Consider the following 72,089-nt stretch of genomic DNA (forward strand, 5'->3'; position numbering starts at 1 on the left):
TCACGTTCGTCAGTCCAGTCAAAATTCACATTCTTCCTTGTGAGTCGTGTCAAAGACCCTGATAATCTGGAGAACCCCTCGACAAATCGGCGGTAGTATCCGGCAAGACTTAGAGAACTTCTAACTTCTTGCACGTTCTTTGGCCTTGCCCAATCAACTACAGCCTCTACTTTGCTTGGATCCACTGTAATCCCTTCCTTGGATACCACATAACCCAGAAATGCAACATATTCTAGCCAGAATTCACATTTCTTAAGTTTAGCAAATAATTTCTTTTCCCTAAGTACTTGAAGTACTAGTCTCAGATGAGCTTCATGCTCCTCAGGGCTCCTCGAATAGACCAAAATATCATCTATAAACAAAATAACAAACTGGTATATGTACCTGTGGAATACCCTGTTCATCAGATCCATAAATACCGCTGGAGCATTCGTCAACTCGAATGACATAACCAAGTACTCGTAATGGCCGGACCGAGTTCGAAAAGCAGTCTTCGATACATCATCTGATCTAACCTTCACTTGATGATATCCAGATCACAGATTAATTTTAGAGAAAATTTGCGTACCCTGAAGCTAATCAAACAGGTCGTCAATTCGGGGTAATGGATACTTGTTCTTCACCGTTACCTTATTAATCTCTTGGTAGTCAATGCACATCCTCATCATCGACCTGTCCTTCTTCTTCACAAACAACACTGGTGCACCCTAGGGCGATACACTCAATCTGATAAACCCCCTGTCTAGAAGCTCCTATAGTTGCTCCTTTAACTTCTCTAATTCAGCTAGAGTCATTCTGTATTGGGCTTTGGAGATTAGTGTTGTCCCTGGGATCAAATCAATTGAAAATTCCACCTCCCGATCAGGAGGCAACCCCGGTAAATCCTCTGGAAAAACATCAGCAAACTCCCTTATCACTGGGATATCTTCCAACTTGAGTTCCTCCTTCGGTGCTTCCTTCACCATTGCAAGGTAACCCTGGCGTCCCCCCAAAAGTAACCTCTTTGACTGGATAGTCGAAAGGATCCATGGTGTCGAACGCACACCCTACCAAACAAATATAAACTCCTACTCCCCAGGAGGTCTGAATACCACCTCCTTCTTGCGACAGCCAATGCTCACGTAGCTAGACACTAGCCAATCCATGCCCAGAATAATGTCAAAATCTTGCATATCAAGGACTATCAAACTAGTAAGCAGCACTCTCCCTTGAATCTCTACAGGGTAATCCCTGATCACCTTGCTACATATTAACACTGACCCTGTTGGTGTGCCCACTACTAACTTAGTTTCTAACAGTTGAACTTCTAACCCACATAATTTAACAAATTCTTGAGACAAAAATGAGTTGGTTGCACCTAAATCAAATAATGCAATGACACTATCTCATAGTATGTAATTAGGATATAACTTGACATAGAAATTTCACCTTTAGCATAATTAATGCAACTATGTAATAATGGAATTGATATAATATATAGATTCTAATTTAATAATTCATATCCCAATTCTATCACAAAACCATTAAGGTAAAACTCTCCATCCTAACATTAACTTCACACCCATACCCACTCATCCTAACATTCCACCCTAAATTTTCGGAGTTCTAGTCCCCCAACCCAGAAACAAAACCATCGATGGATTTACCATGGTTTTCTGAAATTCGCAACTGATTCAGAAAATCACAGAAGTCCGTCAATAGATTTCTACCTCCAAGCTTCTAGACCAAAACCCATCTTAACCTACCCACTTCTATCCCTATCTTATCTCAACCTATGCTCTAGTAATTATAAATCCTCAAAGTCTACAGAACCTTACAAACCTAGGCTTTGATACCACCTGTAACGACCCCGACCCGCCACGTGGGCCCGGAGTGCTACTTTAGTGACGTCAGTGTACCTGATACCTTATTCATCAAATATAAAACACACGTACCCAACGAAAATAAAATATAAAATCCTCAAAATTACATTACTAGAGTTCTAACTATCTTTATACACAAATATATACATTTCCACATAATTACATCTCATAAAACTAAACAAAAATAAAATCTCTATCAACACACTACCTACATAAAATTTACATCACTAGCCCGACTCCTCTAGCCAGCTAGACCCGATCTCTAGGATTCCTTGAAAAGACAGTTTGTAAAGTAGGGGTGAGGCACAGCTTAGTAAGGGAAAGACTAAGTTAATGTCAGTGTGTGGCCAACATGCATTTAGTGTATAGAAAATAACCAGTTCACTAAATAGATAAACACATTTATGAAAACATTATTAATTTACACTCACACACAAAATTAGCGGAGGATAAGGAAGATTACTCGCCTATTTAAGTAGCTTCCCTCTGCTCTAGTACCATTACTGCTACTAGGGCACTCACTTTTCTCAGTAAGCCCTTGAAGTTACCTTATTAATTAACCGTATTCACATAAATTAACAGATATACATATAAGACACTCCCTGTGACAAACACGCCATTTACATCCCCATGGCATGGGTTGTGCAGCCCGAAGGCTGGACTAAGCCGGGGTGATCCGCCCAAACAAAGTCAAAAACAACATCCTCTACAAACACATTTGCAGGGATCTATAGCAAAACTGTAGGTCCGACGCTCTTACTTAAACCTCACGTAGGCAGTCGGCTGGACCCCCTACACTTCTATCCAAACAGTGTGGGTGCACATGGTCTAACTAGCAATGGTACCGTGCTCACAATATACTGGTCCATAAGGTTCCTAAAGCATATCATGCAATTTATATAATAGAAATCACCATTTAAAACATTAATTCACATATATTCCTTGTCATTCCAAAACCTGGCCCCCCGCCACAGAATACGATCCAGCATATAGCCATCAATACAAACTCGGCCCTCGACCGTCAAATAATAATCCTGGCCCTTGGCCTATCAAACAATACCCGGCTACTAGCCATTAATTCAAACACCCGCATTTCATAAACAATTCCAGTATTTTCACAAGCATTTCCAATATTTCTCAACAATTTTAGTATTTCTCAAACAATTCAGTATTTCAAAATCTCAAATTGAGATATACAATAATCCATACAAATTAAGTCATCTGCCACACAATTTTCCACATTTTAACATATCCATATAAATAAACAAACTTTTCACCGTTCATTTTATTCAAAAATATCATACCATATATCTTAGGTTTGTAAAATTCATTTCGAACGGTTGGTTTTCAAAATAGTTTTTAAATTCCCAAATGAATAAATAAATAATTAAATATATTTGTATAAACATAACAATTAAATTGATTCAAATTTCATAAAATTACTAACTTAACTTAATCCCCTTACCTGATTCCTGAAAAAGCCCACTAATGCCCCGACCTACACCCCAGGTGTTCAAAAACCCCTAAACCTTGAAATTCAAATTTCACCATATAATTCATCATTATTCCTAGAGTAATTTTTCCTAAAATTCCCCTATGTTTTGAATATTCTAAATAGCCTAATAAAAGCCTAAATTATCAAACTTACTCCTGATTTATGATTGGTGCCCCGGAACTCCAATTCGAAAACTCGCTCCGGCTATATTGTAGAGAATCTTCCCATGAGTCTCCTGACAATTTACATTCGTTAATGGGGATTATAATTTAAGAGAAATTGAGGTAAGTTTGAGATTTGGCCTTACCCCAGGAAATATGTCTACGCTGCTCCCACGATAGATCCGCTCCACTAGAAATGTCGGTGGCGGCGAGCAAAGCCCAACGGTATTTTCAGATTTTTTATTGGCCGAATAACGGAGATGAGATGGAGGAGAGTGGGAGAGAGAGAACAAGGAGATGAGGAAGGTTCTCTCTGTTCGCAGAGAAAAACAAAAGAAAAAAAAAAGCTTCTTGAAGGATCTTTGATCCTTTAGGAATAAGTTAACATATATATTATATTATATTATATAATTAATAATAATTAATTAATTAATAATTTATTTATTTTAAATTTTAATTTAATTTTTTTATTTTTAAATTTTTTTTTTGGATCACTACAATTATATATGAGATGTATACTATTATGTTAAAAGAGATTGGTTTACCCTCATAATCTTCTAAAATTAAGTTTTAATTTTTCAGAATTTTAATTTTTTTTAAATATTTTAATAATTTATAATTAATTGATCTCTCAAGCTCTTTTAATGACTTTTTATACAATTAATTAATTTTATTTATCAAATAGTTGACTCTTTATTAAGTGTTTCACTGTAAGTATAGGTCATGCATAAAGCACACATTATTCATGATAGATCGCTCGCTCTAATACATGAAATCCCATGTATATAATTCCTTTATTGTCCCTAACTTTTCTTCTTCTATGAAAGTAATTTTCTCCTTCTTCATTTTATTCTTTTCATGATTTTTTGTTTTTTGTTTTTATGTAACTATCATGAATCTAACTCCCGAAATAGGAGTTCTTCTTGTGATTTTTTTAGATGTGCTTTTTTTTCTTTTTAAAAATCAATTTCTAAATTTTGATAAAAAAAAATTCATAATCTACTTCATAACATTTGTAACTTATCATTGATTTAATACCAGAAATATGGATCTCAATTTATATTAGTTTTTGGATTTTGATAATAATTAAACTCATAATTTTCCTATTTTTAATCATTGTTCGTAAAAACAAGTTTAAAAAGTATCATTTTTTGTTTGTTCTTATGATATTAAATTTTGTTAATAAATTATTGATTTTTTTATAGATTATTTTTATGATAGTAAGATTTAGGTTGTGTCATTTATGGAGTGAAAAAGTAAAATCATAATTGTTGACTTTTTGAATCTGATCTCTATTTTGATGCTGACAAAGCACTAGTATCTCATGTGCGCATTTAGTGTTTGAACAAATTTATATCCTAGCATACACATAAGGTAAATGACAAATGGAAGCCATAAGGACTTAAAGCATACTCATCTAGTGTATTCCATGAAGTTTGAAGAGCAAAAGAAGAAGAAGACAACTTTTGATTTTATTTGTATTGCATTTTAGTTTTATATTCGGTATGTAATAATGCATGCATCTGCATGATATGAAGTGTTAAACTCAGACGACCTTAGTTTGACCTTAGGGACTTAACCTTTCGGGAAAAATATTTTTCATAATTGCCTAAATCTATCAAAGGTTTTTTAAATAGTTTTAGGGTCAAAATGAGGGCATAAACTGAGGTATTCAAGGACTTCAGTCGACTGAACCCTTCCAGTTCAAATCTGCTCAATCGACCGACCAAGGCTAGAAGTCATACCTTGACAAGGCTCAGTCGACCGACTGTTTTTGAACGTAGTATCCTTAGTCGACCGACCTCAAGACTTTGCCTTTCCACCTTCCTTAGCCAACCGACGTTTTAGTTCAAAATAGCCTCAGCTGACCAGCCTTCAAGGCTCAGCCGATCAGTCATTTGGCCAGCCAACCAAACCTATGAAGGAAGGAAAATCGCCCAAGGTCAGCCGACCAATGATTTGCTCAGTCGACTCGACCTAGAGAAAAAATTCAAATCTTAACATAGCTTAGTCAACCAACTTTTTGGTCAGTCAACCGAACCTCTCAGGTTGCCCTATTTTTTCAGTGTTTAAATGTAATTAATTTTTAATTAATATTTTCTAAAAATGACCAGCATATCCCCAACGGTAAAAAATCCTGGAAACTTTATATATACCCTTTCATAAGCTTAAATTAGCAACTTTGATTAATTTCAAAAGTCTCTAAAATATTTTTTAGTTAAAGTTCTCCCATATTGTTTTCATTGCAAAAATTCTTTTTGGGGCAAATTTTCACATTCTCTCCAACTCTCTTTCATTCATGGAAAATTTATTTTACATGAGAGTATTTTATTTGGGCATTCATAAGCACATACTCTCACTCTCTCCTTTGTTTTTGAAAAATCATTTTGTGAGAGTTAGCTTGTGTTTCTCCACATATTCCTACTAAATAAACATTTTTTTTTTTGGAAAAAACTCATTTTTAGCTTGTGAATATTTTTGCATACTATTTTTCAAACCAAAGATCATACATACTCATTTGTGCAAAAATACCTTGAAAGCAAACCCTATGTTCTCCTACTTCTTATTGAAAATATTTTTTTGGAGAAATATTTTATAGGGTTTTAATCTTTGAGTATTTATCATATATATTATTTTCAAAGATTGCAATTTTTATTTTAAGAAAAACACTCTTACTCTCTTGAGCTTATTTCATATCATATTTGAGAGTGCATTGTGTTTTTAAAGTGTACAAATCTGCTTATATTGAGAAGCATTTTAATTGTACAAAAATTGTTTTATTGTATCGGTTGGGTTCAGCTCGTAAATTGAACTAGAGAGTCTCTGCCCCGTAAGAGAGATCAGTTGTGCTCAACCTAGAAATTGAGCTGGGTTTTGGCACCACTCGTAAAGTGTTGTTGAGGTATCTCCGCCTCGCAAGGAGTGTTGGTTGTGGCGCCCGTGAATTGAGCTAGGGTGTCTCCACTCTGTAAGGGAGACCAGTTCGACTTAGTCTGGTAATTGAGCTGGGGTTTATCTTGCCCCATAAAGAAAGGTTGTAAAAGGCTTCTGCTCCACCTTTTTAAGTGAGTAGGGATAATGGAATTCTTGAGGGGTATACCCAAGGCGGGGGACGTAGGCTAGTTTGGCCGAACCTCAATAACAAATCTTGTGTGTGTGTGTGTGTCTTTCTCTCTTTATCTCATTTATGTTTCCACACTTTAATTTCCATATGTGTATGCTTGCTTATTTATAGTTATAATTATTTGCATGCACACATTTAAATTAAATGAGATATGCTGCACACGTGTATGTATGCACTCATAGCTTAATCACTTTACATACACACTTATATATTCTGAATGTGATATGATGTGATGGATGTATGCAAACACTTAATTTCTAAAGAATACCACATTTGTTTTAAATATTTGCATACTTGATTTATTGGGGAATTGAGACTGCTTCGAAAGACCCTAGGCTAGGAAATACTATTTGTGATTTAAAATTGGCCTAGGAAGTTTTATATCTCCAATTCACACCCCCCCCCCCTCTTGGGATCACATTATTTACATCAATTGGTATCAAAGCCTAGTTGCAATAAGTTTAACCGCTATTTGCATAAAGATTGCACATTGTGTATTTAAAATATCTAACACCCTAAAGCAACTACTCCAAAATTGGTTATTGCACTTACCCTATATGAGTGTATGCGTGTCGTATTTTGAAGTTCAAATTTCAAGAAAAAAAGGTTGAAAATAGGTGAAAAACACCCTTGCAGGATCTACTGGTTGATTGTTTGCAAAAGGTGGTTGACGACTTCCTACAGATTTTCCTTTTTATTTAATTTCTAAAAAAACTAAACTTTAGGCCCTTAGCCACTTTGAAAAGGCACTTAGCTTAGCCCCTTTGGAATTCCAGGGTAAGACACCTCTCAGTAAGACAGAATAAATTACAACAAGTGTGTGGCAAATGAGTTTTGCTTGAATAGCATAATTATTAAATCAACTATAACTGTAATAACATTTCAATGTAAATCATATCATAACTCACACCTATGCCTTTTAAAATAAACTTTCTATTTGAACATACTTTTAACTGTAATAAATAGTTCCTGTTCTCTGTAAAACTATATACATTTATTTATATAACTGTGAAAGCTTCCTTGGATGGATAATTGTATGCATGAATTGACCTCGCATGCTCGAGTTGTGTGGCTCGTGGTCGGGACTTAACTCCGGCTGGCCTACTAGGCTAAGTCAAATTATAACATTTGTAGTACGATTGGCCTCCTCAACATGGACTTGACTACCAAGGAGCCTTCGTCTCTCCTCTAAGCACAATCAACTGAATAATCCTTACTCTATCTGAGATGTGTGGTTGCACTCTCTATACTGTATAGCTATGGTACCATGCTTTGTGATCTGCTCTGGTCCATCAAGGTTCTGATACTTTATAATACTATGTCTGTATATTACTGTTTTACCATGATTCTGTATAAACTGAAATAATTATGAATCTGTATAATAACTGTAATACCATGATTCCGTACTAACTGTGAATCATAACTCTGTAATAGTTGTATATCATGGTTTGGTAATAAGTTGTATATAATCATGGTTCTGTAAAAACTATAGATAATCATGGTTCAATAACAGTTGTATAAAACTCTTTATTAAATCTCTGTACTATATCTGATATTTCTCATGCCACACAATTTTAAATAAAATTCTTATACTATAATCTGTACGGGAAAAACTGCATTTTCCTGCATATATAAAAATAATATATATATCATTTTTAAAACTTTCCTATAATCTAAATTCTTGAATTTTCACAAGCATATAATAGATGTAAAATTCAAATCCCAAAAACACGTGTTATACTTTAATTGATAAAATTTTTGAAATTAACTGGCTTAATTTATTCTCCTTACCTGATTATCGAGAGGTCTGCTAAAATTCTATAACCACGTCCGCGGTGTTCAGAACTCAAAAACCCTGAAATTATGTATTCCACTGAATAATATCACATTCACATTTTCCCGAACACACATACTCCATTTTATTAATGAAACATCAAACCACTAACTATTAATTACTCTAACCTCATTCCCTAAGGAACGTAGGGACCCTAAACTCGTGCCTACGGCGTTGGCACCAAAATCTTGAAATTTACATTTTTCCCAATTCAATCAACTTTAACCCCACAATTATAATCATTTAATTATCCCTAAACCCATATTATTCATTTAATACATCAAATACCAACATTTAACACCCTTACCTCAACTTTGAAGTGGTGCCTGAGATCCTCAAAACATAATTCTGCTCCGGTCAAATTGACGAGGATTATCGTTAGGCCTAAAATATGGAGTCTGATCATCGATGGGGCGAATTTAGAGTGAGAAAATGAGAAGAGAGAGAGAGAGAGAGAGAGAGAGAGAGAGAGAGAGTGTGTGTGTGTGTGTGTGTGTTCACAACTTCTAGAGGAGAGAAAGAGGGTTTTGTAAATCTAAAATAAAATGACATGCAACCCATTTATAATATTTTTTCACCGTTAAAAACCATCGATGGTTTTCTTAGGCTCCCAGAAAACCATTGCTGGTTTTGTGTTTAACCCATCGAATTTCAGTGTTTACCCTTTTACCTGACTACGGTAACTATATAATCGTCGACGGTTTTCTTAGTACTCCACAAAACCATTGCCGGTTTTCTCCTCACCAAGCCATTTTCCTCCTTTCTTCTATTTTTCTTATTATTTCTATTTTCTGGGTCTCTATATTCTCCCCTCCTTATAAAAATTTCGTCATCGAAATTTGCTATCTACCACATTTCCAACCTTAAAGAAAACATTGTAATTTTATTAATTACCCTCACTTATGGCAGAGGAATACCGAGGTTACAAGGAAGACTTCTGAGAGATTACAATCATTTAAAGAAAAAGAAAACTCTCCCAAAACCATTTATAAGCTAAGGTCAAAATATTAACTATCCTACCTTACACTATACAAGTCAACAATACATACACTGTTAGTTATTTTACTCTTAATATCTCATCTCTGATCTCCACTAAATTGATGTGGATATTGCTGGTGCATCTGTTCCTCTAATTCCCACTAAACCTCCTCAATTGCATGGTTGCGCCATAATACTTTTACCAGTGGAATCCTCTTTGTGCGTAACTCCTGTTCCTTTCGATTGAAAATCTGTATAAGCACTTCTCATAAAAGAAGGTATCACCAAGCTCTAGTTCCTCATAACTAATCACATGGGAGGGATTCATGACTTATTTCCTCAACATCGAAATGTGAAACACGTCATGAATTCTAGATAGAACTGGAGGTAAGGCTAACCTGTAGTCAATTGGACTGAAAAGGAAGAAGTATTCCCAAGAAGGGGGGTGAATTGGGTTTTTAAAAGTTTCTTTTAAATCTTTTTACAAATTCCCAACCTTTTATAAACTTAACAAACAAACAAGAATGATTTTGATTTTTAATTCTTTGATTAAATCAACCACAATCCACACAAACCAAATACTTTCAACAATGACAATCCAATCAACCAATCAATCAAATACAAAATACTTAACCAACACAAAAATTGCAGCATCGCTTCCTTGAATCAGTGTTTGCAAAAGTCAGCGTAGAATTTGATTTTAGCCCTGTATTTATGGATTTTATATGCTTCCTTTTAACCAAGGTTTCCGCAAATAATTGATCAACGTACTCCCTTTTAGGTTTCCACAAACGATCAATCAACGTACTTCCTTAAATTTAAAGTTTTTCTTAATCTCAATTGTCTCAACTACCTGCACTTAAATACACAATTATACAATTTATATATGCAGTAAAATTAAAGAGTAAATGCTAAGAGTGAGACCGAGTTTTTTATGAGGTTCAGCTTATACCCAGCCTACGTCCTCGCCTTAGGCAAGACCACCTAAGGATTCCACTATAACGTTCCTTTGCTAGCAGAACTAACCGTTACAATCCCTCCTTTAGGGTGGAACCCCCTCTCCAAGCGATACCCCACACTCGGTACAATGATCCAATAACCCTAAACCGTCAAAGAAAACAAGGAAACAGGAGAAGATTCTTGTGTACAAGAGATGCTCTCAAATAGAGCTGGTTAGTACAAATATAGCTCAGCTAATACTTCAAATTAAATATCAAAGATAAAGTGAATTGAAGCTCAAAAAAGTATTTCACCACCTCAGAAGATTAGCTTTCAGATTAGTGATTGGAGACTCGGTTTATCTCAGGAAATTCTCAGTAAAAGTATGAGTGCAAGAGAGCTTTAAGAGAGAATGAGCAAAGGAGCTTTGAAAACTGATTTCCAATTTCTTGGTATATGTTTGATTTTAGACACCATGTATTTATAGGCTCAAAAAGTGTTAAATTCATGTTGCCCAATTTACTTGGAGTGTTTCCCAAGTTTATATGAAGTTTGGGGCACAAGCAACATAAATTTTAATTTAAAAACTTTAAAAATAGTAGTCATTAACGAGGGTCAGTCGCCTGAACCCTTCGGGGTCAATCACCTGAACCCTTCGAGGTTAATCGCTTGATCCTTCTAAACACAGTGTAAATTTTCTATTTAAAACAGAGTTAGGCGCCTGAGGATTCAAGGGTCAGTCACTTGATCCTGCATTGCCTGTTAAAAATAGTTCAGAAAAATCTTTAGTCGCCTGAGGTCTAAAGCTCACTCGCCTAAATAGTTATAAATACTGTTTTTTTAAGTTAGTTTCAAAACTCTTAGCCATCTTGCTTTCTTACTTCTAAAAAGCATTTTTCAGGATTTTCAAAATAAGGTTTCTAAGTCCACATCAACCCTTAATGAGCTTCAAAGAATTTCAAAATGATATTTATAATGAAGTACTTACATAAGTCGTCCTAAAGACTTAAAAACTCTCTAAGCTTGAAGTCTTCATTTATATATATATATATATATATATATATATATATATATATATATTTGATTTGAATCCACTTAGACTTAAGCTTCAATATTCTTTAAGTTTCCACATGTTTTGAACATCTTGGTCCTTTTGAACTTTCTTTTGATCACTTTGTTGTTGGAGCATGACTTTATGGTACTTTGGATCTTAAACTTTCATTTCTTTGATCCTTTTGAAGTTTGTCATATAAGGTTTCCTGAAATATTATCACTTAAACAACAACTTGTTAAATTAACCTTTATTTTTTATCATCAAAACAAGATTTGAAAGCCATATTAGGCCAACATGGACCCACTCTTTCAAGTATCTCGAATGGTCCAATGTACCTAAGGCTCAACTTACCCTTCCTCCGGAACCTCATCACCCCTTTCATCGGTGCAATTTTCAAAAATACATGATCTCTTGCATCAAATTCCAACTCTCACTGGCAAGTATATGCATAACTTTTCTGCCAACTCTGAGCTATTCAGATTCTATCTTTGATGAGTTTGATTTTCTCGGAAGTTTGCTGAACCATCTCTAGCCCCAAAACTTGTCTCTCACCAGTTTCATCCCAATATAACGATGATCGACATCTCCTACCATATAACGCCTCATATGGTATCATCCCAATGGTAGCCTGGTAGCTGTTATTATAAGCAAGCTCGACTAGTGACATGAACTGGATCCACCTACGACCAAAATCTAATACATAGGCTCGTAACATATCTTTTAGTATTTGAATCGTCCTCTCCGTTTGTCCATTGGTCTGAGGATGAAAGGTCATACTGAATGTCAGCTGCATACCCATGGCTTTTTGCAAACTTTTCCAAAACTGCGATGTGAACTATGGGTCTCGGTTAGAGATGATGGAAAAAAGAACTCCATGTAGTCTTACTATCTCTTGTATACATATCTCTGCCAACCTACTAATGGAGTGGCCAACTTTGATAGGAAGAAAGTGGGCAGTCTTTGTTAATCGGTCTACGACTACCCATATAGCATCCAGACTATGAAGTGTTGGCGGCAACCCTGTAACAAAATCCATAGAAATATGTTCCCCTTTCCACTCAGGAATGTGGAGTGGTTGTAATTGTCCCGCCAGTCTCTGGTGCTCAATCTTTACCTGCTGGCACGTCAAACATTGCGTAACATACTCAACTATCTCTTTCTTCATATTGCTCCACCAAAAGGACTTCCAAAGATCCCTGTACATTTTAGTGCTTCCAAGGTGCACTGTATACAAGGATCGATGCGCCTCCTCCAAGATGGTTCTTTTATTTTCAGTATCTGCAGGTGGCACAATCTGGTACAAAACCTCAAAACTCTATCATTTGAAATAGTAAAATCAGTTCCCTGTCCACTATGTACTTTATCTCTGATCTTTATTAATTATGTATCTTGCATATGAGCAATCTTAATTTTCTACAACAAAGTCGGCTGAAGTACCATACTAGCAATGACTGTCTGGTGATCTTCCTCTACGAGATCTACACTAAGCCTTTCCAAATCCATTCTAATCTGATGCTGCATCACCACTGCTGACATAGAGGTATTCCTTGATTTCTGACTCAAGGCATCAGCTACCACATTTGCTTTCCTGGGTGGTAACTGATAATATAGTCGTAATCTTTAATTAACTCTAACCATATCCTCTGCCTCATATTCAACTATTTCTATTTGAAAAAATATTTCAAGCTCTCATGATCTATAAAGATCTCACACTTCCCACTATACAGATAATGTCTCCAAATCTTTAAGGCGTACACCACTGCAGCCAACTCTATATCATGCGTCGGATAATTCTTTTCATATTCCTTGAGTTGCTGAGAAGCGTATGCTACAACTTTTCCTTGTTGCATCAATACACACCCAAGTATTCTTAGAGACACATCACTGTAGATTACATAATCTCCATCCCCTAATGGAATTGTCAAAACTGGTGCGGTGATGAGTTGCTTCTTCAACTCCTGAAAGCTCTGCTCACATTCGTCAGTCCACTCGAACTTCACACTTTTCCTCGTGAGCCATGTTAAAGGACCTAATAATCTGGAAAAACCCTCTACAAACCGCCGATAGTATCTCGCCAGACCCAAGAAACTTTGGATCTCTTAAATATTCCTCGGTCTCGTCCAATTCACCACCACTTCTATCTTACTCGGATCTACAAAAATACCATCCCCGAAGATCACATGTCCAAAGAACATAACTTCCATCGGCCAGAATTCACATTTCTCAAACTTAGCGTACAACTTTTTTTCTCTCAACACCTATAGCACCATCCTTAGATGATCTTCGTGCTCCTTAAAACTCTTTGAGTGGACCATAATATCATCAATGAAAATGATAACAAATTGGTCCAAATACTATGGAATACCCTTTTCATTAGGTCCATAAACGCTGTCGATGCGTTGGTCAATCTGAAGGGCATAACCAAGAACTCGTAGAGGCTATACCTGATTCGGAAGCCTATCTTTGGAACATCTTCTTCTTTAATCTTTACCTGATGATATCCTGACCGAAGATCAATCTTAGAGTAGACCCGAGTTCCCTGGAGCTGATCAAATAAGTCATCAATACGGGGAAGAGGATACTTGTTTTTAACTGTCACTTTATTTATCTCTCTATAGTCGATACACATCCTCATCGACTCGTCTTTCTTCTTTACAAATAAAAATGGTGCTCCCCTGGGTGACACACTAGGCCTGATAAACCCTTTGTCTAATAATTCTTGCAACTGGTCTTTCAGTTCTTTCAATTCAGCTGGAGTAATTCTGTAGGGTGCTTTAGAAATTAGTGCCAATCATGGAAATAAATCAACAACAAACTCAATTTCACGATCCGGTGGTAAATCAGGTAACTCCTTTGGAAAAACATCTAAAAATTCCCTAACTACTGGAATATCAGCAAGTTTCAATTCTCCCTCTAGCATTTCATATATACAAACTATGTACCCTTGGCAACCGTCCCGGAGTAATCTTCTTGCTTGAATAGCTGACAACAACTGTGGTGAGGCATGCACACAAAACCCCACGAATCTGAATTCCTACTCTCCAAGAGACCTAAATATCACTTCTTTCTGATGACAATCAAAACTGGCGTAATTAGCTGCTAGCCAATCCATACCCAAAATCATATCAAATACTCTTTCCTGAATATCTACTCGATACCCTTTAAGCACCCTTCAACAACTCACTACTGACCCTATCGGTGTAGCTACTAACAACTCGGTGTCTAATAGCTGAGTTTCTACCCCACATAATTTGACGTACCCCTTAGACACAAAAGAATGTGTGGACCCTGAGTCAAATAAAATAATAGCTTTAATTGAAAGCATATTAATAGTACCTGTCATCACATTGCCTGCAGCCTCAGCATTTCCCGGTGTCATTGCATAGACCCTCATTAGGGCTGTGTTCCTCTATTGGCCGCCTCGAGGCGCCTGGTTATTTCCCCAGAATGGTCTCGGAGCTGGTAAATTAGCTGGTTATGCTTGGTAGTTTCTCGCAATGTGTCTGGGCCTTCCACACCGATAACAGATATTCTCTCCCACACGACATTCTCCTATATGTCTCTTGCTACATCTAGGTCAAATAGGACACATCTGCTCGCCCTAATATCCATGGTTTCCCATCACTTGCCTTTGACCTCGGCCGTACTGGTCTCCCCTCTATGGGCCCTGACTAGTACCTTCCTGAAACCTAGGAGGTGTGGGCCTCTTTCTTTGGCTCTGTATCCCAATACCTCTCTGCCTGCTCGCCTCTGCTACAGTGGCTTTGCCAACCAACTCTGAAAAGTCCCGCTCGTTTAGAACTGCCACCTGTTCATAGATCTCTTGCCTCAAACCCCTCTCGAATTTCCTCACCTTCTTAGCCTCGTCTGGGATAATATATGGGGCAAAACATGACAGCTCAGTAAACTTCGTCGTGTATTGCTGGATCGTTAGATGCCCCTTTGTCAAATTCAAAAATTCCTCTACCTTAACTCCCCTAATAGTGGCAGGAAAATATCGGTCAAAGAACACATCCTTGAATTGGTTCCAAGTCATGGCTACTAGTACGGGCCTTTGTTCCTCTAACAACTTCACGGCTGTCCACCACCTCTTAGCCTCACCCGTAAATTTATATGTGGCACAGAGAACCCTCTGATCATCAGTGCAGTGCAGCACCGTCAGTGTTTTCTCAATTTCCTGCATCCAGTTTTGGCAACTGTAGGGTTAGCTCCCCTTGAGAACGCTGGAGGATTCATGTCGATGAACTGCTGAATCGTACAGCTTTGATAAGCTAGTGGGCAACCCTGTTCTATGCTATTTTGGGCAATTTCTACTATCACCTGCTGTGCTACACTGTGTAGCACTTGGTTAGAGTTATTTCCACCCATACTAGAAGGCCCTGCATCACCACTACCACCAACGTGTGCATTTCTATTTCTGGAGTCCATCTTGCAATAACACGAGAATAATCTGAAAATCCTAACTTCATAATACAATTCTTACATTAATCTAACTAAGAATCCTAACATATATTCATACCACCAATCCACTAATTTAAGGCTCAATCTTACCATTCAGAAACAAAACTGACGATAGTTTACCATGACTTTCCTGAAATCGTCACCTTGGGAAAATCACAGAAACCACCCCGAAGTTCCTATCTCCAAACTACAAGAAAAAACCCTAAATTCTCATATTAATCCCTCACATTGACTTTACCAAAATCTCAGTCCATCCTCTACCTATTCTCATCAAAATATATTCCTATACTTTGGTATTATTTTTCGTTGTACACTAAAGTTTACAGAACCTAACAACTTAGCCTCTGATACCAAACTTGTAACGACCCCAAAACTATTACCATTTTTTTTTCTAAATGTACACTATTATTTTGATACTTATAATAATATTCACCGTAACATCTCGGACCTCAAGTGGTACCATGGATACCTGTTATAAAACATACCATCTATGTAGTGGAAAACATAAAAACACTTTAACCTTATTTAAAATACAAGAGTTTCCGTATTTCCCAAAATATATACATACATCTTCCAAAAGAAACCCTATGCCTTAAGGGCATACCCAAAAATACAACTCCCAAGTCAAAAACTTACCCTATAGCTAGGGCAGTACTAAAGTCCCCTTTATCTTAGAGCTAGCTCCGCACGTCTATCTAAATCACTTGAAATGTTTGGAATTCTCGGGTGAGACACCTCCCAGTAAGATAGAATAAATTACAACCAGTGTGTGGCAAATGAGTTTTGATTGAATAACATAATTATTAAATCAACTATAGTTGTACTAATATTTCAATGTAAATCATATCATAACTCACACTTATGCCTTTTAAAACAAACTTTCTATTTGAACATACTTTTAACTATAATAAATAGTTCATGTTCTTTGTAAAACTATATACATTTATTTATATAACTGTGAAAGCTTCTCTTGATAGATAATTGTATGCATGAATTGACCTCGCATGCTCAGGTTATGGGGCCCATGGGCGGGACTTCATTCTGGCTGGCCTACCAGGCTAAGTCAAACTATAACCTTTATAGTATGATTGGCCTCCTCAACTTGGACCTGACTGCCAGGGAGTCTTCGTCCCTCCTCTAGGCACAATCGACTGAATAATCCTTACTCTATCTAAGATGTGTGGTTGCACTCTTTATACTGTATAGTTACGGTACTGTGCTCTGTGATCTGCTCTGGTCCATCGGGGTTCTGATACTTTATAATACTATGTCTGTATATTACAGTTTTACAATGATTCTGTATAAACTGAAATAACCATGAATCTGTATAATAACTGTAATACCATGATTCTATAATAACTGTAAATCATTACTCTGTAATAACTATATATCATGGTTATGTAATTAGCTGTATATAATCATGGTTCTATAAAAGCTATACATAATCATGGTTCGATAACAGTTGTATAAAACTATGTATTAAATCTCTGTACTATATCTGATATTTCTCATGCCACACAATTTTAAATAAAATTCTTATACTATAATCTGTACGGGAAAAATTGTATTTTCCTGCTATATAAAAATAATATATATCAATTTTTAGAACTTTCCTATAACCAAAATTCCTAAATTTTCACAAGCATATAATAGATGCAAAATTAAAATCCCATAAACACATGTTATACTTTAATTGATAAAATTTTTGAAATTAACTGGCTTAATTTATTCCCCTTACCTAATTATCGAGAGGTCTGCTAAAATTTTAAAACCATGCCTGCGGCATTTAGAACTCAAAAACCCTGAAATTATGTATTTCCCATAATAATATCACATTCACATTTTCCCGAACACACATACTCCATTTAATTAATGAAACATCAAACCACCAACTATTAATTATTCTTACGTCATTCCCTGAGGAAACACCCACAGGGACCTTAAACCCGTGCCTGCGAAGTTCGCACCAAAATCCTGAAATTTACATTTTTCCTAGTTCAATCAACTTTAACCCCACAATTATAATCATTTTATTATCCCTAAACTCATATTCTTCATTTAATACATCAAATATCAACATTTAACACCTTTACCTCAACTTTTGGAGTGGTGTCTGAGATCCTCAAAACATGATTTTGCTCCGGTCAAATTGACAAGGATCGCTGCTAGGTCTAAAATACGGAGTCTGATCGTCGATGGGGCTAATTTAGAGTGAGAAAATGAGGAGAGAGAGAGAGAGAGAGAGAGAGAGAGAGAGTTCGCAACTTCTAAAGGAGAGAAAGAGGTTTTTGTAAATCTAAAATAAAATGACATGCAACCTATTTATAATATTCTGTCACTGTCAAAACCCGTTGACAGTTTTCTTAAGCTCCTAGAAAATTGTCACCAATTTTGTGTTTAACCCATCTGATTTCACTGTTTACCCTTTTACCCGGCTGTGGTAACTATATAATTGTCGACGGTTTTCTTAGTACTCTAGAAAATCGTTGCCGATTTTCTCCACACCAAGCCATTTTCCTCCTTCCTTTTATATTTCTTATCATTTCTATTTTCCGGATCTCTACACGAGAACTTAGAAATTTGGATCTCAGTATAGATGACATGTTATTTTCATACAACATAAATATAGTTTTCCCATACAATAGAAAATACAGTTTTCCATACAGATTATAGTTTTATCCGTATTACTCAAATTGTGTGGTATGAGAAATATGTGGTTAGTACAAAGTTTTATTACAAAATTTTATACCGTTATTATAGACCCATGATATAAAGTTATTACAGAACCATGATTTATAGTAATTACAGAACCATGATATATAATTATTACAGAACCATGATATACAGTTATTACAGAACCATGAGTTACAGTTATTACAGAATCATGATATTACAGTTTTTATAGAATCATGATATTATAGTTTATACAAAATCATGGTAAAATAGTAACATATAGATATAATATTATATAGTATCAAAACCATGATGGACTAGAACAAATTACAGAGCACGTTACTGTAGCTAATACAGTATAGATAGTGTAATCACATATCTTAGATAGAGTGTGGTGTTGACAGTCGATTGTGCCTCAGAGGAGAGTAGAGGAGTTCCCTGGCAGTCCGGACTAGGTTGAGAAGGCCAATCGTACTACAGACATGTTATAGTTTGACTTAACCTGGTAGCTCAGCCGTGGTTAAGTCCAGCCCACGGGCTGCACAACCCGATCATTCGGGGTTAATTCATAATTACAGTTATCCATCCAGAGAAGCTTTCACAATTATATATATATATATATATATATATATATATATATATATATATATATATATATACATATAGAGATATGTACAGATTTACAAAAAATAGGAACTATGTATTACAGCTAAAAGTATGATCAAATAGAAAACTTATTTTAAATGGCATAGGTGTGAGTTATAGTATGTATTTACATTCAACTGATATCTAATTATAACTTAATTAATGGTTATGTTATGTATGTAAAACTCATTTGCCACACAATGGTAATAACTTATCTCATCTTACTAAGAGATGTCTCACCCCAGAAATTCAAATATTTTAGGAAATCCAAACTGACGTGTAGAGCGAGCTTCGAGATAGAGGGGACTTCAATACTGCCCTAACTGAAGGGTAAGTGTTATATTAGGAGATGTATTTTGAGTAGTCCCTAGGAGTTCTTGTGGATTTTTGGGAGATGTACATGTATATTTTTGGGAAATACTAAAACTCTGGTATTGTGAATAAGGTTTAAGCATTTTATGTTTTTTGCTGCATAGATGATATGTTTTATGAACAGGTATTTTCGGTACCCCTTTAGGTCCGAGATGTTATAGTGAATATTATTATGGGTATCAGAGTAATATTATATTGTTGCAGAATATATATATATATATATATATATATATATATATATATAAAATAAAATGGTAATAATTTGGGGTCGTTACACTTTGTAAATTTATACCAAACCTCTATAAAAGAAAAGGAAAAGAGTAAAAAAGTTGAAACAAATTTTGCTAATAAAGTTGTTCCAATAGACCTTGATGTTGGATCATCCAACTTTATTTATTTTTATGTTGCTGATTTCCTTGTCAATCAAGACTAAATTAATGATGTAATATTTTAAGATATAAACGTGGATTGTCCTAAAGCTTTGATCGATTCTAAGATGTCTATGGAAGAAGTATGTTTAGCTGATAATGCTACAACACACATAATTCTTCGAGATAGGAAATATTTTTATTACTTGAATATATCTTCAACAAATTTTAATATAATATCCAGTTTAACAAATTTGATTGAAAGCTCCAAAATAGCTAATATAAAATTACCCAATGGTACATTATTAGAAATTGATGAAGCTTTATATTACAACAGATCTAGAAAAATTTGTTAAGATTTAAAGATTTAAGACTCAATGGATATCACATTGAAACTACAAATGAAGGTAGTAAAGATTTCCTTTATATTGATTCTATTATTTATGGGAAGAAATTTTTTTTAGAAAAACGTCAACTTTATCTTTTAGATTGTATTATACAAAGATTAAAACTGTTGAATCATATAATGTCTTACACCAAAAGTGCAATGACCCAAAGTTATTTACACTATGACATAATCGTCTTGGACATCTTGGAGATGTAATGATGCGAAGAATCATTGAGAATTTATATGGTCATCCACTAAAGAATCAGAAGATTCTTTTATCAAGTGATTTTATGTGTATTACTTGCTCTCAAGGAAAATTAATTATCAAATCATCTATTTCAAAAATAAGTCTTGAATCTCCTAGTTTCATATAAAGAATTTATGATGATATAAGCAAACCAATACGTCCACTATCTAGACCATTTAGATATTTCATGGTCTTAATTAATGCATCTACTAGATGGTCACATGTTTCTCTACTTTCTACTCGTAATATTGCATTTGCTAGACTTCTTTCTCTATTGATTGGATTACGAGCTCATTTTCCCGATTATCCAATTAAATCAATTCGTTTGGATAATGCTAATGAATTTACATCCCAAACTTTTGATAACTATTGCATGTCACTTGGAATAGATGTTGAACATCTCGTTACTCATACCCATACACAAAATGGTTTAACTGAATCTTTTATTAAGAGACTTCAACTCATTGCTAGACCTATGATTATGAGAGCCAAATTGCCTTTATTTGTTTAGGGACATGCTATTCTTCATTGTGTATGTTTAGTTCATATAAGGCCAACTGCTTACAATAAACTTTCACCCATGCAATTAATTTCTGGGCAACAACTTGATATTTCTTATTTAAGAACTTTTGGTTGTGCATTATATGTTCCTATTGCTCCTCCTCAAAGAACTAAAATGGGCCCTCAACATAAACTTGGTATTTATGTTGGTTTTGATTCCCTTTTTATTATTAGATATCTTGAACATTTAACAGGTGATTTGTTTAAAGCATGGTTTCAAGATTGTCATTTTGATGAAGCAATATTCCCTACATTAAGGGGACCAAAATCAATGCCTCAAGCACAATATGAAATCACATGGAATGCTATGACTTTATCTCATTTAGATTCTCACACAAATCAAAGAGAACTTGAAGTTCAGAAAATTATACATTTGCAAGGGATTGGAAATTAGTTACCAGATTCTTTTGTAGATACAAAGGTCATACTAAAATCTCATATACTTGCTGCAAATATTCCAGTACATATTGATGTCCTTGAAAGACAACAGCCAACTAATAAACTTAAATCACAAGTTAAGCATAGAAGGCCTGTTGGTGCAAAATATAAAACTCCCAGAAGGAGAAAATTGAAATCTGTAAACACTCCAACAGAGGTTACAAAGGTGGATAATCCATTCAACATTCACAAACCCGTTTCTCTTAAAAATGAAATCCCTATTATGGAATCTCCTGAAGAGACATCGCTTGAAAAAGGTTAGGTACCTGGAAACCTAAAAATAATAATGAGATCTCAATTCATTACACAGGAGAAATGTGGGATAGAAATAAAGTTGTTATCAATAACATATTTGCATAAGCTACTAACATTACTAGAAGTAATGAGGATCCTGAACCTAAATCTGTTAATGAATGTCGATATAGAAGTGATTAGCCAAAATGGAAAGAGACTATCATAGCAGAATTAAACTTTTTATTAAAAAGAGAAGTTTTTGGACCTATAGTATAGACACCAGAAGATGCCCAATCCATTGGATACAAATGAGTATTTGTGCGCAAGTGAAATGAAAATAATAAAATTACTCAATATAAAATAAGGTTTGTGGCACAAGATTTCTCACAAAAACCCGAAATTGATTATGAGGAGACATATTCTCCTGTAATTGATGGAGTTACTTTCAAATTCTTAATTGGGCTAGCAGTTGCTGAACGACTGAGCATGTATCTTATGGACGTAGTAACAACATACATATATGGATTGTTGGATAGTGAAATTTATATGAAAATTCCTAAAGGAATTAAATTGCCTGAAGCAAAACCTAGAAATTTATATTCAATTAAACTTCAATGTTTTTTATATGGATTAAAGCAATCTGGACGCATGTAATACAATCGATTAAATGAATACCTTGTGAAAGAAGGATTCATTAATGATCTAGTTTGTAAATGCGTTTTTATAAAAAAAAAAATCAAAATTTTGATTTGCTATAATTGCTGTTTATGTTAATGATTTGAACTTAGTTAGGACTCTTGAAGAGCTCACTAAAGCTGCTAATTATTTAATGGCGGAATTTGAGATGAAAGATTTAGGAAAGACAAAATATTATCTTGGCCTACGGATTGAACATATAAATGGCAGAATTCTTATTCATTAATCTAAATATACCGAAAAGATATTAAGGCAATTCTATATAGATAAAGTTCATCTTTTAGGACCTCCAATGATGGTGCGATCACTTGATGTTAAGAAGGATCCATTTCAACCTCATGATGAGGGAGAGGAATTACTTGGTCCTGAATTACCATTTTTAAGTGTTATTGGCTCTTTGATATATTTGGTCAATTGTACAAGATCCGACATTACATTTGTTGTAAATCTACTAACAAGATATAACTCTACTCCTACTCGGCAACACTTGAATGAATTTAAGAATATTCTACGCTATTTGAGAGGTATATCTGATTTGGATCTATTTTAATAATTTGATTTCAAGTTTCAACTAGTAAGATATGCAGATGCTGGATATCTATCTAATCTTCATAATGTTAAATCTCAAACTGGATATGTTTTTTTTTACGAAAAAACGGTTATATCTTGGAAATCAATAAATCACACGATTACAACATCCTCTAATCATTTTGAAATACTAACTATCCATGAAGTTAGTAGAGAATGCATGTGGTTCGGATCAATGATTTCTTATATCCAAACAAATTGTGGTCTTCAATCAATCAAGGGTATTCCAAGAGTTTTATATGAAGACAAAGTTGCATGTATAGCTCAACTAAGAGAAAAATACATAAAGGGTGACAAAATGAAACATATCTCTTCAAAATTCTTCTATACACGTGAACTCCAGAAGAATGGTGATATAGATGTTCAATAGATCCGATCAAGTGATAATCTAACAGATTTGTTCACCAAGACTTTACCTACTACAACATTCAAGAAATTGGTTCATCTCATCGAACTAAGACATCTTAAAGATCTTAGGAGAATGGGTTAATATATAGATGACATCTAAGGAGGAGTGTTATGAAAAGTTTAAAAATTAATGGTTGTCACCCCATCATTTTCGACCACTATAAATTATGTGTCATCCTTATTGCTCTATAAAAGAACCCTCTCTCCCTCTTATTTTGACATACACACAAAAATAAGCTTCACATGTGCAGACGAATAGAAATGATAAGAGAATATGAAAGATAGAAAGAATGAGAGATATTTTGTACAAGACCGATTTTAAATCATTTTGTAATTCCTTCAATCCGTCCTTGGAGTAAGCATAGTTGAACCACGTAAAATTTCTATCTCGTCTTTATTTATTTTCTACATCTTTTACAACAACAATTATTATTATTATTATTATATGGTTACTACTAAAATTCAAAGAAAAAAAATTTGTGTGGATCCCAAAACTGTCAAGTTAGCAATTTTAACATATGGGCATCATTTCTAGATGGAAAGAAAAAATTGCCATAATTTCATAGTTGAGTGACCTTACCATTGCAAAAATAAAGTTCAGTGGTATCCAAAATTTTAGTTAAAAGCACATGTGTTCATGCATGTCCTGCATGTAGACTCAATTTATTTGTGACATAACCTAATACAACCACAATATGTATAATATTTAACCATGCATAATCTGCATTCATAATATATACTACTACTATATTAATTGGTAATTTTTAATTAATTATATTAAGCTCTTCTTACATCCAGATAAAAATTAAAAGTATATAAATCAAAGATGAAAATTGTTTGAAACCGCCATTGATTTACATATTGGAACACAACATTAAATGGAAGGCTTCAAACCAGGTCATTTTTGTACAGCTAGAAAATTACTGGCAGCGAATTTCCCAAACTTGAACTTAAACGAAGTCCTTTTCACGCTTTAAATACATTTCAGAATTTTGTAGGACAGGGTGAATGGGGCCAAAAAATACTACTGACAACAGAAGGAAGAATGAGCAAAGATTATTCTAAAATAATTTCATCTCAAATTTATTTAATAAACTATTAAATTTTTTTTATGAACCGAAAATTTTTATGTTCTTTGTTTAAATGTTCATGTGGATACTAATTATGTTTTCATTCACAATGAATACACCGTGTCTAAGAAAATATACTCTAAAAGTTAGTTTTTAGATTTATACTCACTTTTTTTTTCCAAGAAAAAAAAAAATAAAAGCGTTCCATCACATTGTTATAATTATTTGTACCAGATATGAGAAGGCGAATGCCAAAGAATCAGAGTCCGTCTTTGCAATTAAACAGAAGTATAGAGATGATCATTCCATTCCCACTTTGGTTCTATTCTTGAGGACACTCAGATATGAAAATGCAAATGCCAATGAATTAGTCTGTCTCTGCAATTAAACAGAAGTATAGAAATGATCATTCCATTCGGTCCTATTCTTGAGGACACCAAAGCGCCTTGGATCATTCCATATGTCGTCCTTCATCAGAACTTGGACCTGAAATCTCTAATGCTTTCACATCACAAGTTGAAATTATTGAGGTATCCTCTAAATAAGACGAGAAACAAGCATAAGTTTCCAACGAGCTTGTGTACTTGAAGCAGAACTTTGGTTGAAAGGAGGAACATAGGATGCAATCAGACTGAGGAAAAGCTCAGGCACCATGGTCAAACCCTAGCACTTGTTTAACACCAGAATTCAGAAATATGCATATTGCTTGCATCACGCACAGTACAAAGCATTCCATGGTCAGCCCAGACTAGTTTACTCTTTGAACTCCTGAAGAGCAAAAAGCTCATGCAGTTTACCTTGCAGTTGATGCAGAACTACGTGACAACCATCTAGAAATCGTATAGCTACAACTATATGCTTGATGTGTAGTCCTGTCCAAGTCACTGGTCTGGTCTACAGCAGGAGCCAAAACCATACAGAATGGGAAAAAGGGACAAATATGCTTGCAACAAAAAAGGTTACGGGGAGAAAAAAACATTGTGACTGGATTAGAGCTTAGAAACTGATGGAAGACTTGAGGCTGCCCCCTCAACCATTGCCAGTTGACTTGTAGTGGCAATCATCCACGGTTGAATATATCATGCCTTCATCCTCGAGAAAGCTAATAGATTCCCTACCAATACCCAAAAAAAATAAAAATAAATAAATAAATAAAATAAAACAGATACAAGCTAAATAATAAGGCTTGCATATATATATATATATATAGAGAGAGAGAGAGAGAGACATGATTTTATCCAATGGAATGTTTAGTTGTTGGGCAAGTTCTTCTCGGTGCACCCCTTTTACTCGTGTACTGAAGCATGGGAATAACTTAAAAGGTATCAGTAATGAAAAGCAGTGAAATAAGAACATAGGAAATAAAGCTATGAAAAACTTGACATTTGAAATAGAACAAAATATGTTCACGCTGCTTAGACAAAAACTATTTATGCCACCAAACAAAAGTGATCAAGTAATATTGCATCCACTAAATGTCTAGGTCATTGCCCTCCCCATAAAATCTCCATTTTTAACAGGGAAGCAAAATTTTGTTTCAAAATAAAATATTATGAACCATGAGCAACCCAGGGCACAACCTGAAAAGCTGGCCATGACTGACAATTTTGAATAGAATAAAAATGCGAAAATTCAGAGTGCCTACACAACATTCACGCCACTAAGCATTCAAGTTTACATTTAGTTCAAGGAATATTTATTGCTAGAAATGGAATGGAATAAAGTGAGAATGCAATAAAAATTGCATATGGGTTAATAATTTAGGAAAAAAATAACTCATGTAAAAACTTCTTGTATTCTGTCCAACATAGAATATAAAAGGAATATAATAAATTTTGGGAATAGTCATTCCTCGTCCATTCCATACAATGGGTTAATAAAAAATTTGTATCATCATTTGCTTTATGATTACAATACATCTTTCTTTTGTAAAGTACCAAATCCTCATATTATGATCATTATATTCTAGACATTCTGCAAGCCAAAAGTAACCTTACGTTCAAAACAATATTTAGTATTTACAATACTCAACGCTTGGGCCAAAATACGTCTCCATTTTTTAACAAGCAAGCAAAATTATGTTTCAAATAGATAGAATACTACAAATAAGAAGCAATCCATGAAGGGCATAGAGCTACAGCAAAGCAATCCAAAAGCCCAAAACAAATGTGAAAGAGGGAAACAAATTATAATTTAAGAGGAAGACAGAGATGCTCATAATAACCTGAGGGCACATACAGCAAACAGGATTTTGATGGATGCCATTAGCTTGATAAGCATTGTCAGCTCATTCCCTAAAAGCTTAAATTTTTATGTCAAATAGTTTTCAACCATGATATTAAAGCCTGCTTACTAGAAAGCTTGGGTTCAATCCCATCAAATAGGATTTCTGTGTTTGCCCACAATCTTCCCAGTTCTATTTAGCTGATACTTCACATGTGGGGCCAAAAGTCATGGATTTACATGATATCAAAACCAAGGTTACCACCAATACATGCAGTAATAGTGAAACCAATGACGTCAAAAATCTCTTAAGGTCCAGAGCAATATATAAACACATATACACACATACACACAATATATATAAAATTAGTATACAGGGATTCTTTTTGAAAAATCAAGTGATTCATTATGAAATTGAAGACATTTTTAGAATAGTGATCTACCAGTCTGTGCCATATCTCCCTAACTATAGATATTTATAAATTGGTTAGGATCAAAAGGTGAGATAGCAGCAATAAATTGATTAGGGGCATGAACAAGATACATGGCTCCACACCTAACATTCCATTTTAGGACACAAGACACAAACATTATATACGCAAGGACCTATGCGGACCCTGCATTGTGTACAATAGTGGAGGTCAAGAGCTTAACACCCAAGGGTGCATCTCTGCCAACATCTCTTCCATTGGAAATGGCCACATGGATCCAAAAGGAAACAACCAGTTACCAAATAACATGGGTGAGTGACAAAACACGAAACTTGAATAGAGAGGACTATTTTTCTTGTTCAGCATCAAAGTAGTAGGCTAAAAGTTATAGCTCCACCATTATATATTATATAACCCAAATAAGAATCAACCATCAAAGCTTATGCTCCACAAAATTTGAATAAATTTGAAGATTTTTCACACTGAACTCTTAATTGTAGTAGAAGTGATTAGGTGATGTATCCTAGATCAAAGCTTTCCCTTTTGCTGGTCTTGCGTTCCAAAGTTAGATAATTTGATTTCTTTGTTTGAAGTGCATTTTTAGTTCACTTCCTCATACTTCGTGTTACATGGGGACATTGTAGTAGAACTTGTGTTAACAATTGTAGCATTTTGGATTTGGAGATACATGAAGACCTATGGAAAGTCTTCATACCAAAATTAGTCTTGGTATTTGCAAATTTTTCTTTGTAGTACATCAATCCAAGCATCATGTTTCAACTCTGCCTTAACCGCCACACTGAGCCTCCACCATGTAAGCTGATTGCTACTAGACCTTGCCCAACTATTGCCCCACAACAACTGCCCACTAGCATCAGGAGCCAAATTCATGATCTTGGCTCTAATATCACTTGCTGGACAGAGGGTTTACTGCTACACAAATACTAGGTGATAGTGAGAGTGCTACTCAAAATTTGTTCTACTATAATAGCCCTTAGAACCAAGTTTAAATGACCCATATACCAGGCCTCAGTCACATGGACCAATTGCAGCCACACCTTTGCCAACAGACTTTTTCTCTGAAATGGCAAAATTTCTCCCATGTTTCAAGAGAGTGCATGCTACACATTGTGGATTTATTTTTTCAGGAGGTGGTGAGGGGGCATGGTGTTCCAACTTCCTTTGTTTATAGGGCCATTTTCAGAGGACCTTATGGTGAAAGATGGGGACATAACTGATGTATTCTACCACACATTCCACAAAAAACTATAAAAACAGAAGTGGTTGACTGAAGCTTGGGCAACATGTTGAGATGCTTATTTGGCAACCACATGAAGACAAGGGGTGCTATTAACTAGAAGCTTAATTTACTCAAAAATTCAGTAAACATGATTGAACATAACCATAAAGAAGACCCCATTTCAAGCAGCCTATGGACTAGAACCACTCTTGTCTAGTCTGCAGGTAAGTCTGTAAGTGATTATGAGGAAGCTTTGGCAGAGCATATTCACTAAATCACCAAGTTCATGAAGAAGGGCAGCACTCAAAGACAGTAACAAATCATATACTATTGCAGCCAATCAACATTGAAAATTTAAAGAGGGAGATTTCGTTTTAGTGCATTATGAAGACTTTTTGCCAGAGTAAGGCAATTTCAAACCCAAGGCAATAGATGCAAGAACATCGGAGTCCAAAAGGAATGTCAAAATAGTTACTGCCCAGTTACTGTAGCAATTTCAGTTCAACATTAAGCAAGTATGCAGACAATTAATGCATTGACATGAACAGAGTAAAAAAAATCAACTACATAAATAATGGACGTATCTTTGTAACAAAAAAAAATATGCATTACACAAAGTTGCAACCGGAATTTCTGTTTCTCATGGTGCATTTTACGATGATCATTCTTGATCCGATACCAGCTGAATCGTGGATCAAATTCTTGGAAGTTCTTTGGTAGCAGTGGAGAGATCTATTGGATGCAGCCTTCGAGATATTTTATCAAATTCTCTCAAAAACCCACAATTAATCGAATTCCTCTTTCACCTTTAATCTACTTTGACTCAAATTCCTCTTCTTTTTCTTTCTTTTACTTCTACATCAAACGGTTTCTTTTCTTTTTGCTTCTACTTCCACAGGTGTCTTTTCATTTTCTATTCTTTTCTCTTTCTTCTCTTTCATTTCTTTATTCTGTTCTTTCCTTTTTCGTTTTGCTTTCTCATCAACCAAACAGATCCCTTCTCTGAACTTCCTTTATTTCCTTTCTTTTCCTTTGTTTTCTCCCAAAGACCCAACCAAAAAAATTCAAGGATTCTTGTTTCTTCAGCCATAAAATCATGAAGAAGCAATAAAGATTTTATGGATTGAGAAATCTTGTTTCTTCAATATTCTTGGATATTGAATCTTGAATTTAGATTGAAGAATCCTTGCACTCCTTCCTTAAATATTCTTTGATTGATTTTCGTTAGCAACATAAAAATTTCCTGTGGCAAAGAGTACATACTGTAGTATTTTTCAAGCGGTTGTCATTTCCTTTTTAGTTTCAATCATTGGTGAGATCTTCTCCTCTCTTGTTATTTCTTTTCATATTACTATTATTAAAAAAATTTCTAATAGTTGGTTAGTAGTGGAGATTTTGTGTTTATGATTTTTAGGCATAATATATGCATTTTTTTGTTTTTGTGATTTTCATTTGCAAGTTTTTGAATATAGATTTTTTTTTTCAAAAAGTACTATTGCATGATTGTTTCAATTGTAGTCTAGTTTGATTCACACGTAAAATTGTATGATTTAAATTTTTTTAGTGCATTTGTATTAAAAATGGTGTGTGTGGTTTCTACTAGTTGTAGGGTGTGATAAATGGATAATTATGTTGTTTTCAAGACTCTTAATATAGTGGGTTAAGTGAACTGCATTAGTTAAATGAAGGGTATTAATTTGACAATGTGATTAACTGTTTCCGACATGTGAAATGATATTTTTTTACCCCTAATTAAATTTAGATGGGCTCATGTTGCTTATAGTGTTCTAGGATTGATCATGTCTTAGAGCCTAGAAAGGAATTATCACAATAGAAGCCTACGTCCATAGCTGAAGCCCATGTATGTGAAAAAATAAATACCCTCACTAAGCATCAACCGAAATTCATGTAGCACTTAGCTGATGAAAATCCTTGATTAATTCAAGGTTAACAACAAAACAAGAAATAAGAGCAAGAGATTTATCAAACTATCATCTTCAAATTTTGGTTTCAGCCAAGTAAAGGCATAAAATCAACATCACAGAAAGTCTAGCAAATCATGGACAGCAATAGAAAGTGTACCGCAACCCAAGTTGTAGGTCTTAGCCAAACATCATCTTCTCTAACAGTGTGTGAAAATTGCCCCTGTACAGAGCAGGAAATTGCAGAGACTAAAAATGAAAAACTAAAACAGCTGCATGTGCATCCCAGCACTGCTTTCTCTCGGGTCCAGCAGTTTTCATCCCAGCCCACTGCGTGCGAGAGCTGCTCCTCCTTTCTTGCCTGCGCCCAGCTCCCTTGGCCGAGAATCTCTCCACCCTGCGTATCTCCCCTGCTCCCAGCACATGCTGGGCCGAAAATCTCTCTAATTTTATTCTCCCATTTTCCCCATTTTTTCCCTTTTCTTCCAAAGGCTTCCCCCTTCTCCATCGTGCGTAACTGCCTCTCCTCCTCTGCTTCTCGTGGTCTCCCAAGATTCTAGAATGATTGCATCTCGGTTATTCCTCTAACAGTTTGCATTTGGTCATGGTTGCATTTCACTTTCTTCATCCTGTCACATACACGGGCCTCAGCTATGGACGTGGGCTTCTATTGTAATAATTCTTTTCTAGGCTCTAAGACATGATCAAACCGAGAGGTCCCAAGCGACTGACTCATGATTTCCCAGTCGACTGACTCCTGTCTTTGAAAATCTCTGTGTTTTAATGGATCCAGGCGACTGACTCGTATTTCCTAGTCGACTGACTCTTTGAGATTTCAAATTTTAAACATAACGGGAACTTTCCAAATTTGATTTTTGAATTCTAAACATTATGAAAACTTAGGAAACACTCCAAGTCACTTGGGGAACACGAAATACTCTTGATTAAACATCTATAAATCCCCCCCCCCCCCCCAAGGCTAAGGATTCAATCACACCAAGCAAATACAACATTCAAGCTCTCTTGCTCTCAAAACTCTCAAAGTTCTCTTGTGAAATCAATCTCTAAATTTGTCTACTAAGGTTTGCTATGAATTTCTCACGCAAATTCTGAGCCTACTCTGAATTCTTTCAATCTAGAAAGAAAGCTCACGGTGATATACTTCTAAGGCTTCAAATTCTTTCAATTGTTATTTAGAATTGAAGTATATTTTAGTGCTAAATTGTTGTACTAATCAGCTCTTACTGAGAGTGTTTTTGTACAGCAAAATTTGTTCTTATTTTGTAGACGGTTCAGGTTCTTGAATCGTTGAGGTTTGCTATGAATTTCTCACGAAAATTCTGAGCCTACTCTGAATTCTTTCAATCTAGAAAGAAAGCTCACGGTGATATACTTCTAAGGCTTCAAATTCTTTCAATTGTTATTTAGAATTGAAGTATATTTTAGTGCTAAATTGTTGTACTAATCAGCTCTTACTGAGAGTGTTTTTGTACACCAAAATTTGTTCTTATTTTGTAGACGGTTCAGGTTCTTGAATCGTTGTTGGACCAAGCGTGGGGTATCGTTTGGAGAGGCGAACTCTAGCCTATTGAAGGAGAGATTGTAAGGCTGCTCCTGCCCGCAAAGGAGTGTGTAAGGTTGCTCCTACCCGTAAAGGAGTGGTTATAGTGGAATCCTTGGGTGTGTTTGCCTAAGGCAAGGGCATAGGCGGGTATAACCGAACCTCGTAAAACTCACGTCTCACTCTCTTCCCTACTCTCATTTAAATTTATGTTCATATTAACTGCGTGGTTGGATTTTAATTTTCAGTTCACATACACTACGTGGATTGGATTATAAATAAACTGAAAATTAATTTGACTTTGGAATTGCAAAAACAAAAAAGGGAGTACGTTGGTTGATCAATACAAATTACGGAAACCATAAGGGAGTACATTGGTTGGTTATTAATTGAAAGCTCATTTAAAATCTGAGTTTTCAATGTTGGAAATTTATATTGTGCTTCATATTGTGAAATCAAGTTCATTAATACAGGGCTCTTATCAACTACGTACTTAAACTCTAATTTGAGTTACTCAACTGCTGAAACTTTGAAGCATTGCTGATTTCATTCTTTATTGTGGATTGTGTGGTGGTTATCTTGGTTGTGTTGATTTAGATTGCTGAAAGAAGTATTAAATTTGGAATCATCATTCATAAAGGTTTATAACCAAATAAATTTTCCTCTGAATTTGTAATTATAAATCAACTTTGTATGTGTGGTTGCTGAACTTATAATAAGTTGAAAAACACTTAATTAAAGAAGGAAAAAAGAAAATTTTAAAATCCCAATTCACCCCCCCTCTTGGGAATACACCTTCCTTTTCCCTTCAGCTACCATGTGTAATAATAACAAGATCAAGCTCTCAAAAAAAAACATTTTACAGAATAGGCTCATTCAGAAACATTGCGTCTGTTCATAGTGTAAGGTAGTAGGTATTTTAAAAAACATAAAAACAGATACACAAAGGGCATCCAAACTTAAGAGCCGCAAGAGGAAACACAGTAGGGAAGAGCAGAAGTAATTGTAGAAATCTCACAGGCATGAAGGTTGCTGCAAATAGTCTTTGATCATTTTATCAATGCCCTTGAGTCCATCACCAGCATGTTGTCCAGAGAACTCAAAATAGGAAACAAACATAAATGAACAGTAAACATATTAGTTACAAAATTAACAGAATATTGAATTCCCATATTTAGATCTCTTACCTGATTTGGTGGACCAGTTTCAAATCCCTTGAAAGGGGTATTTATGACTGGATTTGTAGAATGGGACTGAGTGGAGACACCACCTTGCACTTTCTATTAGTTCAATTGCCAACACAAGAACCATCAGCAAATGAAAGCAAAGTTTATGTAAGTACATATTTAAATCAACAAACTGACGCATGCTTGCATTGTCAGACCAATACCCGTGACCTGGTGTTGTAGGAATGAACATATATACACTCGGTGAAGTGGTATGCAATTTCATTAAAATCAGTCACAGGCCTGGAAACCACAGCCAAGTCAGTGATTACCAGATATTAACTGCTTGCACAAAATACTTGCATATTTCCTTACGATCAAGAACCAAAAATTTAAAGCTTAGGAAAGACGTCCAAAAAAAACAAGTAGCATAGAGTAGGTGCTTCCCAACTCAAATTCATCATGTTACCAAGGAATTCAGTTAAAACACTTGCAGCAAATAGAATAGATTAATAGGAAGGGCCTCTCTCACTCTCCAGGCATAATATTTGGCACATTAAAAAAATTGAGACAAGAAAGGGATTCACAAATTGCTAAAAGTCTCTAAATCACTGCTGCATAGATTGATACCCGCTAAACCACTTTTAGACATTGATTTTTATGCCCAAAATTTTCTCAAAAAATTCTAAGCACCACAGAAATCTTACGAAATTTCACAACATCATTCTCTAGGAAAAAATGGTATCATCTGTGAACTGAAGATAATGCACCTCTAAATCCTCTCTACCTATAGAAAGACTGCTAATAGCCCCCAGATCATAAGCATGAGACACCAACCTACTCATGACATCCACAACCAAAGTCAACAAAAAAGGGGATAACAGATCCCATTGTCTAAACCCCCTCGATATGCCGAACCAGTCCCTAGGCTAGCCATTAACAATCACACGAATATTGAAAGAACTGAGGCACTCATATCCACTTACAAGTTACACCAAAGACTCCCAAAATCCTTTCTCTAAAGCACATTCATCAGGAAACCCCAATTTACCATACCATAAGCTTTTTCATAATCCAGCTTAAAGACCACTCCTTTTTTGTCTCTCCTCTCCACATCCTCAACCACTTCATTGGCTACCAAAACAGTGTCTAAGATCTGCCTATCTTTGACAAAAGCAGATTCATCCAAAGATACCGTATAACCCAGCACCTCTCTAATCCTTTCTAAAAGAACCTTTGTTAACAACTCATAGACACTAGTCACCAAGCTAATAGGCCTAAAACCCCTTCACTCTTCTAGACCTGTCCTTTTTAGGAATCAGAGCAATGAAAGTAGAATTCATGCTCTTGCACACCTCTCCAATCCTATGAAATTCCTCAAAAAAAAATTCAAGACATCCTCTTTTACCTCTTCCCAATTGTCTTAAAACCATTTTGAATCCATTTGGACCTGGTGCTTTATCTCTATCCATATCAAACATTGCCCTCCTAATCTCCTCCAAATCAAACAATCTCTCCAACCATTTTGCCACTTCTTCCCCAATTAGTTCCAATCCAACCCCTCTACCATTAACCTATTCTTACACTCATCATGATACAACCCTTTATAAAAATTTATAAGCTCCTCCTCTATTTGTTTATGATCTCTTACCAGCTTCCCAAATCAACCTCCAATTCCTTAATGAGGCTCTTCCTTCTCCTCCCATTAGCCACCCTATGAAAGAGCCTAGAGTTACAATCCCCCTCTCTGACCTAAGCCAACTCCACTCTTCCCTCAATCAAAGAACCTCCAAATCGCTGCTAAGATGAATCTTTCTAACTCTATCTTCCTCCCCTAATAAACCACACTCGTACAGTCTATCCAAACCGTTGATCTCCATCAAAATACCATTTTTCTTTTCTATAATATCCCCAAATAAGTTGCCGAGATGAGAATGCTAAGATGGATGAGTGGTATAACATTGAAAAATAAATTAAGGAATGAACATATTTGAGGTAAGTTAGGTGTAGCTCCTATAGAAGATAAGATAAGGGAGGGACGACTCAGATGGTATGGACACTTGCAACGTAGGCCATATAGTGCACCTGTGAGGAAGAGTGACTTAGTTACTGTGGAGGGTAGTAGAAGGGATAGGAGTAGACCTAAAATAACTTGGGAGGAGATAGTAAGGATTTAATATCCTTGAATCTATCAAAAGAAATGGTCCATGAGACAAAGGCTTGGTTTTGTTGTTGTTGTTATAATATCCCCAAATAAAAACACTACTTTATTCCAACCTTTTAGTTTTTCTTTGCCAAAATTTTAGCTTTCTCATCAACTTAAAACCTTCCCATCTTTGAATTTAATTCCTCTAATATCCCCAAATAAAGACACTACTTTATTCCAACCTTTTAGTTTTTCCTTGACAAAGTTTAGCTTTCTCATCAACTTAAGTGGGGATAGAATTAAGGCTGAAGATCATATGAAGAAATGGAACATGGGTGATCATTTTCAGTGCTCATAGGCTTATAACTTTTGGAGAGATAAAGGGGTGAAAGTTCCTTGGCACAAGGTCATTTGGAAGAATGAGTGTGCTCCCAAACACTCATTTGTACTCTGGCTTGCTGCTAAAAGTAAACTACAAACTAGTGATAAAATCAGTGGAGATGGGATTGACAGAACCTGTGTGGTTTGTGGTCTGGAGATGGACACTCTTGATCATTTTTTTTTCAAATGCAGATTATCTTGCACAGTTTGGAACTCAATTAGGAATTGGCTAGGCTTGACTAGAGCCATGTCTACGGTGAAAGCTAGTTTGAAATGGTTGATTAAGGAAGCCAAAGGCACAGGTGCACAGGCAGTTGCTAAAAGGGCTTGTGTGGCCATTACAATATATTGTTTGTGGCATTTTCGTAACAAAAGAAGATTTGAATGATGCGTCACTCTCTCAGAAGCTATTGTAAAAGTGATCCAAACCCACACGTTTAGAATAGTTTATGACAAATTCCCTTTCTTGTGCATTTGAGATGTAGTTAATTTTGGCTAGGTTTTGATGTATTTGGGAGTCTTGCGGATGGCTTGCATTGCCTTTGAGTTGTATATGCTTTTATCTGGTTGTGTGTAAGCTTTGGGTCCCACCCCTAGGTATGCCCAAAGTATTTGTACATATCCATTTGATCTATATAATTATAATTTTTAGATAAAAATAAAATAAAACCTTCCCATCCTTGAATGGGGCACTCCTTCCACCAAACTCCTATAGAATCACGAAAAGAAGGGTGCATAAGCCACATATTCTCAAATATGAAAGGAGCCAAACCCAGTGTAAGGTTGGAATATAGAAGAAATCATATAGTGGTCAGAAGTGGGCCTAACGAGAACATATCGAACAATATTAGGAACAAGTCCTCCCACTCATCAATATATAGAAATCTATCAATGTGAATTGAGGATCGTCTATCCCCACAAGCCACCCAAGTGAAACATCCATTATTCAAGGGAATACCCCTAAGACCACAATCGCAAGTGAAAGAGTCAAAAAGTCTCATGTTGCTCCTGCTAATCACCCTTGAACCCCCAAACTTCTCCCTAGAGGTCTTGATAACATTCAAGTCACCCCTCACCACCCAATATGGGTTGCAAAGCCCATACAAACTATCCAAATCTATGATAAAATCTTCCCACTAAGAATTAATTTACAATCTTTGCACACGGCTAGCCTCGTATCCCACGCCACTAATTGTCCTCCCAAAGCCCTTGAAGATAAAAAAAAAAAAAAAAAGCCCATTCCTCAGATCTAATTATCCCAAATACTGCTAAAGGCATGGTAATATATCTCACTTAATTTTTGTCTCTTAAAGAAATAAAATATTAGGGTTGACTTTATTCAACAATCTCTAACCAGCCCCTTTTTGTCTAACCCCCCTAGACCTCTAACATTCCTAGACAAAAGCTTCATTTGGAGAGACTACCAAGCCCTAAAGACCTACCTTCTTTATCATTGTTCACCAACGAAGCTAATATAACCAATTCCCTACTTAATTTATTGGCTTTTTTCCTCTCCCCTAAATCCTCTTTCTTAAGCCTATACAAATCACCCAAAAGAGTTGTCAAGCTAATACACAAGCCATCAAGTAGTTCCTAGGCCCCCTGGTTTTCTTTCTCATCCCGTAAAAGGTCAACAATTCGTAGGGATCTTTCATCCCCTAAAACCTTACAGCAATTCAAAAACTCAGAGTTAATATGAGAAACACAAAATTAAATGGATTAACTTCAAAAATAGCATCATTCCTCAATTCTGCTCCCTCAAAATTGTTCGACAGTTGGCATGTCTTCTCTTTGGAATTAGTTATCAAAGGATTGAGATTCTATAGTTGTTGTAGGAAGAAAAGTCCCATCTGAAATTCTGACCTCATTTGTACTCTAATTATACCTAGACCAATATAATTCTCTATAGACACAGCAATCTTTGAGCTTGCACTTGTTGCGGTTCAAAGACTGCAGCTTTTCTATTCACCCTTCACCATATTAATCTTCCCTTCTAACCTAGCCCCATTTCTTCGCCTTCTAGTTTTTTCTATTAACAAATCCTCATCCTCAAACTCAAACGATGACAATGAGTCTTCACCGTCTTCTGCAAATTCAGAATTAGCTTCATCCTGACTCTCGGATTCCACAATTTCTTTGCCCTTCCTCTTGTCCAAAAGACATGCCTCATATATCTTATTTTTCGTGTGATCATAGATTTCATCCAATCTATTCAAGATCTGATAAGGAGTTCGCAGTTCTTCCATTGCTGCCCCTGCCTCTCCTACTTTAGATTCAATAGTTTTTGCTTCTCTAAACTTCCCCCATCCTCTCTATTCCCCTACTTCTTCTTCGCCTGAATGTCACTCCTCCAATTGCACCATAGATGTCCTCGTGTACTCTTTCGTCCTATCCTAGAAGAAAAGTTCTTTGGAAGAAGAGAGTTCCTGCCCACTAAACTGGAAATAAACCCAAATACCTCCTATACTAATTGTTCCCAAGCCATTTTACAATTCCATATGGGCCTCCTTTGAGCCCAATTTCTCCAGCCCAGTCTTCCAAACTTTGCTGTAAGTAGCTCCTCCACAATTAGGCTTGGAGAACCCTGTTTAAGGCCAAGCAAAATTTGACTCATAAAATTTATTCCTGGCCCAATTATTTAATCCGTCACTTGTAGCTCAATGGGAAACTCAGGCCCCCCCCTACTAGCTTGAGTTGTTCCTTGATACCACTTTCCTCTATAATTGCATGGGGCAAATCTTGGATATTGTCTTTGAACTCTCTCCTCAAACCCCCCATTAAAGGGGCAGTCAAACTTACCTTGTGCAGATTCTTTACTTTCTTGATTTCATTCACTGGAGTTCCTTCCACTCTACATCAGAAGTCCTTCCTCCCATCTAGTTCGTAACTCCCACCAAACTTCTTTCAGACTACTTGTTCTCACAAAAAATCTTATCAATGTACCCAACCTTTGCTCTTATGTTTGTTGATTCACAGTCCAAAGAGCACACTATCAGCCCCTCCGTGGAGCATACATTTTGTTTGTTTTCTTTAAAAACCTTGACTATATTGAAAAACCTCATTCCTACCTCTGTACGCAAACCATCTTATCTCACCTTTGTTTGCGATCCTTTCCAAAGATAAGAAATGATCAATGTTGGCTCTCAATCGAAACATGAACAAGAGATTCGGTGCTATAAAAATCTTGATCCAAGGATCTTTGGATTTTTTAAATGGGAAAATATGTACTGTTCAAAAAGCCATTTACTTTCCTCTCCTCTCTTGTTAAGAAAATATGAAAAATCTAGCTTCCATTCTACTTTAAAATTTTGAGAAAGCTCACCATTGTCCGAGAACGAGAACAGCTTCTTATTTATCAAACGATTGGTCTCTCCCATTAAACAATAACCGGTTCAACTTGTTAGGAAAAATAGGTTATAAGAATCGCAAAGCAACAATCATGATGGCAAAGCAAGGTTTTTTCTGGAGAAAAGTAGAGGCATAAATCAACTCAACAGCAAAGAAGTTCCATCAAAGGAGCTAAACATACTCATTCATACTTATTCTTTTCTTATTCCTTTTCTTTTCTTGTTGGAAGGCATGACTCGACAATGACAAACTTTGCTGGAGGAGCTATTCTAGGTAACTCAACACATAAGGCAGCTTCATCGAAGGAAATATTAATCATCACAACAATAGTGAAGAGCTATTTAATAACTTGACGACAAGGAACTTCATAAGAGGAATTATCCTCCATTGCGACAACATGTATATATATATATAGAGAGAGAGAGAGAGTAATTTGGCAATTAGAATATGCTAGAATCATTCATATTTGTGATTACTTTAAGCTAATTATAATATCATCCCAATCGGTTGAGACTAATATAAGCCTCTAGCTTCACAAATTGTGATAAAGAAAATCTCTAAGTGAGCTAGAAAAGAACTTGAATTTTCCTTAATTTTTAAGGGGATAGTTTACCCAAGAAGGCAAAGGACAGGTCACCTTGAGGACAGGCTGCCTAGAGCTCTGATTGCACTGATTTTGGCAAAAGTAGCCAAGAGAGAGTGAGAAAGAATTCTATAAAGGACAGGTTGTCCTACTAAGTGAGTTTCCGACTTTCAGTGTATTTAAATTATTTGAACTTCAGTGAAAAATCTCAAGCTAGTTTGCTTCAAGAGTGGATGTAGGTGACGATTGACTAAACCACTATTAATCTGTGTCTCACTCTCATATTTGTGGATGATTGTTTAACAATCTTTCTTTATGCAATTAGCTTGAAAGATTGGTTAGGTGTCATTACTAGACCAACAGTTAAGAAGGAGGAATGGAGGACCATTTTAAATGGTCCTGCATGAGATGAGGAGAAAACATGTTTTACCAAAATGAAGTTGGTTGGACCAACTATGAAATTTTAGCAAAATGTTCAACTAACCTCCAACACTTAGGAGAGCCCCTAATAACATGTCATGAGATGAGAGATTAAAGATTAAAGGAGAAGTATCTTTCCTCCTATAGGAATCAAATATTTGTGCAACTCTTTAACCATAACTTAATCAAATGTGACTAGTCATATAGACCATTTTGTGGAACTTTGGAGATGTTGAGGCTTAAGCAAAGTTACAACCAACCCAGCACTTCAGTGTAACTTGGGTTAAAAAAACCACTTTATAACGAGGTGTTTAGTGCCAATCCCACTAGTAACTATACCGATAAGGTCTATTGTGATGTGTGACCTATGGTGTGGCCTATGTCCTATTAGGAAGCCTTTGATTATATGATTTGAATGAGACTAATCATGGTTAAGAGAATGGTAAAGTATTTAGGTACAAAGGGAAGACCATAATTCTTAACCCCACCGAGCCCGCTCCCAAGGACTCTAGAAATGAGAAGTCAGCCCCATATGTCTAGTCATGAAAGAAGTTCAAATTCATAGCCCCATATGGCACTAGAAAAAGATAGCTTGAAGAGAGAACTTATTACTTATTGTAATATACAAGACCCTTATGCAGGAAATTGAGTATATTTGTGATTTGTTTTTTGTAGTAAGAGATGTTGGAGTTAAATGTTGTCCCTCATGAGCCCCCTAATGAGTTGCCACTTGTGAAAGACATTCAGAATGCCGTCGATTTTGTTTCTGATCCAGTTACTTGACCATTTTGTAAATGGCTTTTACTTTTATTTTTTGAAATTTTATGGACAATATATTTTAGCTATATTTTAAATTCATGTGATCATTTTATTACTTTAATTTAATAAGTACGTAAACAATGAATCATTAATTCCCAAAAAAAAACACTAATTCTGAATATTAAAATATTCTAGCAAGTGGCAACAAGTTGCCAAAATAACATGAAACTATAAAATATGGTTTTCAGTTTTTCACAAACAAAAAACTGACAACAGAAACAAGAAAATTGGTAATATAGACAGACACATTTTCATAATCCATCTCTTTGATGTACAACAACAAAAACAAAAGGCTAAAAACAGAAACAATATCTAATAGGCCCTTAGTCATGTGCTAACCTCAAGAAGGGCAAGCCTAGTTTGCTTTTTCTTGGTTTCATATTTTCTATATTAGAAATAACAACTAATCCTACAAAGAATAGAGCCATTGAGCCAAGGACTATTTATGAGGTTCCCAAGTTTCATGGCTTAACCACTTTCTATAGATGTTGATACTGGCTCCCATCACTGTTTGCTATAAGAAAAGGGAGGTTATTAAGCTTTTAGAGAGATTATCCTAAATAATATTGCACTTATGCATAGGTGAAGTTTTGAGCTACGAGGGGCATCCTAAAGCAATTCTAAGTGAAAAACTCTCATATGTAAAACAAGAGTACAAAACATATGGTAAAGAGTATTATTATGTGGCGAGATTCATCCAACATTAGAGACATTATCTTTTACCAATAGGAACTACCCTGCCATATTTGAGTTCACACCAAAAGTTAACTTTTACGCATGCTCGTTGGGTAGAGTTCCTTAATGAGTACAACTTTATTCCCAAACACAATTCACGTGTTGAGAATAAGGTTGTACAATTAAAGTCATTCTAAATGTTATGAGTCTTGAGGTGATAGAAATTTGAGAGCTTGAAGAATAAGCATTCTTATTATCTTGATTTTTGACTCAATTTCCCATGAGGGTTTTCCATTCAAGGGAACTTTGTTATGCATCTCCCACATTTCTTGGAGATTTTCTAGTTAAAGAATTGCAAGTTGGGCTAGCTTGTCATTTGAGTAAAGAAATCAGAGAAGTCTTACAATTGTAAATCTTAGAAACAAAATGCTAGTCTTTATATCCCTCTTCCTCAACTATGTGTGCCGAGGAGAGACCTGTGAATGGGTTTTTGTTCTTAGACACTAGATTCCCTAAAACAGGCCAAGGAGACGATTCTCTCTTTGTGATCATTGTTTTAAAAGGCGAAGGTGTAAGGCGAGGCATTTTACCCTCTGCGAGGCAAGGCATAAGCCTTAAGGCGTTGAGGCGTAAGCCTTTTGGTACTGTTTTTTTTTTTTTTAAATAATTAATAAATAAATAAAATTATATATAGTATAAAAATGAGAAAAATGTTAGAATAATGGAGAAACAAATAAAAACATAATTCTTAAGTATCATATAGGCCAATTTTAGCTAACAAACTCAAACAATGCATGTTAAAAATAAGCCATAAGTTTACAAAAAGCAGAGAAAAAGCCAAATTACAGCATCACAATATCTCATCATCCAAGATTCTAATTTCTAAGAATCTAAATCTTATTCAACAAAGTTCAGAGGGAACTATCAAGATCTTCATCAAAGTCCTCATCTTCATCAAAATCATCTATAATAGGAGTTCTTCCACTAATAAATTCCCCTCCCACTTCAACATCATCGTCTTCCTCAATTGAGCCCAATGTTGGCCTCTTACCTTTGTCTTGAGTGCCTACATATTCAATAAAGCTATAGGTTAGGAAGTAGGAGAAATGGAGAATTATAAATTAGTAGATTCAAAAATGACTATTGATATGCATGTACTCAAGTTCTCTCAAAATCACTAATCTTCCTTTTGTTAGGAAGATTAGAATGCGAGCTACCAGAAGCTTGTGTTGCTTGAGCATCATCTCCTTCAAGAGGTACCATGGGCAAAGCTCTAATAGCATCAACATCTAGGAGATTTTCATCATCAACCCAAGAAGTATCTTTTGGGAGGATAGGTTCTTCACTCTCTATGATCCATTCATCATCTGAAGCCCTTCTGGCACCAATATTGGATCATAATTTTCTCTTCTTCTTATAGCTCTCTCCCTCAGTTTGGTGTTGTACTTGACGTAAACTAGAGCATTCAACCTCTCGTGCTCTAATCTATTCCTCTTTTTCGTGTGAATCTACAATTGAGTTTAAGCCATTTAAATTTTTAGATATTAGAAGATATTTTCATATTTGAGTGAAACCATAATAACATGGCATTTGTAAGAAGTAAGAACTAAGAACCTGCTCAAATGTGCTCCAATTCCTCTCACATCCACTAGCACTACATGTCAGGCTAAGAACACGAATAGCAAGCCTCATCAATTCTGGGGTCTTTGTCCTAAATCGCTTCCACCAATCAGCTACAAATGAATAAAAAAAAAAATGTTTAAGTTCCAAGTTATAGTAGCACTAATTAACTAATTTTTACTGAAATATTATTTTTAACTGAGCTTCTCAACATTCTAGAGTCAACAACCACTCGAGACCCAAAATCCCCTCGTGCATTATCAAACAAATCCAATTGGATGTCTGCAGCTAGCCTCTCCTTATATGACAAAATTCTATCCATGCATTCAAATAGTCGTTTGCTTCACTTCCTCACAATCAAAGAAGTTGTCCTTATAACACAATTGGGGATTTAAATAATATCCTGCAGCATGTAAAAGGCAATGAAGTTGTGGAGTTCATATATCATCTATTTTGCTCCAAATGGGTCCATACTTCTTCTCATTTCTAGAAAAATTTGCAGCAATTTTTTCCTTCGCCGAATCCATCATCTCATAGAGAAACCCCATGGCTGGTCTTTCCTCAAAATCAACTTCCTTTAGAACACACACAAAAGGGACAACACTCTTGATAACATACGCCACGTGAGGCCAAAAATGTTGGTCAAATAAAACTATTGAGCGACTCCTTATACCTTCATGCATTCTTGCATATGTAGAAGTGCACCACAGCTCCGAAGAGAACATAGATTGAAGGTCTCGCTTTTGTTTGTAAATGCTCTAAAGTGTCAAAAATGCAGTGGCAAAGCGTGTCACTGCAGGGCGGATAAGTTCTTTGTTGTTGGTGAAATGCTTCCTCATCATTGCAAGTACATAGGAATGATTATAATTAAATTTCAGAACTTGTTTAGCCTTTAGGATTGTGCTTGCATGGATCTTCAATTTTACAATATCCTCCAACGTGAGATCTAAACAATGTGCAGCACATGGAGTCCAATAGAGCTTCTCCATCTTTTCCATAATCTTTTTTCACCATTTATCATGTTCTTCACAATTATCAGTTATCACCTGCACAACATTCTCCTCACCAACTTCCTCAACCACCTCATCCATATACTTGAACATCAAATCACCATTTTTTATAGAATCAGAAGCATCAATGAATTTTAAAAACCATGTACCAATAGGACTATTCACAAGGAAATTAATCAAGACCCTTAAACACCCATTAGTCCATCCATCAACCATGATAGAACATCCATATTCCTTCCAAGCTTTTTTGTGGTCTTTCAACATGCAATCGATGTTTTTCAATTCATCTTTAATCCATGTCCTCATCTCATGCATAGATGGAGGCTTGAAGCCTATGCCATAATTAGCAATTCCACCCACCATGACATGCCAATATACCCTTAAACACCCATTAGTCCATCCATCAACCATGATAGAACATCCATATTCCTTCCAAGCTTTTTTGTGGTCTTTCAACATGCCATCGATGTTTTTCAATTCATCTTTAATCCACGTCTTCATCTCATGCATAGATGGAGGCTTGAAGCCTGGGCCATAATTAGCAATTCCATCCACCATGACATGCCAATATACATCATCCATCAAATTAAATAGTAAAACATTGTTGAACACACAACAGCCAACTTTCGTACACACTTCATTTCTTTCTTCCTTATTCTATTTTGAGTTTAGAGTAGATTGTTTGGTCTGTGAAAATGAAAACTTATCCATTGGACCTCTAGCCCTAGGAGTATGGCCACTCCCACTATTTTGCTACTCAGAATCTCCAACATTAGACCTAGCACTTTGACTACCTCCTCCTAGACCTTGCCCAATCTCTTCAAGAAGTTCATTTCTTTTACCCTTGTCTTCTCGGAATTTTTCAAAAGCAATCTTGCACTCATCACTCGCGCTTTGAGGGGCTTTTGGGCAAGGTTTCATTCCCCTCCTTGTACCAGCCAAATGATGTTTAAACCTTGTGACAGTCCCATTGCAACATTGATCATAAAATTTGCATCTAAAGTATTTTTCTCCATCAACTTCTTTTATGTATTTCCAAACAAAATCCTTTTTCTGTCCCTTGGAATCAACTTCAAACATATTTCAGCTGGTGCAACAAGATTTAAGCAATTAAAATTTAAAACAAAGACCTCAAAGATGAGAGAGGAGAACCTCAAACCCGTTGGAGAGAGACTTGGCAATAGAGAGCAGAGACTTCGAGAGAGAGTAGATGCTAAGAGAGAGAGAGAGAGAGAGAGAGAGAGCAGATGCTGAGAGAGAGAGAGAGCAGAGGCTACGAGAGAGAGTAGAGGCTTCATCGAGCTTCGTCGAGGCTTCGAAAGAGAGAGCAGAGGCTTCGTCAAGGCTTCGAGAGAGAGCAGAGGCTTCATTGAGCTTCATCGAGGCTTTGAAGAGAGAGCAAAGGCTTCGTCAAGCTTCGTCGACAGAGCAGATGAGAAGAAGCTTCGTGGGAGAGAGAGGGAGGATAGGGTTTCAGTGTGCTCTGGGTTCTGGACTTTTAAATTGTGTTTCAACCCAGGAATATCGAAAGGCATATGCCTTGCATCTGAGCCATAAAAAAACATGGTTTTTTGGCTAAGGCATACGCTTTTGTGGACTTACGCCTTTACACATACGCCTTGGTGCATTTTTGGCCTAAAACGCCACAAGGGGCGCCTCAAAAACGCCTTTTGTGATAGTTGGCTGATTCACCCAAATGATTTATTCATATCTTGTAATAAGACCTCGAATGCATTACACATAGCTAAGTCGTTTTCTAGAGAGGTGGTCAAATTGCATGGCTTGTCAAGTTACATAATGTCTTATAGGCACACAAGTCTTGTTAGTTATTTTTCAATGACATTTTGGAAGGGTTGTGTAGCACTAAATTGATGTTTTCTTATGCTTGTTATTATAAACTTATGGTTAGACTAAGGTTGTTGATTATAGTTTTAGTGATCTTCCTCGATGTGTAGTGGGAGAAAACAAGGGAATTGGCGAGTACTACTGACTGTTGAGTTTGCTTATAAAAGTTGTGCGAATGGGTCCATAGGCGAGAGTCCTTCGACTATATGGGATTACAAAACCTATAAACCCATCTCACATCCTTTTAAAATCAAATGCCATATTTTTTAGCATGCTCGGTCTTTTGCTCATCACATTTGCGAGTTGCACGTTAAGGGTAGACATTAATTTGCCAAGAGTAAAATGGACTATGAACTTAGCACTCACATGCATCATACAACTGGAGAACTTAGTATGGGTTTCGTGTTAGACATGACTACTACCCAAAAACTCTTTCTTGAAGCTCTATGCCCATGCCATTGGCCCATTGTCCATCCTTAGGAAACATCGACCTCTTGGATAGTTACTTGATTTGCCTAATCCCATGACCATTAATCTGTTTTTCAATGTGGCAAGTTCTACAATTACTTAAGCTCCTCCCATTTGAAGAGTACAAATTTTAGAAGTAGATTTGATTAGGATGCATGTATTACACTTTTTTGTCACATAATTTTTCTATTATGTTGGGGTTATTTTGTAATCATGTCTTCCAATTTAAAAACTGTACAGTAGACACATATTTGGTAGTTGTATGTTAGAATAAGTATCAATTTGAATTCAAAATCAGTGTTCACTTCTTCATCTTTCTCCTTCTTTCTTCTTTTCAATCTCTTCTTCTCCACGCTTCTGTTATTTCATTTTTTGTCTCTCATGTATCACTCTTTTTTCCTTCAATCCCTACACTCCAGCTGCCTGACATCAATGTCTTCCCTCCATCATATTAAGGTGCCTACATTATGTGATAATCCTGTAATCCTGACATCACCAAATACCTCAACATTCCAAAGAATCCAAACTTCTAGTTTTCCTTTTACACGCTTCAAATAAATCAAAACCCCACCTGCACACACTTTCCATCAACACTAAGCCAAAATAAGATAAGTACAATGAAACAACAAAGTATTGTCAATCTGATGCAAAGCTCATCTAATTAAGGAGATACTATGATTTTATGTGTTTTGAGTCAGTTTTATGTTCCATTCTAGCTTTATTTGTCTATTTCTGGTTCTTTTCACTAGCTAGTCTTCTAAGATCTTTCAAGGGTTATTTTGATTGCTAGGAATTGTTTTTAAAAGGCAAGGACCTTTCAATTTGTGACTACTAGAGGGTGTTTTGACAGTTTTTTGTCTTATTTTCTGCTGGACAGATTTACAGCTCTTAATTTACTTCTAAATGAAGGGGGATTGAGATGTTGGTTTTCTTGCTTTCTTTCTTTGCTCTCATTTATCAGAGCAAGCTCTATGCCAGCAGATTTTAAGTAAGGAAGCAGGAGGTTTCTCCCTCTCACATGCATTGCATGGTTCACAAGAAATATATATATATATATATATTTTTTTTAATTCACAGCTCATAGAAATAGCTTAGGAATTTCTCATGAACAATAATAATACAATAAGGGACAGTAATAAATCTAAAATCCCTTGACATGAATAAGGCTAAAACATTTCTAAGAATACATGAAGGATAAACAATTTTTATTTCATAAAAGGCAAATCAGTTATACATTTTAAAAATGACAAAACACTAATTCAAAAATTTTAAAACTAAATCCACAATATGCATACCTTATAGAAAAGGTAGATACTTGCACTTTATCCTGAAAGCTTTTCAACTGTCCATGAACACGAACATACATGCCACCCCTAGGAAAAGAATCTCAATGTATCTTTCAAACACTATAATTAAAAAGAGGCAAAAAAAAAAGTGTCATCAATAAGACAAACTAAACCATACAATATTCGCTCCATGTCCTTTGTGTCTGCCGCTTCCACCCTAATCATAAATAAATAGGCATCTTTAGCCAACACATAACAGTCATACTGACACAAACTACCCTCATACCACCTTCCAACCAGAATAAGAAATTATGAGAGAATTCACCATTTATGACACTCGATGCGCCCAGTTCCATCATCAAGTATAAAAGAAATATCAGTAACTCTTTCAATTTTGCTAACCATCATTCCCACGAGAGTAACCTGCACATAATTCAAACTCAAAACACCACCAAAACTTTAACAAAGCACTGTTTTCTTAACATTTTGGAAGCATTTTCCATGCAGGGGCTAATAGAATTCTGGCTTTCCAGTGCGAACGTGCCCAGAAAATAAACAAATAACAGCTAAAAACATAAAGGAGGCAAGCAAGCGCGCACATAAGCAAGCCCGTAAAATTGAATTTCAGGCCCGGAAACTTTACATTTTTCACATCGATGCCATCGATGAGGAAATCAGACTTATCGTCATTTGAGATCAAAGCTTCGCTTATCTGCTTCACAGTTAGCGGAAGCAATGGCTGAGTATCGCGATTCTGCAAATAAAATAAAGAAACAAATTGATCAATTAATTAATCAATAAAATTAAAACCCCGATCAAATGACATAAAAATGAAAGAAATGTGAACCGTAGCTGAGAAAATGAAAAACCCTACAAAGTCCAAAAAAAAAAAAACACGCGCGCGCACACACACGCAACTATTGTCTCCGTTTAACTGAGTCAATTCATTAATGTCGGAAGCCAAAAGATGTGCCGCTGCTCATTTCAACAATCAATTTTCCTGCGTTACCTCAGAAATCAAACATGATATAAATTTACATATAGTAGGAAAGTAGTAGTACTTTGGCGGAGAAAGATGTGTCGGAGGTGGTGGTCTGAGTGGCCTGGGAGGGCATGAATCCGCCGCCGGAGAAGGCAGCATTGCCATCGAACTGACTCGACGAATACATATGCTAATCTTCTTCACTCCCCGAGTATGATTCAACTGCAAAACCCTAGAGATTTATAGACATTTGAAACATAGCAGAGTAGAACGGATGATTGAACCGACGACGGATGGCTTTTGGGTGTTTATTTTATTATTAAAAAATAAATTATTAATGGGTAGAAAAAAAATATATATATATATATATATATATATATATATATATGTTCCCGCCAAGTTACTTCTTTTATTTCTTGCTTTGGGAGGAGGGTATTTGAGCCTCGAGTTTGTTCCCGCAAGCTTGCAGTTCCTTCACCGGCACTCTTTTCGAATGATGATCGAGCTTGTATTACTTTTATTTTACCTTATTTTTATTTATTTAATATTTATCTTTATTTTTATTTAGTTTGATTTGATTTTATTTGACAGCACTTTAAATTTAAATGAATTTAGATAAATTTTAATATAATTATATATATATATATATATATATTACATTTTATTCAAGTCAAGAACAACTTCAAGTTTCTCTGACACGTTAGTATATTTGATTTAATCTTACTTATTTTGATTCTAATTTATTGTTAGAGATCGAGCCAGAAGACATTTATGAGACAACGCGTTACTGAGTCAGAAAACGCGTGGTGAATTTAATTTCATGCGGTGGAATTTTATGGTGCAATTTATGTCTTTGTTGAAACTTCCAATTTGTAATTGATTTGTATTGATTATGATGTAAATTCCAAGCCTATATAAAGAGGGCTGTGGAAGATGTATTTGCATAACACAGAATAGTGCAGAGAGAGCAGAGAAGCTCAAGAGAGCTAAGAGGAAGAAGGGAGGAAGAGAGAGAGAGAGAGAATTGTAATATTTTCCGGCGAGTTAGTGAATTTTGGTGTGTGCTCCGTGGATGTAGGTCGTTATTGACCGAATCACGTTAAAATTTCTTGATGTCACTTTGATATGGATGCTCACAGGTTCCTAACAAGTGGTATCAAAGCTCGGTTGGAGCAGAAAAGTCAGATCGGAGTGATCCCGAAATTCAGAGTTCTGTCTAGTAGATCAAAACTGCGTTTTGAGGCCACCATTGCATTAAGCTCGCCGAGACGAAGAGAAGGGTGCAATCCGGAGCTCGAACAAAGTTCTGTGGAAGGTACACGCGCCCCTACGGGCCCTACCGGAGCAAGATGCCTATCACGCGCCGGCGAACAGTTACTCACGCGTTGCACGCGTCTTCTTCACCCGTTCCACCTCGACCCGACCCGGTTCAATCCCAAACCCGACCCTACAGGAGACTCAGACCTGGGGTTAACCCGAGATCAGACTTCATGACCCGGATCCGACCCGCCTTTTCAGAACCCGCCACGTCAGCGAAATGTGCCACATCAGTTGGAGGCGCCACATTAACAGGTCCTGCCTCGTCATCGGCCACGGCATCAGTGGGCCCCATCCTGCCATGTCAGTGCCACGTCATAAGGTGGGCCCCACCCTGACACGTCATCAGTAGGTCCCACCTCTGCCACGTCAGCAAGTTTGACCAAGTTTGACCAAACTTTGCCTGAACTTTTCGGGGTCATTTTGGGTCCGTTTTTCAAGCGACTTGAACCATTTCTAGGGTTTTCGATCGTTCCGGATCCATCCGTGCTATCCATTTAAGCTAATTCCATCTCTAAATCAGTGAATCGAGATGTCAAATGAAAAGAGCTCAAAAATTGAAATGTTCAACGGGAACAATTTCTGTTTCTGAAAGATGCAGATAGAAGATTATTTGTTTGGGAAGGAATTACAGTTACCGTTGAAGGGTAAGCCAACATCCATGAACGAGGACGAGTGGGAGTTGCTTGATCGAAAAGCCTTCGGAGCCATCAGAATGTCGTTGTCGAAATTTGTGGCATTCAATATCAAGCATATAACATCCACCAAGTCTCTAATGGATGCGCTCTCTAATATGTACGAGCAGCCTTCAGCCGCAAACAAGGTACATCTCATGAAAATACTATTTACGATGAACATGTCTGCAGGTGAGAGTTTCAGCAGACATTTGAATAACTTCAATGAGTTGTCTTATCAATTCGCCTTAGTCGGGATAACGTTTGATAATGAGATTCGGGTTCTATTGATTCTCAGTCAGTTGCCTGAAAATTGGAATGGTGCGTCACTACCATTAGTAGCTCCGCAGGAAAATTGAAGCTTGTATACGATGAGGTCGTCAGCATGATTTTGACGGAGGAAATAAGAATGCAACTGAACTATAGCTCCAATTCGAGTTCAGCCTTGAACATGGAGAGTCGAGGCAGAGGAAACAGGCATGGATGATCAAACAACCACGGCAAATCTAGGCCCAAGCGGTCTCAATTCGAAAATCCCAGAGGTACTCAAGACACAAGTTCCTAGAGCACAAAAGTTATTAAGTGCTGGAACTGTGGAAAGACTGGTTATTACAGGAACCAATGTAGGAGTCAGAAGAAAGAATTCGAGACGAGGGCAAAGACAGAAGCAAATATTGCTTCCGAGAATGAAGAAATGTTGATCTGCTCTTTGGAGAGCAAGCAGGAGTCTTGGGTGTTAGACTCTGGAGCCTCATTTCATGCCACATGTTGTAGAAATTGCCTAGAGGAGTGCACACCAGATAATTTTGGTAAGGTGTACCTTGGCAACGATCAACCTTGCAACGTAACCGGCAAAGGAGTTGTGAAGATCAATATAAACGGGTCAGTATGAAAACTGAACGATGTCAGGTATATTCTAGACTTGAGAAAGAATTTGATCTCAGTTGGTCAGCTGGCAGATGAGGGATACACAGCGAAATTCATTGGCGATGAATGGAAAGTCTCAAAGGGTGTACTAACGATTGTGCGAGGTAAGAAAGCAAAACACTTTTTCTAACCTCTAATGCCTCCATGTCTATTTCAGTTGCTACAGGAAATGACGACAGCAACATCTGGCACCAACGACTTGGTCACATGAGCGAGAAGGGACTCAGGGTGATACACTCAAAGGAAAATTTGAGTGGTCTACAATCAGTGCAGGTTGACATGTATGAGGATTGTACAGTCAGGAAACAGAAGAGGGTTAGTTTATAGATAAACACTCATGAATGTGTTGGGACACATCAGCAGAATACCGAGAATCCTCAGGTGGAGGAACCAGTGGAGCAGATCGTCGCACCACCATCTCCTACTCCAGCTTCGGAGCTTAGAAGATCTACTCAGTCCCATATACCAGATAGAAGGTATATTGATTACTTACTTCCTACAGATGGAGGAGAGCCTGAATGCTATGATGAAGCATGTCAGGTGGCAGATACGAGCAAGTGGGAGCTTGCGATGAAGGATGAGATGAAGTCCCTCACCTCCAACAGAACATGGAAGTTGCGTAAAGGCCTTCACAACAAGTGGGTGTACAGAATCGAAGAGGAGCATGACGACACTAGAAGGTACAAGCCTTAGCTAGTAGTCAAAGGCTTTGAGCAACGGATTGACTACACCAACATTTTTACACCAGTTGTGAAGATGACGGCCATTAGATTAGTCCGCAGGAATCGAGCAGACAAGAAGATGGTGACTACAGAGAAACTGAAGTTGTGTTCAACTTCAGTTGGTCTTCATGCTTGAAGACACATATTATGAGCACATCATTTATTCATGATACTGGTTGAGGAGGTGTCTCTGTCTCAAAGTGGGAGATTGTTAGAGATGGAGCCAGAAGACAGCCAGGAGACAACGCGTTGCTGAGTTAGAAAACGCGTGGTGAATTTAATTTCACGCGGTGGAATTTATGGTGCAATTTATCTCTTTGTTGAAACTTCCAATATGTAATTGATTTGTATTGATTATGAGGTAAATTCTAAGCCTATATAAAGAGGGCTATGGAAGATGTATTTGCATAGCACAGAATAGTGCAGAGAGAGCAGAGAAGCTCAGGAGAGCTAAGAAGAAGAAGGGAGGAAGAGAGAGAGAGAGAGAGAGAGAGAATTGTAATATTTTCCGGCGAGTTAGTGAATTTTGGTGTGTGCTTCATGTACGTAGGTCGTTATTAACCGAACCACGTAAATTTCTTGGTGTTACTTTGATTTGGATGCTCACAGGTTCCTAACATTTATCTTACCCATTATACTTTTTTTTTTTTGCCAATATTTTATCTCATTTTGATTATGTTTTTACTTTCATTTTTTTATTTACACATTTTCCTTTTATTCTTTATTTTTATTTTTTTTCTTGTCTTTTTATTGCCTACAACTCATTTTTATTTTAAAAAATTAAATCCATAAATTATATTTATTTGGCATTAAGCAGGATGCAATCGGGTATTTCTAGCAATTTAAATTTAAAATTCAACAATTTTGATGAGCTTTATCTATTCGCTTTGTGTGCTTGAGTGTTGAGGTTGGGAGAATATATTACATGCACAATTTGTACTACTCAACATGATTGGTACATCAAAATCAACAAAAGGGTGCATCAAGATGGGACTCGTCCACTTTGATTAAGAGGAACAAATATTGGATACTAATCAAGTACCACGTCAGCACTTCGACTAGTACATAATGTCCAATACACATATGACATTTGTTAAATGGCCCTTATATTCTTACCCAACAAGATCATTATTTGACTAATGCAAGTTTGTTACGCCTCAAAAGCTAGCCTGCCCACTTAAAAATCTAAACTCTTCCAAAAAGATAAAAATTCTATCATCACTTTAACATACATGCCTTCCTTCTAATGCACCTCCTTGCCAAAATGCTGTAACTTCCCACAACTTTTGACCATAACCTAAATAAAACGTAGTCACAGTTCTCTTTTGCATACTATTCTAAAATGCACTTCTTTTGAGGGAGATTAGAAATTAAATTATTTTTCAAAATAAAAGGGGAACCCAATTTTGGGGCCTTTGTTCAACCAAACACACGCAATTATGCATCCACCATTTCTAAGCAAATATATAGCAACAAAAATAGCAAACCAAGCATCCCTCACCCTCCCTGCCTAACTCCTTCCCTCCTTCCTCATTTTTCATTACACCTTTCGATCTACTTGAAGGCTACATAGATCTAAAGGAACTTGAAGGTTAAGTAAATTGAGCAATTCTCCCTTTTTTTACTATTGAACCCAAGTTTGCATGAGAAGTTTGCCTTTCTCCCCCAATCTAATATAATTTGAACAATTCACTTAGTTCCATTTTGCTTCTTATTGCGAATCCAAGTAGCCCTACTCCTCCTATATGATGATTGTTTTATTACAAATAAGTAATCCCATAAATGGATATGAGGCCAATAATTTTCACATTTGGGCTATGTTTGTTGTAATCTTGCTTTCAGTTTCTAGCTTTTGTTCAAAGAGATTTAAGACCCTCGATGCACACCCAAATAATATTACCTACAGTAAAGTCAATATTTTAGAAGAACTGGATAAGTTATAAACAGGAAAGGGTGATTGCCTACACCGAGTACTATGTTGATGAGATCCAAAATCAAGCAATGTCACAGTGATACCAAGGAGTTGTTGCATTTTTAGTTGCAAATAGTTTCAACAAATCTATGGTCAAGTTGTGAGCTTGTTACAAATCTTAGTTTGATGGATAAACCTAAAAGAACTAAGCTCGTATCATGCTTGACTTTTGGCACCAAAGGCATGACAACTATCTATTAAAGAATGCTTGAGTTGTCAAGGACTTGGACCTTGTTAAGAAACAAGTTTACTAAAATGAGCTTAGAAGTGAGGTTATCAAGTCGTTGCTTCAAATATTGGGATTCCCACAAGGAACCTTGAAGAAAGAGAGAACAACCAAAGGTCTCATAAAAGGAAGATATTGGAGCTTCTTGAAGAAGTCTTTTCAAGGGGACAATAATGATTAGAATCTCGCTCATTGATGGTGTATTTTAGACCTTGTTGTACATGGATTAGTCTAGTTCCATTTATAACAACAATTTTGTTTTTTAATTATATAATATTAGATTAATTTATTTGTGCAATATTATAGTCCAAAAATTTTTATATCACTTGTTCAAGATTTCAAACCAACTATTTAAATTTCAAACATTTTATTTAATTCCATTTGCTTCCAAATTATATTTCTAATAATCTAATTATTAGTTAATCAATGTTAGGTTTCCATTAATTTAATGACAACAAATGATCATGTGTGAAGAAAAAAATAATAATATTATTTGTGCATATAGGTATTACATCGATGTTCATATGTTTAGCCAACAAATGGAGGAATGATGTGATGGATTGGATTTAATAAAAATAAAATACTTGATACCAAATTTAAAACGAATTAAACAAACCAAGAAAATACACAAATATTTGAGTAATTTAGTAAATAGAGTAGGGAAGAGAGAAAAGCAAACTCTTTATAATGGTTTCACTATCCCAGCCTATGTCCATTCTATCAAGGCAAACCACCTTGAGGTTCCACTAACCCCTTACTTTAATGGCAAAGGACAACAATACAAGCTTCGTTTTATATGGAGGCAAGACAACCAAAGACACCTTCCTTTGACAAATGCAAAGACACGAGGTATAAGAGATGATTACAAAATAGAATTTCTCGCAAGGAATATTTCACGAATTTAAGTACAACAAAGCAACTCTTAAAGAATATGCAAGACTATAGCAATAGAGTTTTCGAGAGTTATCTTAAGAGTGAGTAAATTGAGGCACAATAAAGATAAGAGAAAAGGAGTTTAAGCACTTAGAAAATCAATATCAATAGCTTCTTTAATGTTCCTTGGGCTTAAGAGGTATATATAGTTATTGGTCAATTGGTCATTTCTGATTGTTAGAATCGGTATACTATTTTGACTAGTCAACCTATGTCACAGGTCGGACTACCGGACACTAACCATTAGTATGGAAAACTGACCATTGGAGTCTTTGAAAAAGTAAGATCGGTCAATGACTTTCTTGGGTCAATCAACCTTCAAGCTTTCTACCTAGACAGGTCAACCAACCACTAGCGGCCGTCACCTAGGCATTCTATAATGACCCAAAAAATTTAATAATAAAATAATTAGGAAAAATAAATGAAAAAGATAAATAAGGAATAAAGGAAAAGAGAAGTTTAGAAGAAAAGGGAAAAGGAATGTTAAAAAGGGTACAAACACGTGCTCGTCAACGAGCAGGATTTTCTCGTCGATGAGAGATCTTCGGAAACTCGTTATCGAGTATGTATGTCTCATCAATGAGGATTAACAGAGAGAGATTTGGCTGTTCTGAAACTCTTTGATGAGCTCACAGTTTTGTCGACGAGTGTTCTTCAGTGGTTCATCGACAAGTCATATCTTCTCGTCGACGAGTCCACATGACAAAGATGAGTATAAGAAGGATTGGGGTAGCTTCTCTGAGAAGGAAAATATTTTCCTTCAACTCTTTCTCTCTCTAAACGCATCTCTTTCACTTCTCTCTAGGAATCCGACCTGGATTCAACCTGAATCACTAAACATAAGTGTTCTAAGGAAAATTCTCTACACATCTAGCGAATCAGTTTCTTAAACTGCGTTTTTTGGGAAATGCTCCTAAGTTGAGGTAAGGGTCTGGATTCTCAGTTTTGGGTTTTTATAAGTTTATTTAAGGTTTATAAGTTGTGAAAATGCAGAAATAATAGCTTATTTGGGGTTTATTTAATTAAACTAGGGTTTTTGAACTAGGGTCCGGGTGAGCATCATAGGCATTGGTTTGGGATACCTGTTGGTGTAGTTCGAGGATTCAGGTAAGGGGAAAATTTATATATTAAATTAGTTTTTTATGAATTAAATGAAATGGAATATGTTATATATATATATATATATATATATATATATGTTTCCATGTGGGTATAAAATGCCAACCATGTAAATTATATTTTCTGAGCTTAGGCTTGCTTATTTAGCTATGTATATATGAAAATGAACTGATGAAAGTGGAAAATATTTTCAGAATAATTATGTAAGAAATGAAAGGTATTTTTAGTATATAAACATTAAATGTAGGTTGGCTTATTTTACATGCAGTGTGTGAATTTTATTGCTAAAATTGTGTGGCATGGGCTCATGGTAATGCAGTGTAAATGTATGTTATATGTACGAGATGTAGGCTATATAAGAAATGCATTGATAATGAAATGTTATACGGGTCATGTTGCTTGTGTTTGATAATACAACCATGTATGCAATGACAGCTAAAAGGAGCTATAGACTAATTGATGACAACTAAAAAGAGCTATGTTAACAGATTTTAGCGCATATCTATGTGGGCTAACTGATGTACAACTAAAAGGAGTTGTAGTACGAATGAATGAAATGAAAATTAATGAAATGGAAATGTGAATGAAACGGTTATGAAATATGAAATGTGAACGATGTAAAATGTTAAAGGTTACGTAAAGTGAAATGCCAAGAAATGCTAAAGTTATGAACATGAATAGTTATGGATGGTTGAATAACAACAGACAGAATAATGTATTATGGTATTATCAAGTATTTATGTTAGTAGAACATGTTACGCTAAGGTGGTGCAAGCTCTTCGCCTGAGGGCTTGCTGAGAATGGCGAGTGATCTAGTAGTATCAGATGTGGTAGTAGACTGCATAACGCACTAGGGCAGAAGGGAACTATTTGTATGGGTGGGTAGATTTCCCTATTCTTGGGAGTTTTCACTAGTAAACTTTTGTATGAACTGTGTGAGTATGAGATTAATCAGACACTTGAGGGCTTACTGAGTAAGGTGAGTGCTCTGGTATGCTTCAATTGTGACCTTTGGGTTTCCTATTGTGTTAGAGTAGAGGGGTACTACTTGTATGGGCGGGTAATCACCCATATCCTTGGGTAGTCTCGTGGGTGAATGTTTTGCATGTGTTTGATAGGGTTCAGAGAATGATTTTAGAATATATGTTATTGGTTTTGCAAATGATATTAAAACGTTGATTATAATCTTATGTGGACCACACGTTGTTTTAATATATATTGTTTCTTTCCTTTACTGAAATGTGTCTCACCCGATTACAAATTTATCATTTTCATGATCACCGCATAAACGAGCTTAGAGAAGCTCAAGGTTGATAATATTTTGGGTTCTAGATAGAGAAAAGGGTATAAACATTTTGATGATATTTGGGATGTATATAAGATATGTTTTATGTTTTATGTTTTAAAGTTTTCTAGAATTTATGGATGGTTGTGGAACATACTGGTGTTGAGAATACTGAATATTTTTGGAGATATGTGTATATATGAGAATACAGGTGATGAATGGTTATTTATGGATTATGGATAGAAATAGTAAACTCTGATATTTATTTTTGTGATAGAGGATCATAGTTATGTTTTCCGCTGCGTATGTTTGAACGTATTTATGGAATATCAAGATTTTATCCAGTATAACGCACCATACCGGGTTTAAGGGTTCGGGGCTTTACATTTTGGTATCAGAGCAATGATTTTGGGATTTTTAGAACTTAGGAAATGATCTATACTAGAGTATAGGAATGAGTTAGCATGAAAAATAGGATATGGGTAGGTTAGGTGTTGATAAGTATAGGATTTTGTCTTATAGCTAAGAGGCAGAAATTCCCTGGCAGACTTCTGTGATTTTCTGATTCAGTTGATGGTATCAAAAAACCACGGTAAATCCATCGATGGGGATGTTTCTTAGCTATGAGATTGGTCTTTATATGGAGATTTTTGATTTTTATTGGATTTAATTTAATGATTATGATGTTTTAAGATATGATATGGAATTCTTATCTCTTTTCTATCCTATTTTCAGGATGGACTCTGGACATGAGAATATAAAGGTTGAAGGGAGGGAAGGTTCAGATACTTCCAGTGAAGAGGACGTTGATACCTCCAAGGTGCTGTGGGGTATAGTCCGTCAGGTTAAGGCAAAGATGAAGAAGGAACCTAAAGAAATAAATGTCCACATGTAGTTCAGGGCTGCAACATTAAGGAGTTTATGAGGATGAACCCTTCGGCCTTTGTAGAAGGACTTGATCTAGTGGCTGCAGAGAATTGAGTACAGGAAATAGAGAAGATCATGGTTGTACTCAATTGCACGGACAAGCAGAAGGTCCGTTATGCCACTTTCAAGATGACTGGAGAGGCGAAACATTGTTGCTTTCTGCGAAGCTGCTAAAGGACCAGAGGCTGAAAAAGATAGCTCTTACTTGGGAGGGATTCAAGGAGCTGTTCTTTGACAGGTATTTTCCTTAATCTGTTAGAGAGGAGAAGATTGAGGAATTTACAAATTTGACTCAGGGGGATATCACCGTTGCGGAGTATGCAGCAAAATTTGTGGAGCTATCACATTTCGCTCCATTTCTGATCTCAAACGAGGCAAGAATGGCCTAAAAATTTGAAAAAGACCTGAGATGCAGAATATACAAGCTGGTGGTGGGGTTTCAGGTTCAAACTTTCTTAAAATTAGGTGATAAGGTATCGGTGTTGGAGAAGAGTATTCAGAGCAGCACAAAACCTTCAGAGCAGAAGAAGAGGCCTGCACCATCTAGTTTTTAGTCTAAGGCCAATTAGCGATCAGGGAGGAAAGGAAAATAGGTGCAGGACCGTATGTCAGAAATGTAATAAAAGGCATAGGGGCGAATGCTGGTTTGACACTCCGAATTGTTTCAGGTGCGGTAAACCAGGGCTTATCAAGAAAAATTGTTGGGAACCATTGGTATCTCTTCAGAACGAGGATTAAGGAAAACATCAGGTACCACTTGGAAGAGGTGCTCCACCCTGACTATATACACTTTAGGCTAAGGAGGATGCCATCAGAGAAGTAGGTATGAAATTATATCTAAGATAATGATAATTTTATTTAGTAATAGATGATCTAAAGTTTTATATGATGATTATAGTATTGTTGATGCAAAAGTATATGGTGATATGTATACGTTGAACTGTATGAATTGATGAATTCTAATGATGTGAAAGGATGATTAGTAGGTAAAATTTCGAGGACAAAATTTCTTAAGGGGGAAAGAATGTAATGACCCGAAATATTTAATGATAAAATAATTAGGAAAAATAATAGATGAAAAAGATAAATAAGGAATAAAGGAAAAGAAAAGTTTAGAAGAAAAGGGAAAAGGAATGTTAAAAAGGGTACAAACAGGTGCTCGTCAACGAGCAGGATTTTCTTGTCGACAAGAGATCTTCAGAAACTCATTGCCGAGTATTATTGTCTTGTCGATGAGGTTTAACCGAGAGGTTTTTGGCTGTTGTGAAACTCGTAGACGAGCTCACGACCTTGTCAACTAGTATTCTTCAGTGGTTTGTCGACGAGTCCACGTGGCAAAGACGAGTATAAGAAGGTTTGGGGTATCTTTTCTGCGAAGGAAAACATTTTCCTTTAGCTATTTCTCTCTCTAAATGCATCTTTCTCACTTCTCTCTAAGAATTCGGCCCAGATTTAGCTTGAATTGCTAAACGGAAGTCACTACGGTGTTCTAGGGAATATTTTCTACACATCTAGTGGATTGGTTTCTTAAACTGACCTTTTTGGGAAACGCTCCTAAGTTAAGGTAAGAGTTTGGATTCCCAGTTTTGGGTTTTTATAAGTTTATTTAAGGTTTATAAGTTGTGAAAATGTAGAAATAATAGCTTATTTGGGGTTTATTTAATTAAACTAGGGTTTTTGAACCAGGGTCCGGGTGAGTATCACAGGCATCGATTTGGGATACCTGTTGGTGTAGTTCGAGGATTCAGGTAAAGGAGAAATTTATATATTAAATTAGGTTTTCATGAATTAAATGAAATGGAATATGTTATATATATATATATATATATATATATATGTTTCCATGTGGGTTTAAAATGTCAACCATGTAGATTATATTTTCTGAGCTTAGGGCTGCTTGTTTAGCTATGTATATGTGAAAATGAACTGATGAAAGTGGAAAATATTTTTAGAATAATTATGTAAGAAATGAAAGGTATTTTCAATATATAAACATTAAATGTAGGTTGACTTATTTTACAGACAGTGTATGAATTTTATAGCTAAAATTGTGTGGCATGAGCAAATGCTAAAGTAGTATAAATGCATGTTATATGTACGAGATATAGGCTATGTAAGAAAAGCATTGATAATGAAATGTTATATGGACCATGTTGCTTGTGTTTGATAATGCAACCATGTATGCAATGACATCTAAAAGGAGATGTAGACTAATTGATGACAGCTAAAAGGGGCTGTGTTAGTAGATGTTAGCGCATATCTATGTGGACTAACTGATGTACAACTAAAAGGAGCTGTAGTGCGAATGAATGAAATGAAAATTTGAATGAAACAGATATGAAATATGAAATATGAACGATGTAAAATGTTAAAGGTTACGTAAAGTGAAATGCCAAGAAATGTTAATGTTATGAACATGAATAGTTATGGATGGTTGAATAACGACAGACAGAATAATGTATTATGGTGTTATCAAGTATTTATGCTAGTAGAACATGTTACGCTAGAGCGAGGCATACTCTTCTTCTGATGGCTTGCTGAGAAAAGCAAGTGCACTAGTAGTATCAAATGTGGTAGTAGGCTGTATAACGCACTAGGGCAAAAGGGAACTATTTGTATTGGTGGGTAGATTTCCCTATTCTTGGGAGCCTTCCTTAGTAAGCTTTTGTATAAACTGTGTGAGTTCGAGATTAATCGGATACTTGAGGGCTTACTGAGTAAGGTGAGAACTCTGGTATGCTTCCGTTGTGACCTTTGGGTTGCCTATTGTATCATAGCAGAGGGGTGCTACTTGTATTGGTGGCGGGTAATCACCCCTATCCTTGGGTAGACTCGTGGGTGAATGTTTTACATGTGTTTGATAGTGTTCAAAAAATGATTTCAGAATATATGTTATTGGTTTTGCAAATGATATTAAAATGTTAATTATAATCTCATGTGGACCACACGCTGTTTTAATATATATTATTTCTTTCCCTTACTGAGATGTGTCTCACCCGATTACAAATTTATCCTTTTCAGGACCACCACGTAAATGAGCTTAGAGAAGCTCGAGGTTGATAGCATTTTGGGTTCTAGATAGAGAAAAGGGTATAAACATTTTGATGATATTTGGGATGTATATAAGTTATGTTTTATGTTTTATGTTTTTAAGTTTTTTGAAATTTTTGGATGGTTGTGGAACATACTGATGTTGAGAATACTGAATATTTTTGGAGATATGTGTATATATGGGAATACAGGTGATGAATGGTTAGTTATGGATTATGGATAGAAATAGTAAACTCTGGTATTTATTTTTATGATTGAGGATCATAGTTATGTTTTTCGTTGCATATGTTTGAATGTATTTATGGAATATCAGGATTTTATCAGGTATAACGCGCCGTACTGGGTTTAAGGGTTTGGGGCTTTACACATTCTGCCTAGAATCAGTCAATTGCCCCTCTAACTAGTTGATTGCTTTAGTAGTGCAGCCTAGAACAATCTCTTAGTTTTTGTTTGTTTTCCTTGGTTTAGTTGCTTTTATGCCATGACCTTCATATTCTTATATATATACATGTCATTGCAATATAATTGAGAGAAACTTGTTGAAATATGCAAGAAATAAGCTCTTCAAATTCTTTCAATTATGCTACTCAAATGGCTTGACTTGTTCAACATATCTTAAAAAAATATATCTATTAGCTCAAAATAATTTGTTATCATCAAAACCAAGTTGAGAAACCTTGGGGCTAACATGATTATTGGTAGTCATTTTTTACCAAAGAAATTTTAACTTAATTTAACAAATCAAATTTCAAGAAAAAAAATAATGGAAGATAAATTTTTCACAAGGCAGTCAATCGGCAACTTAAGGGTGGTTGGCTAGCCCCTTCGCCTCCTTATTTTCTCATGCATGCGTGAAGATTGTTAGCACCATTTGCACACAGTCGACCAATCTCCTAAGGCGGTCAACTAATCTAGTGAACTTTGAATTTTGAATTCTTCTCTTGTGATTGGTTGGTTTTTTTCGTTATGCCATTTTCCCCAATTGAACCACATTTTAGTCAACAAATGAGGGCATTAGTAGTTGGTTGTTGGTAGTTATTCTAGTTTGAATTTGAATTTTCAAAATTCAAAATTCAAATCGATTTCCCTACATTTTTTATGGTCTATAAATAGACCATGCATGGATTATTTTTGGGTATGCTTAAAAAGGGGAAAGAAAGTATAATGGCAGAGACTTAGAGGATTTTCATGAATGCTTGGAGGAGATCTCTCATTCTCAAATTTCCATTATTTCTCTAATTTTTTCGTACTTCTATTCCTTTTATCTTTCCATATTTTATTTAAATGAGAGCTCTCCTTTTGATGTACATTGAAAAGTAATCTTCATGTTAGTCCTACGTTTTTATTTTGTGTTCATTTGCATATCATTTTTGTCTTATTGCTTATTTAAGAATATAAGTTGCCATGATGGATTTTGACATGAGTCAAGAAGGTATAATGGCAGAGACTTAGAGGATTTTTATGAATGCTTGGAGGAGATCTCTCACTCCCAAATTTCCATCATTTCTCTAATTTTTTCGTACTTCCATTCCTTTTATCTTTCCATATTTTATTTAAATGAGAGTTCTCCTTTGATGTACATTGAAAAGTAATCTTCATGTTAGTCCTACGTTTTTATTTTGTGTTCATTTGCATATCATTTTTGTCTTATTGCTTATTTAAGAATATAAGTTGCCATGATGGATTTTGACATGGGTCTTATGTATATATGTTGATTTTGACATGTCATCTTGGATCGGTTCAAAGTAGGTTTGTATTTTGAATTCAATAAAATCTGCATGGAAATTCAAATATTCTAGAGCATGCAAGCAGGCGACCAACTAGCTTGGTTAGAACGCTAAAGTCCTTTTTTGTAATTTTTTTTGTTCTCTTGAAGTGTTCCAATGTTTATGTGCTATATGATGAGATTGGTAGTCTTTTTTATGTCAGTTTTATGAATTTTCTCTTAAAGAAAGTAAAAAATCATTATTTTTCAAGTTTTATGATTTTCTTCTTTAGAAAAGCCTTTTTTTTTTTTTTTTTGAGAATTTACCATTTAATGAGCTACCCATAATGTGGTTGTTTGATAGATTAAAAATCCTCTCTTTTTTTTTAAACAAAACCAAAGATGTCAAGTTGGATTTTATAGTTCCTTCCAAAGAAACCAATTTTTTTTGAAAATTTTATCTTTTTAATAAACTATCCATGATGTGGATGTTGGGTAAATTAAAAAAACCTTTTTTTGTTAAAAAGTAAAATCAAATACAGAGCATTCAAGTTTGAAGAGATTCTCAAATAAACCCACAAATATTTTTGAATGGAAACTTGAAAATGTTTTTGGGAACTACAAATAGCTTGATTCCTTTTTAGAGGATATGTAGGCAGTCTACTTTGTAAATCCAACTACAACAACAAAAAACCAAAAAATATATTTTTTATTCTATTCATTTTCAATATTTGTATAAATGTATGTTTATTTTGTAGAGACATAAAGTAATAGGATTTTCACGAGATTCAGTCCTTTATATAGACCATATAAAAGCCTTTTCAAAAGGGGTTAGGGAGTGGAAGTTTTGTGAAATGAACAAATAAAAGGAAGCAAAAGTTGCAACTAGTGGTCGATTGACCTCTATAGGTGCTCGACCAATTGATGCTACCACTTTTTTTTTTTCTTTTCTTTCATATTTTAATAATTATTTTTCAGAAAATTGCTTTTCAAAAAAGGGCACACACACACACACACACAAAAGATAAATACATTAACCATTTATAGAATGGGTGTTATAGGGTGCTAATTCTTTGAATTCCATAAAAAAGGAATTAAAAGAATTACCTTCCCGATTCATGATGGTACCTTAAATCTAAGTCTATTTTCAAAAATATTTTCCTTTATTTTACCTTTTCAAAACTAAAATAAAGTAGTGACTCCATTTTCTAAAATAAACAGGTAAATAGAACTAATGGTTTGGTTATCTATGCTTACTTGATTTTCAAACGATCGCCAAATATGTTGGCAATCAAAATAGGTCACTCAAGCCTGGTGTCAACAATGATGCTCACAAGTTAAGCATAAATGAATAAAAGATGAATAGACATTCACAAGCTAATCATAGAGGTATTAACGATGAATACACATACATATAAGCTCACAACTTGATCAAGGATATATGAATAATGAATTGATACTCATAGGTTGAGCATAAAGGGCTAGATGCTCACATATTGGGCAAAGGTTCTTAAGATGCTCAAAGTTAGGCATAAGTGGATGATTACAAATTTGTTGTGGATATATAGATGTTTGTAGGTTTGAGTACAGGTGCTTGAGTGATGTATGAATGCTCTGAAGTTGAACATAGACAAATAGATGCTCATATATTGATTAGGTATGCTTGATTGTTGAATAGATGCACACATGTTGAGCATTATCAATAGTTATTTTTTACCAAACTAAAATAGAGATACCGAGCTAAATATGTCAAAAGTTAGGTCAAAACACAAGGAAAGAATAGGCGGTATAGGGCTATTGATCGACCACTTTTGGGTGGTCGACCAATCCCTTTCCCTTTTTTATCGTTTGATGCTACTCATAGGTGGTTGATAGGCTCATGCAGGTAGTTGATAGACCTAGAGTAAATTGAATTTTTAAATTTTTTGCTCATGATTAGCTGAGAGATCTAGGCATGCCACATGTCCTAGAGTTGTCACATATGAAGCAACAATATTGGCAATTTGTGATTGTAATTTGAATTTGAACTTTCAAAATTCAAATTCAAAGTCTTTCCCCTCCATCCCATTAGAGATCTATTATTGAGAAAGAGATAATGACACATCCAAGTGGGGGTAAGGAAAGAAAAAAAAAAGGAGTTTCATGCACTTATTTGGGGACAAAATAGTAGGTTTTGTTGAAAGTTTGAAGAAAGAAATCATACTTCTCTCATTCATCATTGTTTGAGCATTTGGGGTGTGCATCAAAGTGAGAGTGCCCTCCACTTGATTTACAAAAGTTCTTTCATCAATAAATTCAATGCCTAACCCTATTTTCTTTTCATTTTCAAATGTTAATGTAAGTTTTGCATGGAGAAGCATATTGGTATGTTTTGAAATGTATAGGTTTGATTCACCATGATTTTTCCATTTCAATGCATTGATCATGTATGCTAGTGATGTTAGAATATGTTTTTATTTTTATTGCGTTGGAAAAAAGCATGATTTAAAGTCCAAAAAGTGTATGTTTATCAAAATTTTGCATATAGATAGTCAATCGGCCTACATGTATAGTTGACCGTCCCCTCGATAATTTGAAAAGTAGTCATTAGGCTACCAAGCAGTTGAACGCCTCTTTGTAGATAGTCAATCGCCCCATTCCGAGAGTGTATATTTTTGCAATTTTTAATGATTTTCTTCAAAATTTCAAGTTTTTTTTTTGAGTCTATACACTAATTAGAGTATATTTGCTCGAGTATGGATGCTATTTACTCATGGTTTTCATGGTTTTTCCATTAAAAAACCAAGTCATTATTTCAAAGAGGATTTCACATGAATTTTTCGAAAGGCTTTCAAGTTTCTCAAAGTTTCAAACCAAATTTTGGAGTCATGCATCCATTATATGGCTTTTGGATGCTCTCTAAAACTTTTCAAACTCGATTTCAAGGTGGCTTTGTGGTTCTCCTACAAAAAAATCATACTTTTTCAAGTTTAAACAAGTAAAACAACATTTTCCAGAACAATTATTCATGTAGTGGCTTGAAGGTGGAAAAAATGAGTTTCTCTTAAAGTTTAACTTGATTTTAATCTTTTTTTAAATATAGTTTTCCTTGAAAAAATATTTTTTAATAAAAAAAATAAATGGTTTTTCAACATAGACTTCAATTGGTTTCAAAAGGATTCAAGTGTTCTCTAAAAATTATCAACATGTTTTTGAAAAATTCTTTTTAAAAATGTTTTGATGAACCATAAGTAGCTTGATTCATCTAATGGAAGATATGTAGGCAATCTACTTCAATAGATTTAGCCATAACTTGAAAATTTAATTTTTTTTCCTTCCTTTTTCTTCTTTCCTTTCTTTGTTTTGTGTGCATTGTTTGAGTACTTTGAAAAGGTACCCAAAGTAGTTGAGTTTTCATAGGCCAAATGCCTTTGCACGAACTCTATGAAAACCTTTTCAAAAGAGGGTTAAGAGCTAGAAGTTTGGTTTTCAAAAATTAAATAAAAAGGGAAGATCGTAGGAAGTGGTTGACCACCCTTTGCTGGCGGTTGACCAACATATCCTATAAAGGTGTTTTTTCATCAATTTTCAACCTTTTTCCCCAAAATTTGAACTTTATAATAGGAGACACACACACACACACACACACACACACACACACTCACATAGGATAAATGTAGTAACCATTCTTAGAATAGGTGCTTAAGGGTGCTAAATCTTTTAAACCTCATTTAAATAAGGTTTAAACGTATACATTCTCTATTCACAATGGTACTCTTGAACTTGGTCTCTTTTAAAAAATGTTTTGCTTTATTTTACCTTTTCAAAAACTAAAATAAAGTAGCAACTCCATTTATGAACAAAAGTGTAAGGAAAGAAACCCATGTTTTTGGTTCATTTTTTACTTATTTTGGTTTTCTAAAGTCACCTAAATGTTGGCAACCAAAATAGGTCATCTAAATCAGGTGTTGTAGCTTTGGCAACTTCGTTGCGGACTTATGAGAGTCAAGCCACCTTTTGTCTGTTTGTGTGTGTTTTCTTTGTAGTTATGTGCGCTTGCATGTGTCTTCTTGTATTTATATTACGTATGTATGTTGTATAAAGAGATATGATATGTTATGTATAAAGAGATATGATATGTTATGTATGCCTTTCCATATTTATGCATTCTTTGCACGAAAATAACGGTGTAATCCAAAAAGGGGTGTGTTGACCTTATAGGTCACATCTAGTTTTGATTATGACAAATACTCTTTGTACTAATGGTTGTACAGAGAATTGCATGCAGGTTCACCTCGTGCGCGCTTTAGGACTAAAAGACATATCATGATGGCATGCGGTGTTTGTGCCAAAGAATGAAGATTTATGTGTTGTTATTTATATTCATTTGTTTATTTCTTCATTCTGGGATGTAATTTATTATGAACTGTGCGCATGTATGGTTTGTAATAATTTGCATCATGCATAGTAGGTAAATATGCTCGAAACGACCTTAGCTTGACTTTAGGTACCTACACTAAGGACACAAAGTCCCATACATCACTTATCTTAATAAGGGGAATCAAAATTAGGACAAAATGCACTTAATGGGAAATGCTGAGAGGGTTCGAGCGACCGAACTTTTGCCTTGTAAAATGGCCCGGGTGACCGAACCAGTCAATATGTTGACTTGGTCTTCGGGCACCCGAACCTTTTTGAACGTACCTTCCTCGGGCACCCGAAAGCTTGTCAGGGTACTTTTCAACTACTCAGGCGACCGACGGTTTATGTTCAAATAGAGGCTCAGGCGACCGAATTGCCTGGTTCGTTTAACCGAACTCAGTTTCGGGCACCGAAACCTCGAACATTTGGCTACTGACTTTGGTTCAGCCAATCGGTCCTCAAATTTGGGCACTCGAACCTCTTAAAGTTGAATTTTTTGTTGTGTCTATTCGGGCACCCGAAACTCAGGTCGGGCACCCAAACATTGCGGGTTAAAATAATTTTTACTGAATTTTTAAATGGGGTAAACAAGGTTAATTTTCTTAATGGTCTTTTAGACAATTCAAATTATACCCATTGTGTCCCCAATGGTAAAAAATCCTCCTTGTTTATATATACTAGTTCATTTGTCTTAATTAGCAAGGATTAGCAAACTTGATTAGGGCAAAAATTCTCTCAACTCTCAAAATCCTAAAAACCCTATATTAGCCAAAAATTTCTTGAAAACACTCACATAGTCCTCATTCTTTCTCTCTAAACACTGTGAGTATTTCTATAAGGCTATTGTGCTTAAATCTCTCTAGCTTATACTCTCTCTTGGTATATTGATTGATTGATTTTATTTGAGAGTATAGCCTAAAAGTACTTCCACCGATTTCATTTGATAAATCTAGTGTGGAAAGACTTTGAGGGCTTTTGGTTCTTGCATTATTATTGCAAGTTACCTAAACCTAGATTTTGTGTGCAAAAATCCTTTTGTAAAAAGTTAGTCTTTCAAACAACTTCATTGTGCTTTATACATTGAAATATCCTATTGGGTTTGTTTGATTTATCTTGCTTAGCATATTTGAAACCCTGATCTGATATTGTGATATTAAAATATTGTGTTTCAAATCTTGCTTAGACACACACTTTAGATCTTGATTGATTATCATACTTGATTGAGTGGCTAGCACACATTAGAGCACTGAGCATACTTACATATCATTCGTGCTTGTGTTATTGATTGAGCTACATTGGTGCACACATCTACTTGTCTAAGAAGCGAACTTCCATGTACGCATTTTATACACATTGGTTGTATTTCAAGCGTGGCCCTGAAGAGGGAGACTAGCCCTGTGAAATAGTCTCGAATTGGCTTAGACCCGGTTAGGAAAGTTAGGTGCGTCATCCTATTAAGGCGTGTTGGTTGAGGTCAGCCCCTTGAATTGACCTAGTTGTATTAGGTGCCGCTCCACCTGTTTAAGTGAGCATTCTAGTGGTAATCCTTGTGCTGGTGTGGCCAAGGTGGAGACGTAGGCACAATTGGCCGAACCCCGATAACATATCGTGCGTGTTCTTTACATTTCTGCACTTTAATTTTATCGCACGTGTATGTTTGTTTATTGATTGCATAGATTGACCTTAGGTTGTGTAATACTGTTAATTAACCAATTAACCTAGGCAATAATTTTTAAATACCAATTCACCCCACCTCTTAGGATTGCACCAAAGCTAACAGGGTATGAATTGGGTATTTTAAAAAATTATTATGCAGAATCTCGATTCATTTTAAACCTATTCAAATATATCAATCACTATCTCAATCACAATCAACTAATCAGTGAACGATACTATACCAATAGACAATCCTAGATATATTTGAGATTGAAAATCAAAATCTAAATTAGCTTTCGGCAAGTTCAACAATCAACTCTGAATTCAATTAAAGACCAAGTATGTATTTAAGACAAAATTCAATAATATAAACCAGGCAAGTTAATTTTTTAAGCTTGAATAAACAATCAACCACAATAGCTTTACCTCAACCAATCAACAGTTGAATTCAAAGTTTCAGCACCTGTCTGAATTTCAACTGAAAACTTGAAACATACAAATCATTAAGAACCCAATAGACTTATTCAAAGTAATCCAAATCCAAACTCAGCGTTCAATATAATTTCTCAATAAATTCAGAACATACACAACAGTTTATAATTGCAATATTTAAAAGAATAGGGAAAGAAGATTGAACACCAAATTTTTTACAAGTTTCGGCTTACCGCCTACGTCCTTGCCCCAAGCAACTTGTTGTGAGGATTTCCTTTACCCACTCCATTTAATAGGTGGAGTACGCCTCTCTCCATTGGAAGGTGGAGACCCCTCTCTAACGAGAACACCCTCTCGCTAGGCAACGATTCTAACCTCGAATCGTCCCATTGCAAAACTAGCAAATCAATTGTTCGTACAATATGAATACTCTCACAATAGAGTAGAATTTGTGCAATAATATGCTCTATATACTCAAGACAACAATATGTAATTGAAGCTCACAGAGAATTGAAAGAGATTCTGATTATAGTAAAAGAATTTTAGGGAATCAAAATCAGAATTCATTTAGGGCTTTGATCAAAATGCACAACCTTTTCAAAGTTTGAATCATGAGTATAGGATGTGTATGCGTGAGAATTGGATGCCTTTAAGCAAAAATAATGATCTTGATATAGATTAGGAAGAAATCATACCGTTTTCCACAAGTTTGGAAATCATATCTTTTAATTTTGGAAAGAAATCAACGCTGTTAGAAAGTTTAAAACATAGACTTCAGTTGCCTAAACTATTTAAAATTAGCATTTCAGAACAGGTAGTAGTAGTTTAGTCGCCTGACCACTATAGTTCAGTCACCTAACCCTATTTTGATTTCCTCTTTACACTGGCAATATCATATCAGTCGCCTGAACACTATGCAACTTAGTGTTTTTCATATTTTGTTTCCAAGACTTGTTTGTTCTTACTTTGAAAAATATTTTGGACTTCATGAAAATATTTTTAAGATTCTGAATCGGGTTTCTAAGTCCATAATTAAATCCTAAGAGCATCAGTCCCAAAATTGAAGTCTAAGAGTACTTACATGAGACTCTAAGAAAAAATAAATACATTTAAATCCTAAGTCGTCATGTTGTATAGCTTTAACATTTGCAAGCTCGATAAATGCTTCAGTAAACTTGTATTCTTCATGACTTGTAACTTTAGGTTAGACTTCATTCAATCTTTATTAGGTTCAACCATTGTGCTTGTGAGAATTATGATTCTTGAAATTTATCTTGAATGCACAACTAGTAACCTTAATTTGTTATCATCAAAACGAGATTAAGCCTTGTTAAGCCAACATTGCATATTCATAAATGCTCTAACCCACACACTACTACATCACACAAGTCCTATACTTTGACTTCTTCCATTTTAGGTTGTAGTAGAAGGAAGAAGTAATGAGGTCCTTTGTAGGGCTTTGTTCTCTGTATATGTCTCATGAGAATTCCTTCACTTGGTTTGTTTCTCTTTGAAGACAATTGGGATCCTATAGAGTTTGTGATATGTAGAGTCTAACCATGCACTCGAGAACTTTATTTTTACCCTAAGATAAAGCTTTACTTTGTGTTTGGATATGAACAAAATGTTAAGATATAAAGGGTCATAAACATGACCTTTATGAGCATGTTAATATGTCGTACTCATGATAGAATTGCATCGGTATACATCATGCCGATGAGACCAATTAATACAATAAAAAAGGCATATCGTTCAAAGAAGTGACGTGCAATGAAAAAGAATGCCATTCTACATGATTTGCAAAGTAAATTTACAGATAGGATGAGTTTATGGATAAAGAAACAAGATAAAATTGGAATTTTGGGATGTTGGAATTACTTATTAGAGGATGATCAAAGGAAGTGCACGTAAACCTATGGTCGTATCATGGATGCACTTAGAGTTGAGGTTGATTAGAAGCTACTTTAACTTCATGATCCAACATTAAGATCAAATCTACCGATGCTTCACCTTTGGACTA

General features: G+C 35.6%; 2 protein-coding genes across 4 annotated transcripts in view; both read right to left on the reverse strand.

Moving 5' to 3' along the window:
- The window catches only part of LOC131166752 (uncharacterized), a 22,378-nt gene extending 6,748 nt beyond the window's left edge, over positions 1 to 15,630 (reverse strand). Inside the window, exon 1 of the mRNA XM_058125323.1 lies at positions 15,180 to 15,630. Coding sequence (XP_057981306.1) covers positions 15,180 to 15,630 — 451 coding nt within the window. The remainder of the gene's footprint in view (positions 1 to 15,179) is intronic.
- Positions 15,631 to 24,867: 9,237 nt separating this feature from the next.
- On the reverse strand, positions 24,868 to 49,213 carry LOC131166103 (replication protein A 32 kDa subunit A-like). Of its 3 annotated transcripts, XR_009139737.1 has the most exons (12): positions 49,127 to 49,213; positions 48,802 to 48,944; positions 48,384 to 48,494; positions 48,066 to 48,163; positions 47,919 to 47,957; positions 47,750 to 47,827; positions 33,364 to 33,442; positions 33,161 to 33,253; positions 32,992 to 33,071; positions 25,825 to 25,893; positions 25,248 to 25,710; positions 24,868 to 25,091 (listed from the first exon to the last, which is right to left on the reverse strand). XR_009139737.1 is itself a non-coding variant. In XM_058124394.1 (11 exons), the coding sequence occupies exons 2-11, from the start codon at positions 48,907 to 48,909 to the stop codon at positions 25,626 to 25,628; spliced, it is 840 nt and encodes a 279-aa protein (XP_057980377.1). In that variant the 5' UTR covers positions 48,910 to 48,944; positions 49,127 to 49,213; the 3' UTR covers positions 24,868 to 25,625. The 3 variants fall into 3 exon arrangements, 2 of the variants coding, with proteins under 2 accessions (XP_057980377.1, XP_057980375.1); XM_058124394.1 differs by having other exon boundaries at positions 24,868 to 25,710; XM_058124392.1 differs by having other exon boundaries at positions 24,868 to 25,710; positions 48,802 to 49,129.
- Between the last annotated feature and the right edge of the window lie 22,876 nt (positions 49,214 to 72,089).

The sequence above is a fragment of the Malania oleifera genome, chromosome 10 (genome assembly GCF_029873635.1).
Source record: "Malania oleifera isolate guangnan ecotype guangnan chromosome 10, ASM2987363v1, whole genome shotgun sequence".
Classification (NCBI taxonomy): domain Eukaryota; kingdom Viridiplantae; phylum Streptophyta; class Magnoliopsida; order Santalales; family Ximeniaceae; genus Malania; species Malania oleifera.

What these genes read in the sequence shown, in the direction of transcription:
- LOC131166103 (XM_058124394.1), bottom strand. Translation starts at nt 48,909, where the DNA reads ATGTATTCGTCGAGTCAGTTCGATGGCAATGCTGCCTTCTCCGGCGGC. An exon ending in ACACATCTTTCTCCGCCAAA is followed by an intron (nt 48,495 to 48,801) that starts GTACTACTACTT and finishes TTTTATTTGCAG; the next exon opens with AATCGCGATACTCAGCCATT. An exon ending in CCTACAACACCAGGTCACGG is followed by an intron (nt 33,254 to 33,363) that starts GTATTGGTCTGA and finishes TTGAACTAATAG; the next exon opens with AAAGTGCAAGGTGGTGTCTC.